The 70815-nt window shown below is 45.1% G+C and overlaps 3 protein-coding genes across 3 annotated transcripts; 1 reads left to right on the plus strand and 2 right to left on the minus strand.

The window, feature by feature from the left end:
• Positions 1 to 4444: 4444 nt before the first annotated feature.
• Positions 4445 to 22282, minus strand: LRRC74A (leucine rich repeat containing 74A; the record flags this gene model as incomplete). Its single annotated transcript, XM_084287920.1, has 14 exons — positions 4445 to 4520; positions 5829 to 5914; positions 6554 to 6661; positions 8012 to 8155; positions 10876 to 10971; positions 11691 to 11885; positions 12211 to 12296; positions 13805 to 13886; positions 14664 to 14713; positions 15111 to 15207; positions 15967 to 16074; positions 16602 to 16777; positions 18356 to 18469; positions 22255 to 22282. The coding sequence occupies 14 exons, from the start codon at positions 22280 to 22282 to the stop codon at positions 4445 to 4447; spliced, it is 1446 nt and encodes a 481-aa protein (XP_084144046.1).
• Positions 22283 to 24813: 2531 nt separating this feature from the next.
• Positions 24814 to 37178, plus strand: ANGEL1 (angel homolog 1). Its single transcript, XM_084287707.1, has 10 exons — positions 24814 to 24935; positions 26015 to 26614; positions 27125 to 27351; positions 27924 to 27993; positions 28764 to 29197; positions 29905 to 30031; positions 30863 to 30973; positions 31737 to 31806; positions 32254 to 32417; positions 33249 to 37178. The coding sequence occupies exons 1-10, from the start codon at positions 24872 to 24874 to the stop codon at positions 33416 to 33418; spliced, it is 2037 nt and encodes a 678-aa protein (XP_084143833.1). The 5' UTR covers positions 24814 to 24871; the 3' UTR covers positions 33419 to 37178.
• A 3066-nt stretch (positions 37179 to 40244) lies between these two features.
• VASH1 (vasohibin 1) lies at positions 40245 to 55039 on the minus strand. Its single transcript, XM_084287304.1, has 7 exons — positions 54469 to 55039; positions 49609 to 49697; positions 49070 to 49126; positions 47922 to 47996; positions 46525 to 46906; positions 46018 to 46130; positions 40245 to 45359 (listed from the first exon to the last, which is right to left on the minus strand). Exons 1-7 carry the CDS (start codon positions 54757 to 54759, stop codon positions 45287 to 45289), a joined length of 1080 nt encoding a protein of 359 aa, XP_084143430.1. The 5' UTR covers positions 54760 to 55039; the 3' UTR covers positions 40245 to 45286.
• Between the last annotated feature and the right edge of the window lie 15776 nt (positions 55040 to 70815).

Below are 70815 nucleotides of genomic sequence, written 5' to 3' on the forward strand. Positions count from 1 at the left end.
ATCCCTTCCCTCCACCATGTCGACTGCACCGCACAGCTTGGGGTCATCGGCAAGCTTGCTGAGGGTGCACTCAATCCCACTGTCTGTGTCACTGACAAAGATGTTAAACAGCTGATCCCAGCACCCTGTTTCTATTTCTCGGCACATATGTACCTGATGTAACCAGCTCCATCATCTCTTCAGATTCTGTAAAGTTGCTGTGATATGTTCAGTTGGGGATTTACTCAGTGAGTAGACGGGGAGCTTAAGCATCTCAGTCACACGGTCCACTGCAGTGTGCACTGCATGCTTCCAGTCCCGTGATGCTGGATGTTGTGCACAGCTGCAGGACACCCCTCTGCACAAGGCTTATCTCCACTGATAAATGCAGAACATCTTTTGATATACTCGTTAGATGGATGGGAGGCCTTTGGAACAAAGAACTATTGATGCAAGCTTAAAGATGAAGACTGGTATCAGTGTACACACTTCTGCAGCTTGTGAGATTTCTTCTTTGAAAGAAAAGCCAAAACCCTTTCGGCCAGCTCAGCTAGACAGATCAAAGATCTTAAACATGAACAAGCTGAGATAACTGCATGTAGCATTAGATTTTGTAGTTACTCAGAGATTTCCAGAGATTCTGATTAGCAGTGGTTTTTTTTTTTTTTTTTTTTTTTTAATGCGATGCTGTGTTGTCATAGTTGTTGCAGTGGCGGTAGGAAATCAATCCGAATTGGGCCTCATTCTGCTGTGTGAAATCCGTAACAGAAATATGATTTTCCCTGTGAGATCCAGAGATTCATCTAAACTAGCTAGCACATTAAATACTGTGGTGTGCATGCTGTGTTTTCAAAACATGTTACTTAATGGTAGTTATTTGCTTTCTAATATCAAAGAGATCTGAAAATGTTACTCAGCTGTGTCACTCTCTCAGCCCATGGAATATGCAGAGATTTTGTTCTGCCAGCTTTCCACACTGCCCAATTTTGTGCTGGCAGGCTGAATTCCTGAAGTATGTTAGATGAGTCTCAGAGCTGCCTTAATTTATGGCAGCCAAAACATTTCCTTCTGCACCATTTCACAGGTGTGGGATCAACCGAGCAATTCATGTTCCACTCCCAGACCATCCCTGCTCAGCACCTACCTCAGTTCATCCCTGAAATGCCAGCACGGGGACAAATGCTGCCACCAAGCTTAAAAAAGCTTTATTGATCCGAGAGTGTTCAGAGAGACTCTGCAACACTGCAACCACATCCCTCCCCTGCTCTGCTTGCTTGCATGTGAGTTTGGAGAATTAAAATTTTCACTGGCACTTACAGTTTTTTGCTATTTTAGTTGCATCGAGCCACACAAAAGGACATAAGGTTTCACCTAAATCCTCCAGAGAGATTCATTTTCTTTAGATTTCGTGCATTTGGTGAAGTAGATAATTTTAACTTATCTAAACCCTTTTGGAGCTAGAAATTTGGGCACAAATTCATCAGCTTTCTCTTTCTCTCTTTCTGTGAAAGAAACCATCCAGTCTCCCTGGAGGTTTTCCGTGGTGTAAAGGTACAACCTAGCTGCCACATCATTGTTGAATCTGGAGTTTAAGTGGACACTCGAATAAATAAAAGTCACACCTGCCGCCGGCCAGTACCCATCTATATTTGATTATGTTGTTTTCTTACAGAAGACTGTGTTTTTGATGGCTGTATCTAATCTAGAATCTCAAGGGTGATAATTGGACAAATCAGTTTAGTTGGGCAGCCAGTTCTGTGCAAACCTAAGCAGAATAGTAATGCATGACTAATACACAACAGCACTGTGCATGAGATAAAGATTCATGTGTAACATATGCAAGACAAACCCAAGATGCTGCAGGAATAAAAGATGAAGATATTTCCTAGTATATACGTGCTACTCCCTGCTCAGAAGTGCACCCTTGAGCTGCAGAACAAACACGGTGCTCTCTGGACAGTGGAGCACAGCCCTCACTCTCTGCTGTCAGTACCCAGAAAGCCAATCTTAGTCTTTTTTTTTTCCACACAAGTCTAGAAATGGTGAGAAACTTCTCACCTCTGATCCAGCTTAACTGACTCATAGAGCATCTGCGTGCTGATAAGCCAAGAGGTTCATTTTGGAAGAAAATCTGGGTTTTCCTAAATCATCATCTCTGTGAGGTAACAATGGTTGCCAGTCATGAAAAACAAAAACAGAAAACCACTATTTTTTGCACAGATACAAATCGTTAGCTGGCCCCAAACATCTGATAGCCTCCAGCCTTAGTTCTCAGCCTGCACATTTTGGTGTTTGTAATGTACGCCTCTGAGGCTGAAAAAGAGACTCAAAATGGGAGTTTTGGGGGTTGCGGGGAAACGAGCCACATAGATATTTTACACTGGCAGTGAATGGTGACCACTTGGTCAACAAGTTTGGTGCTGCTGGAGAAGGGCTGAGAAATGACCCGTGAGTTTTAAAGAGCAGCCCCTCCAGAAATGCTGGGCAAGCGCACCTGGGCCTGTGGGCACCTGCAGCAGCCGCAGCGGGGCCGAGAGGGACCCAAACTGCCCTGCAGCGGGGACACCTCCCCGTGCACACCCAAAGGTGTGCCCCGAGAGACACCAGGGCGTGAAATTTAGCATTACTTTAGGAAAGAAGGCAGGGAGCCGTTTCCAGAAGAGGGGCTGAAAATGGCCTCCGGCCGCTGGGTCTCGGGGCCTGGCGCCTGCAGGGCGGGGAGGCCCCGGGCCGCGCTCCCCGCCCCAGCGCTGGTGCTGAGGGGACATCTGGTGGCCGGCGCCGGCAGTCGCAGAGCCCTGCAGCAGGAGCGGTGTCTCAGCAGCTCTGCCTTAGGAAGAAGAAAGTGCTCTTGATTGTAAAATGGCAGGCACGCCGCCCCTCTCCCTGCTTGTCACGTAGGAAAGGGTGGGCTCCACGGTGGGCCGCGGTATTCAGGAGGAAGATGCTGCAGGTCTGGTGTGTGGTGCTGTGGAAGCACGCCTCAGTGCTCAGTAACGGCTGAGGAAAGCTAACAGCATGCTAGGAATGATTAGGAAAGGAAAAGAGAACAACAACAAACCCCGCCGTGTTATGTCTGTGCAAACTCCCCAATGTCCTGAATGCTTTTTGCATTTCTTATTCCCATGTATTCCATCTGGGAACGGTTCAGAGAAGGGAAACAAGGACCATCAGAGTCTGTCCTCTGAGGAATGATTGAACGGGTGGCATTCTTCTGCTTGGAAGAAAGACGTGTGTGTACAATAAGTGTCCATAGACTTGTGAGTAGCTGGGGGATTGTCACAGACAGCAGAGGACACAGACTGGCTGGGGTAATGAGATAAAGGCTAGGAGTCTGTCGTGTATTGAAGATGACTACTGAGCAGCCATAGCAGCACCCTCATGTCAGCAGTCAGGCTGGCTTCTCGGGAGACACTGGAGCCACCTGAACTCTAATGGAAGATTTTTTTTCCAGTTGAGAATTCATAGAATGAATCATAGGATGGCTGGAAGGGACCTTAAAGGTCATCTAGTGAATGGATGGAGAGTGAAAAGGGTGTAATGAATGGGTAGTGAAAGGAGTTCTTCTGTTTCCTCTCCTCTTGCTGGCCAACATGTCTCAATTCTCCTATTTTTTTTGTGGTATAGTCTATGTTGGAAGTTGCTCACATGGCAAAATGTACTTCCTGTGGATCTGCTCATCTGCACATGTATATACTGGCCAACCTGATCTGGTGGGTGGCATCCCTGTCTATGGCAGGGGGTTGGAGTTAGATGATCTTTAAGGTCCCTTCCAACCCGAGCCATTCCATGATTCTCTGATGATATTTTTTATCATTTATTTGTAAATATTAGTATATGCAAGGCTTTCATTACTTCTTAAGGGTTGGTGAAATCTTTCTTTGTTAGCTTTTTATGTTGATTTAAAAAAAAGCAGTTCAGTATCTGAGCCATTTAAAATCAGTTATGGATCCCACCCTTCTAGCATATCTTTTCCCATGGAGCTATTTAATAAAATTCCTATTACCCATAACTTTTTAAAGCAGCATTAGCTGTAGTTTCACATTAATTTAGTTCTTCTTGCAAAGGTCTCTGCATCAAAGCAGCTAAGTCTGGTAGGGGCCGTCTGCAGGGCACTTGCTCCAGTCTTTGTCCATGTGCTTTCCTTCTAAATGGGATAATAACAATATATGAATTTTCTTGGTTTCCCCATTCCAGCTTTTGCGCGCTGTTTCTGAAAATAAGTTCAGCTTTGTCAGCATGCAGAATGATTTGGTAACCAGCCAGTCTGTTCTGCTCCCAAACAAAAGGACCAGACCTGCTGTGCAGTGGAACACCAAGTTTATTTCCACAGTCAATGACTTACACTATCAGAGCTCTCCAGCATCAGACCTCCCCAAGCCCAGGGCCACTCTTAGCTTTCAGTGTTTTAGAGTCAGTGTTTCTCCTACTACCTTTCACTGGGTGACACCTCCTTGCTTCATTTTTACTTATCTTCCTTCTCTTCTTCCTTCATTTTCCCTTCCACAGGGTTCTGTGCTGGCTTCTGCTCTTTTAGGTGACTGATTCAAAAGAAAAAGATGAAAAAATATTGATCTAGTAAAGTGAATCTTGCCTGTCAGATTCTTTAAGCTGCTGATAGGACCCTGAGGAACCAGTCTGAGGTGGGCACAGTAAGGACAACAAAGGTCACAACTCTTCTGACTCATCTACAAAGTGATTACCATTAACACACATGCTACAGTGCTAAAATGCACATAAGGAGTAGAAATCTGTATTTTTTTTTTCCCCTACATATCAGCTCAGCAGCATTAATGGCATCGAATGCAGTCTTTGTCGTCCACTGGGTTTCAACAGTTCCTGGTTTGCTTACTGCTCAGCCACAGTTCTGTAGTTTGTGCCTAAAGTAACTGGGAACCCCATGTAACCTCTGATTCAAGATTAACCAGGCTAAGGCCCATGTAGTGCCTGAGAACAGATGCTTCTAGCACAGCACCAACAGACGCAAAGGAATAAAGACTGGATCTAACAAAGTCATTCGCTTCTCAGCTGCTCTTTGAAGACGTTAGGAGGCTAAGAGGTGAAAAGATTTGCAAAGCTGACCCATTGCTTCTAGCCTTAACACTAGACTGCAGCACACATTTAAACCCATCAGTATGTAGTGAGGGATGGGAATATTTGGCCACGGTTAACAGGGCTTTCAGATGATGAGTCACATGTCAGAGCTGACTGCAAATCTAAGGGGAAATTTGTGGTCCAATGACAAATGGCTTAGCCTGCAGCGACTGACAACCTCCAAGGAGTTTGCTGCTGACTGCTCAGACTCTCAGAACTTGGACATGATTGCTACAGGCACTAAGAAAGATGCACTTTCAAGAGATTGAAAAGTTCTGTAGTTTGAAGGTGGGTTTCCAGGGAAAACTAGGTCTCCTAAGAAGAAGGATCAGAGAGAAGGAAAAAATAGGAGTCCCCGAGGATGGAGGAAAAGGTCTGAAGGCACAGATATGCTGTCTTTGCAAATCGTACTGTAGCTTCAGGGGGAGAACAGTGTTGAACTGATGCTTCTCACACAGGCTTATGAGCGTGAATGAAAATGCCATTCAGCTCTGAGATCCGTGCGCTTGCACAGCAAGTTTATAGAACAGAAAAGTAATACTGACTTCTAGCTTGACCCAGTGGGGCTTCTAAGCATACAAGGTGTTGTGTGATCTGCCTTCCACTTAGGTAAGTGATGTCTGGTCACGTTGCAGGACAGGCCAAAAACACATGTCCCTTCACCTCCTAAAGTGAGTGAGGATGTGTTTACTTGGTATTGTGCCAAAGCAGAAAGGAAACACAGGACAGGACAGCAAGTGGAGTCACTCACTCACCTGTAGTCCACAATCCCTGTCTGATTCCGGTCCAGTTGGCGCACTAATTCCCTAATTTGGACTCGATCCAGTGGAATGCTTGATTGCTAAGAGAAGAAGAGAAATGCTAGCAAACCTGGGTACGTTAAAGCAGAAAAATCCTCCATGTCAGACTGGGACCTGGTCGTCTTTTAATAGGCGAGGAGATAGCCTGATTCATAGAAAAAAATGGGATGTAAAAATCCAGAGTGATGCTGGGGAGGATAAAAATAGCTTTTTTTTTTTTTTTTGGTAAGGATGTAAAATAACATCATGGAAAGCTGACCAGTACTACTGATCCAAGCACCATAGTGGTTTTGGCAGGAAGAAACTTGTTTACTCAGTGTGCAGGGGCAGGGATTTAAATGTCTCTTATTCACTTTCCCATAGCAGTAAGACATAATTATCTTTCAAGATCCTGTAGGTATATCCTATACAAACATCTGAGCTCTGTTGTTACAAGGCTTTTGTGATATTCTAGAGGTGATCCATAATCACTGATGCCCTCTGCAGTATTTACTGGATGTCACAGCATTTCTGTTGGGTCTTGCTGAGGGCTCAACTTTGCAGTGGGTAAATTTGTGAATTTAGCCTTCTAGTTGGAACATCACCAGCAGGGCTGACTGGTGGCTGTGGTGCCGCAGAGGGGTTTTCCCAGAGCAGTACCCTGTCAGGAGAGCCTCCTGGCCATGCTTTCTGGGGCACACCTGAATCATGGCTCTCCGGAAGGCTGTCACAGGGATCTTCATGTTTCCGTCCTCGTCAATTTTCTGAAAAAAGTCCCAGAGTCGTAGGTTGTGCTCATTCAAGTATTTCTAAGAGAAGCAGAGAGAAAACACAGGCACAACCATGAGCTGAGACAGCTGCTGATAGGTGCCACAAGCTCTCCTCTTATTCCTCCGCCTGTCACCCTGCCTTTACTCAGCCCATCCCTGAGATAAATGAGTCCTTAACTCCTTATGCAGGCACCATCAGAAGAAAATACATTTACTCAGGCTAATCCCATTCTTCTCAGTTATACCCTCTCCCTCAAAACAGGTCACAGTAGTAAACCTATATCCAAGCTGTGCATGCTTATTTGGTCCTCATCCCACCAGCACCACTTGGCTAGGCTGTCCAACCTACAGCCAGTCCTCCCCTGATCACTCGTGCTCTTCTCTAATTCCTGTCTGCCCAAAGGAGAACACGTCTGGGTGCCGTAACTATTAAAAACTGCAAAGCATGCTAGTGTGTCGCTAGCCGTGAATGACAGAGGCACTGTTTGATGTGAACTAACAGCCCAAACTTTTACTTAATTTCAGCTGAAGCCATGTCTACAGCAACGTCTCACCCAATTAGCTAAAAATCTGAACAGCAGCTAGAAAAGCACAATGAAGCTGGTAATGCAGAAGCGTTACTAACTCAGCGGTGCTCCAGTGCCTTCCAGCAAGGAGGACAGCACCATCTGCTGCTATTCGTAAAAATTACAGGCCTTAAAAAGCCAAGCCATTTCTGTTTAGAGCAGGTTTTGTTTATATAACCATAGTCTATTTTTTACGAAGCGCATTCATTCGGATGCTAAATCACAACTACCAGGAAAGGGTCTATTGTGGTGGGCTGGGTGAGCAGGATGCACGCTCCTTTGGGTCAAACCCAAAATCCATCAGTTTGTTTTCCGCAGCTAGCAAACATCTACTCAGACAGAAATGGCAGACAATGCTGTTCAGTGATTATAGCAGTTAGGGTTTGCTTATATTTTCATCTCTGCCATTGCTTTTTGAAACCTGTCAAACTGTACAGCTCCTCTTTGTATTCTCAGCTGTAGAAGAAATAATTTGGATGCGCATTTTAAAGGGAACTATGTGAATGAATGATGTCATACAAAGGTATGGGATGATTATTACTAAATCGCAACTATGCAAATCAAAAAACACTTTTTTTTTTTAGACCAGTTCCCTCAGATCACAAGGCATTCATCTTCTGAAAATCAAAGGATTTGCTTAGTCAATCTGCGTGGAATAAGATAAATGAACATGCAATAGTGATTATGAGTATACTTTTCTGAAGGAATTTGACTGAATTTCCCACATGGAAGAAAGCTTACCCCCTCCAACCTCCCTCCCTCCAGGTGCTTGGGGCTTGTGTACTGTGCACAGGGGAGCTGTGGACAAAGTTCAGTAGCTCACCTGAATCAGTTTCATAGGACTTGGGTGCTGCTTGGGGATCTTGGAGATACGGCCTTCAACTTCACCATAGATGACATCTAGTTCAGGACGTATTTGACATACAAAATCCAGCAACTTGATAAAATTTTCATTCACCAACACGTTCTGGTTCATAGGAGGAAGGAGATTGCAGTCAGCGTGCATGCCCAGAGAATGACAAAGATTTGCTTTCATTAACAAATCCATCTACAGTCAACAGTAAGCATTCTCTCCTAAGGGTGCTGCCATTTCCCATCTCTACTCTTCACTTTGAGGAATCCCACAGAAGCCCAACCCTAAATAACTGTTCTTCTTCCTTCTCTTTTCTCATGTTTGAGTTAGAAAAGGATCTGTTAACTTTTGTAGAAATTAATTTGATGCAAGGTAGATGTACATTAGGTAAATGTCTGCACTGAAGACCTCTTATGTTGGGTGATTCTTGTTCACTCCTGATACCCCTATAAGACCTCAGACTCAGTTTTCTGTTTTAGTACTTACAGAATGGGCAGCAGCACAGTGTCCTGTTGTAGGGTTTTGTGAAGTTGGAAAGCAAGCTAGCAGTAAAATATTGTTGCCACTATAATTTATTCTTCCAAATTCTTTAAGTTACAACAAATTTACTCTCATCTTGACTGATATTTTGAAAACATAGCTTAGATTTTGTTCATGTCTGTGATGGTAGGAAAATATAATTGTTCATATATTATGCTAGTTACATACTTAATTGTGGGAAATTTCAGGGCAGTTCAGTATCAGGAAAGTCATGAAAGCTTCTCTTTTCTGATACTGTAGGAAGTTCCCATGGCATCAAGCATAGTATTTTCCCCTGAAGTATGTTTATAATGTATCCCAATGAATTCTTACAGCGTCTTTTTAGCTGAAGATTTCTACATTGCAATGAGGTCTTGATTGCAACTGCTTGAGGACAGTCTTGAACTAGTCTGGGTCTGGCTGAGCTTACTGGCTTTCATTCAGAATCAACTCTTTTATGGGTGCAGAGTGGCTCATTGATGAGCTCCCTGCAGAGTGCAGGGTAACAGGGCATCTCAGTCCTGGGAGCCCAGCACACGCTCTGCCTGCAGCCAGCTTTCTCCAAGGCTTACCAGCCTGGCCAAATCCCCAGCAGAAAGCCAGCAGACCACCAGTGTGAGCTCAGAAGCTGCACATAACAATGTGCCTGGCCTGACAAACCTTGCTGGGGTCACCTGGAGGGAGCCAGGCGGTGGATTTCTGCATCTTTGACACAGTCAGCCAACAGCTTGGAAAAAACAACACACAGGCAGCTGCTAGGTAATGGCATTTTCTTTTGTACTATGGTGGGGAAGATGGGTATGTTAGCTGCTTTGATTCATGCCTCCCTTAAAATATTTGATAGCCAGTAACTGCAAGCTGAAGCTCTATAAAGAGTAGATTATGGAAGGAATGTGGGGAACAGTTGTGCTTAGAAATGTTGTCAGAAACAATAAACTACATCATTAAAAACATGCCTTTCTATCGCTTCACCTTTGCTAACGCTGTCAAACCCATGCAGAAGTTTCTAGATACGATCCTTATTTGAAACTCTTCTTACAGACACACTAATTATTCATTCTTTGAAAGTCAAGATAAACTTTTATCACTGGGAAAAGGGGCAGAAAAGGCTTTTGTTTATGTCTTCCCTTGTGTTTCCTGTTAGAGATTACAACCTTTGCTAAATTCTTAAAGGTTTAAGACAGCAGCAGATCTTTGGAGATGTGTATTTGCAGATATTCTGAAATGAAATGCAAGACTTCCTGCATCACAGCTGGAAGGAAGTCTGCCAGAGAGATGAGGCATTTACCTACAAACATTTGATTGGGATCCTGTAATGTCATCATCAATTTATGCCATCAACTATTTATCTTAAGAAATGCCAGGTAGTTTAGACTTTTTGAGGGGTAAGGAGAAGAGAGCATCATTTAACCCTGACAAGCAGAAATACGTCGTGAGATTTCTGTTGTATTGAAGACTCTTTATGTTAATTAACTCCTTGCCTCAAAATTTCTCGGGTGGCTCCATTTAAATAAATGCATTTCAATAATTTGATTGCTCAGAATTTAACCAAAATATCTTACTCTTTCCAAGTTGATGAATTGTTTAGATTATTAGTAACTGAACGAACAGAACCATGGATACTATAATGAAGTCTTTTATCCACACACAGCCTGTTTTAGTTTTCTTACGTAAAATGAGGCCTGACTCCTTGCAGACTTGGCAAATAATTCTCTTTGATGTTAATTTATGCAGAAAAAAATGTCTGCCCTAGAGGAATACCCACTCTTCACTCTTTCTGTGTCTGTCATTTTGGAAGCAGCACATGAGGTTCCGACAATATGTCACACCACCATCCAGCTCCAGAGGGAAATGCATACTAAGATTTGGCCTCTCTGATTTTTTTTTCATTCCACATTAGCTTCTATTTATTTATTTATTTATAATAAAATCACTTTGCTTTCAGTGCATCTTTCTGCTCCTCTACATCGTGACAGAATATCAAAGCACTTTATGGTATCTACCATCTCAGGTTACCCTGGAGGGAGACAGAATTCATCCTCCACTGTGAATTCATTTCTTGCTCTTGCTCTGCTACTGCAAAATGGGAGTGAAACATGGTGATACTAGAGGTACATCTCTTCAGAGCTAGGCTAGAGTCCTATAATTTCCATGTGGTTCCCAGAAGGGCTGCCGTTTTTATCAATGGCTGTGCATAAATGAAGCAGGCAGCAAGTCTCAGAACAGGTTTGGAAGGGGGCAGCTCTGGGATTCATGTAGTTCCTAAAAATGTATAGTGTATGGACTTTGAGGCTTTCCAGCACATAAGCTCTTACTGAGATGTTGATCTCCTCCATCATGGAATTGGGGTTCTTTCTGACAGATGTCACTAGCGCAGTGGCACCCTCCACGGTCAGGGGATTATTGGCCATCTGTGGGAGAAGAGATGTAGACAGGCATAGTAAGAGTGAGGATTTCATGCAGGAGGCATGCTGTACCCTTAGCAGTGACTCTTTCTTCCTGTCCTTCAGTAGGTCTGTAGAATAACTGGTCCCTTGTGATGGGTTTATTCTTTATTTCATGACCTCGTCTCTGTCACCCAAAACTCTGCACTGCAGCCTCCCAGTGGAGTTGCCTTCTCAGCCTCCATCTGCCTCCACGTGTGAAGATTGCCATGTCAGGTCCCTTACATCTGTTGCAGGGGCGTATTGATGTGGGTTGTGCTCAGCCATGTGATGGGGAGAGGCTGAGGCAATGGACTGCATTTGAAGATGTGCTTGCTATTAAAGTTCATCTGAATGGGGAATTTGCAAGGATGGTGATGTTAAATTTGGCTGAGAATCCAGCTCATAAGCAAGCTGACTTTTCTGAGCTGAATTCCTACAGAATGATTTTGGATTGAGAAGACATACTAGCTTTCAAGCTTAACCTCTGAAGCTAGTTTGGCTGTTCATTCAGCTTTGCCCCCTTTCAGGATTATTGATCCCTGGCTTACTAGGAGGCAATTTTGGCTTCTTCCAGGACTTGATAATACTCCTTGGGGATAATACTACCAGTACCTCAAGGTAGTGCTGTGGCGTTGCTCTGGTGAGGCAGTGGAAGTTATATATGAAGAAATATATGAAAGAGCCCTGCCTGGGCTTTGTTTTACCTTCAGGACTTCGAGTTTTCCATTGACTTCAAGGCCCCTGCAGAGCTTCTTGGCTCCCTCGTTGTTGATCTGGTTGTTGCTGATGTCCAGGTGAACCAGCGTGCTATTGACTTTGAGAGCTTCTCCCAGGGCCTGTGCTCCCTCATTCCCAATGCTGTTCCAAGAGAGGTTGAGGATTTTCAGTGCACCATTGCCCTCCAGGAAGAGAAGAAAGATCTCAGCTGCTGCATGCCCACCATGTGTACCACTCTACCCTTTCTTGCCTGGATGAGACAGAAGCATCTCTGAAGTCACACCCAGCCCAGCCCCAGTGAACCCAGCAGCTCTGCAATGTCACCACGGTTTCTCCATCCATGGGAGTCACCCGTCCTACTCACTGCTTTAGTTCTTCTCCTGGCACTGACTCCTGCTGTCAGTAGGATGAGCCTTACTAGAGCTACTGAACCCTGCTCAGACCTCAGGGATGTGCGTTCCCAGTCAGTGTCTCAACCAGGGTGTCACAAAACAGGAGTGTTCCTACCCTGAGACCTGTGCCAAGTGCCACAGTCCCCTTCCTCTTCAGGTGGTTCCAGCTCAGGTCCAGAATCTCCAGTGCCGTGTTGTTGGCTAAGAGAGAGAAATGGAGGTGTTAGCTCCTGAAGAGTGGTCTAGACACAAATGCTGACCCATAGTTAGGGGCTAAGAGGAAGTTTGCAGGGGATTCAGCCTTGGCCTTCATTAATTGCTGTAAGAGGATCCTGTACCTACAGAGTCTTCCCTTCCACTGCATCCACAGAACAGAGAGTGGCTGCTGGTCACAAGCAGAGAGGGAAGACAGCCTTTTCCGACTTAATCACAGAATGAATTATGAAGTAGGGAGGGAGGAAGAGAGTGGAAGGATTTCTTCCACCAGTAGACACTGTCTGTGTTTCCCACTGTGAAGAACGTCTGGATTCTCTTTGCCACATCTAAAATACCAAGACTTGCTCTGCCTGTGTTTGATTAGCAGAGGAGAGGAATTCAGCTTCCTATAGTAGCTGTGCCCAGCTGTATATGTGCCGGTGCCAATTCACATGCAGAGCACACCTCGCAGTGTAAATTCCACTTAGAGCAGGGTATGTGCAAATTCATTCGGGCCTGCTGTGACACTGGGAGGGGTAGGACTTGCTGCCAACGCTTCTCATTCTCAGACAGAATTTCTCATCCAGATTTTCCATGGATGGGAGGATGGACGGAGGCAGATGGTGAATTTAGCTGGCTTAAAAATATTCCCTTAAAAGAAAAAGGAACACAGAAAAGTAACAGATTCTGCAATAATCTTCGCAGCTCCTGCCTCAAGTGAGCTGGCTGGAGGGAATGAAAGAAGGGCCGTAAGGCCTTCTGGTTTGGAGATGCGTTTTTCTGGGCTGGGAGGGTCACGAGGTTTAGCACTGATGCTTCAGTTCCCTGCAGGCTTGTCCAGGGCAGGAGCACAGTGCCTTGTGTCCCTCACCGCAGATTCATCTTTTAAAGACACTGACTGCAGTTAGAAGCAGGTTCATATCAGTGGGAGAAGGAAAGTGCTGATTAATCTGAAGGCTTTGTATTACTGGAATGCATAAGGCACACAGGATGCTCTGGTCACAGGCTTGTGGCTGTTACAATAGCAGGTGTGTTGGGAACACCGAGGGAAGAAATACCATCAGATATTCCTGCAAGGCTTTCCCAGTGCACTAACAGCACCTGAGATTCCTGAAAGACTTTTACTGTTATTTTTCATTCCCTCTCCAGGGCTACTACACGCTCTGGAACTTACTTTGACCAGCTAAATAAGGCAACTTTATTTTATTTCTTTCTAATCTGTTTCCCTTGCTGCTTGCTGTACAATGACTCAAGCTATTAGGGTTTGGGCTATAAAAAAATAAAATATCTTCTGATATAGAAGTCAAATGTAGTTGCTAGTCACCTGTGCTGATGAGGGTGAGTAGGGGGACCAGCCAGGAAGCCCTAAGTCCAGTATTTTGCACTACCCACCAGATCATGGCATGGGACATTTTGCTGGAGAAGGAAATACGTGTTCACAGTGCTGACCCCATCGTGTCTCCCAGTAAGTGTGCTGGCAATCCTGCCTCTGGGGGACTAATGGATTAAGTTACCGAGCATCTGTCCCAGGAGCTGTCCTCCCTTCTCAGAGAACTCATTGTGGCTGAGATCCAGCTTCTTCACTTGGTAATTGCCCTGAAAAGAGACAAATGTGCAGGGAGAATGAGATCTTCCAGCCAGCTGCAGGCAGCTGCCGCGCTGAGGCCCCCACATGAGGGTGAAACAGAAGGATATCAAACACATTGACATCTCCAGCACATGGGGGTTCATCAGCATGGAGATGACAGCACTGTGTACCCCGAGACAGAGCTTTGCCAGGCATATAACATCACAGCGAGTATCTTTCCAAGACAGCAAAAGCAATGGGGCTTTGTGTTGTGCAAACTTCCCTTACACAGCTCATGTCTGGTCTGCAGCACATCCTGCAGCTGTTCCTGCCCCCTATTTCACTCTCACCACTGCATCCCAACCAAGAGCACTTCCTATTATTAGTCCAAAGCTTCATGGCAGCTTCTGGTGGTGCCAATGGAACTTTGAGACGGGAACTAAGAAGAGAAGTCAAGCTTCTTTTTGCTGAAGAATTGCAAAATGCTGTGAAGCTGGGCTACTTATGTGTCTCAAAAATTTGGTATCACCCAGATGTTCTTCTGTTGTTGTTACACAACCCTGAAGGTTTGTTTCTCAGCCAGACTCACGCAGCTGTCCTGAGGAAATGTTAATTCAGTCTATCCTTCTCTCTGTCCTCCCAGCCTCCCTCATTTCTGAATTAAGCAAGAGGCACTTAGCAGAATTATGCCAGGAAATCATACGGGCATTGCCATGTGAAATCATGCCAAGTGAACAGCAGCTTCAGGACAAGGAGTCTGCTACACAGCCAGGGCTGCAAATGACCTTGGATTGCAGGTAACTCACCATCAATGCCTCAGCAAGGCATGATGCAGCCTCCTCTCCGAAGTTGTTTCCTGGGGAGGAAAATGTGTGTTAAAAATGTGCTGATATTTCCCTTGGCACTGTGTTGGGGTCTACAGGAGGTGGAGCATCCAGTTAATCATGGCCCATGTCAGGCTTTGATAAGTTAGTCATTACTCCAAACCACAGAGGAAAATTATCCCAAGATGTAAGAGAGACACAGCAATTGTCTAAATTTCTCACACAGGACTGTTTTTCAGAGGTGCTGGAGGTTTAGCTGGCCAAATATTTATTTTGATCACATCACAAAAATCTAGATTTCCACACTGTCACTCTGGGTTCCTGTCAGAGCCATAACTGAGAGTCTGACTAATGTTCTTGGGATGAGAGACTGAAATGAAACACACAGTATTTCACTTCCACTGCTACCACTGGGTGCATGCAGCCCACCTGAGAGCTGAAGAGCATAGAGGTAGGATGCGTTGTCCAAAAGCAAACTGGCAATGGCTTCAGCTCCTTCTGTGCCTAGGTGGTTATTGGAGATGTTCTGGGAGGAAACAAGGAAGGATAAGGAGGATAAGCCCAGAGAATGAATTAGCCTTATTGTGTCCTTAATGCCCAAGATATTAAGGGAATAATGCAAGATCAGCAAAAAAAAGAAGTGCCAGCCAGGCAGTAATTAATAAAAGTTACAGGTATGTTTGATCCCTGTTCATTGCTAGCAGGAACAAAGTCCTAGAGCCATCAGTTTCACATGGATCATTGTCTTCAGTGAACCAAGAGGCATTTGGCCAAGGATCTTTTTTTCCAATGTAACACATCCCATGGCCTAGTAAAATGCATTTTGCATACCCCAGATTCAGAGTGAAGGAACATTCCTAAGGATTTATATCTGAAAGTTTTGCATTACTCCCTTAATCTATTTACAAAACTTTCCCCATATCATGCTGGAGAATAAAAGTTCCTGACCGAAACATATTTTCCATTGGCTAAGTATGACCTAGAAAGACCTAGTTCTGGTAATTATTGTCACATCTGCTAATGAAAAGAACAGTTCCAGGCTCCCAGGCTCTGGGAGCCTCACCAGGCTCATCACGTGCACGCTTCTGCTTTTTAGAAACTTGCACATTTTAAAACTCCATGAGCATAAAATATGACTTTCAGAATGTGAATCTTTTTGCATGGAAGCAACCGTTATTTGGTTCAAACTTGGAATGGGATGAATTGGTTTTCTTTCATGAAATTCCTCAGATGATTGAACTTGGTGAGCAATACAATTGGCTAAACACTACGTCAGGTTGGGTACCAGTTCCTGAAGGGAGCAATTCTCTCGTAGCATCTCTGCCATGTATATGGCTCCTTCTGCCAGAATGCCGTTGTCTTCCAGCTCTAGGTGGGTGACAGTTGCATTGGACTGGGAAGACACAAAGGTAAACAGAGACACATGAAAGACACATTAAAAGTGACTGAAGTGGGTAGTTTCCTTAGTTCAACAGACACTGGACATTTCCTCCAAACTCCTCAAGGTGTTGCAGGTCCTGAGGAGGACAGTGGTCAGGAGACATGGCATAGCTAGAGCAGTGGAAGATGGCATACAAAAGAGGGACCCTTTTTTGTTGAGGCCTTGAGTAGATAGGACTTTCCATTGCTTTTTGCCACCATGGAGAGCCAGGTTCAGATCCAAGCTCAAATTGCCCAGACAGGCATCCTGGGCCTGTCCATTGAGCAAAACTTGGGGTAACTCCAGCAAAGGCCGGCAGTTGCCACACAAAGCTTTCCTGTGCAGGTGATTAGAAATATAATGGAGGCTCGGGGTTCCCTTGTGGAAGGTAGGACTTTTTCTCCCACACTGTTTATTCAGTGGTGGCTTCCAAGGCTGAGAGAGGCCTAAAATGCCTATTGTCATTGGCAGCAGTGGTCCCAATCTTACTAGCTACTCACCACCAGAGCAATAGCAATGGCTTTGACACCTTTGGGTCCTAGACCATGATGGTTCAGGTTTATATAAGGCTTGGCCAAGTTCTGAGTGAAGTGCGAGACAGGCACCACCTCCATCAGCCTGCATGCTTCCAGATACAGCTCTGCACCCGTAACACCTGCAAAGGCTCTCCCAGGATCTACAGAGAAAAAATATATATTGATGAGTGGTGCATTCAGTGCTTGCCCTCCATATTGTGAGGTTTCTCCCAAGCACTTGACTCCCTCTGGGTTCAGAGGGTCCCTTGCACAAGGAACAGTTGACAAGTATGAGGGAATAATTCCCCAAAGCAATCACTCTCACACAGGTTTCTTGGCATTTCTGTGCTAAGCACAGGACTTGCCCCAATATCTGTAACACTTCCTGATGCTGGAAAGTTGAGATGAGGAGCAGAGATGTTCTTACCTCAGCATCCACGACAACGTGGGAGATGGGGATAGCCTGCCAGTGGTCTGCAGAGAACTAAGCAGCCACCTCAACTGAACTCTTACTCTCGGCCTTCACGAGAACCTTATTTTTTGGGTCTTGATTCATGACTCAAACTGAACTATCAACAAGCTGTGCCAGACTCATTGCTTCAGGCCCTAGGTAAAGTTTTACATGGTGGAGCCAAATTAAGTAACACTATGCAACAACAGAAGGGTTTCACTCTTTGAAAGTTATCTTCCCTCTGGTTCTCCCCATCCCTTCATCCCACACCTCCGTGAGTTAATGTATTCTCCTTGCTTCTCCATTTGGCATCTGTAGCTTCTCATCAGTCTGCAATATGACTAAACCTTTCTTGGTGTAATTGAGAATTTCTGACATCAGGCAAAAACATTTTCATCATTTTTTTTTTCTTTTAAATTTTAATTGAAGCATACAGCTGATATTGCCAGCAGAGCTAGGGCAGCTCAGAACATCTTGGCTTACGAACAGCAGAAAGAATCCCAGCATTCGCAACTTGGCCACTGGGTGTTGTTGACACAGCTGCAGTGAGACATATCAATGCAGCTGGCGGCTGCCTTTCCATAAAAACCTGTCATTTGGAATTCCTTCATCAAACCCCATACTTAGAGCTCATATTTCTCCATGTTGTTATATGCTTCCAATGGTCTGACCTCAAGACAAATTCTCTTCTCGTCAAAACCATTTTTCCAGTTCAAACTGAGGCCTCTCACAGAAGTTTTTTTCCTTGCATTCTTATTTTATTTTTTTAAATTTCCTTCCATTTATAACAAATCAGCAAGCACTCATCCTAAATTATAGGCAAGTCCTACTGTGACAAAAATGAGTGCAAGACTTGTTTAGCCAGAGGACTGACTTCACTGGGCAGCAGATAAGAGCAACCAGCACAGTCTAGGACAATCGTGGCAAATCTGTGGCATGCAGACCACAGCTGGCATTCAGCATTTCATCAGGAGCACACAAACAGGGCCTGAGGCCCAGCCCTGGCTTCAGCTAGCTGGTCTGGTAATGCTGGTTATTAAGGACTAGAGGAGGGAGGAAGGCACAAAGGAACAGGCCTATATGCAGGAGTTGAAGGAAATGCTTGGTGTCAAAGGGAGAGCTCCTAGAGGGAAATTCATCCTCCCTGCCTTTCTCAATGGCCAGATAAGGAGTGGATGTCAGGTCATTTGTGTCTGTGGCCTCCACTTCTGATACATACCTGTTGGTAGGTGCAGCACTGACTGTGAGGGGAAAAGCTAGTGAGGGCAGATGAACGGAAAATATTCACCTTTAACTTCTAGGTCAATGTCAGAGCCTTGTGTGGCCTTCTCTGCTGGGGCTTCGGGCGGTGACAGAGGCTCTGGAGTCTCACTGGTGTCTGATATCTCCTCATTCTGATCTGCTGCGAAACCAAGCGGATTCATTTTGTCAGTGCCAGCACATTTGTGACTCCCAGCACGTGACAGAACTTCCCACAGCTCCCACTGAAGTCTGCACCCCTCTTCAACAAGCTGCAAACGAGCTCCTGCCCCAGCATGGCTTTGTGCCCACCGCTCCCCCTACTGCGTACCCACATGGTGCTGGCTCTGGCGTGGGGACGGGCTCACGTCTTCACTCCCCATTGAGCTGCCTTCCTCCCCTTCCGCAGATTTGGAGTCTGTCAGACAACAGCAAATTTCCCCTCTCCATCCCACTTTCCCACAAATCTACAAGCCAAAGCCCTGCCAGCTCCTTTCAGCTCTCCTGAACTGCCTCACGCTTCCCCAGGCACTGGCAGGACACTTGGCTGCCTGTGCTATCAGGCTGGGAATGCTTTGTTGTACTCTTCAAGCAGGGCAAAAGTGTTTGAATGCTATTGTACATTGGGATTGAGTGTAACCAGACCCACTGGAAGTGGTACAGGTCATAATTTATTTTACACTGAGAGAGAAGGAGAATTCGGAAAATTCCTCTTTACGAGGAATAAATGCATACCAGAATCAGGAATGGTTTTGCCAAAATCATTCCTGGTGAATAATTACACTTTTTCTTTCTTCCCCTACTCTTAATCTTTACTTGATTCCCTGTCACTGCCTTTACCACCTTCTTCCCTTACTCCTTACTTCGCTTTAGAGCTCCAGGCTGTTGACCTGTTGGTTTGTGCCCTTCTGGGTGTCATTTAGGATTGATGTATGACATGGAGCTCGCAGTTTGGCTGTTCACTCAGACCTGCTTGAGGGAAAAAACTGGCCAGCTGGCACCCACATCACAGCATTTCAACCAGCCCTGCAGCTCCTTCATTAAGGCCTTTTCCTTCTGCCAGACTTTCTTTGTTCAAGGAAAGGGGTTTACTTTAGCATGAGAAATGCAAAAGAAAAGGTAAAAATAGGTCTAAATCCCATGTAAAGAACTCACACAGATTTGGAATACTATGATAGTAACCACAGATCCTCTTTCCTCAAAGACCCTACGATGCTGGACATCCACAAACTTCCTAATGTGAGGGGCAGACAGCCTGTTTGTATGCTATGCAAAACCCACCCAGACTTTATCATCTGATAATGGGGCTGTCCTGTGTCCAGCCAACCCTGCACTGCATGGTTTGAGCCTTGCAAGGTAGATCCAGAAGTGGTCCCCTGATCCCTGTGGAGCTGTAGGAATTAACACTGATTCAGATAGTTATACCGGCAAGGGGTTATTCAGGCAGATACTCAAAAAGCATTGACTCTCAATCATCATTGTTAGAATCAACGCAGAGAAAAGAGGCAGGGCTGGAGATTCATTATCACCCTCTCCTTTTCTGAGGCGTTGGGGCTGCAGGCACATCTTTCTGGTCAGCCTTCTTCAGGCACAGCTTTGACCAGTGACGAACCAGGAGCTAGGAGGGGAGGTCACTCCGTGGTTTGATGCAAGGCTGATACGGGATGCATCCAGATACCTGCAAAACCCTTCTGGTATGCTGGGCTACCAATGCCTATTCTCTGGGCACGTTATTTTATTCCGTTCCCTCTTGTGTTGTACAAATATATGATAAATCCCAGTGGCAGCTGATGCTGTGATAGTAAAGCTCTTTGTTGAACATCAGGCAGACAAATACATCAGAATAATAACTCAGCAGGAGCAACGAAAAATGGAGCATAGCATTTTGCAGCATGCAGACAAGATGATACGAATGTAAATGCTTAGATTGAAGCAACTTTTTACATTCATTAAGTGCTGCGCCAAACTATATGGCTAGACACTAAACTAGGAGTATAAAGTGTTGAAGGAATCTATGAAGAAACTGCTACAAGATGCATGTGATTTTGTACAAAAGCAAGTTTTAAGCAAAGTATTTAGGAGCCAATCTTCTAAAAGTTGTCAGCTATTGAAGAATGAGTAATGAGGCTTGTGTCCTGGTTTGGTCATCTAGCCAAGGTTATCAACTTTTTATCTCCTATTTTAGGTCATGCCAATGTGGATATCAGAAGATTTCTAGATAAATTATAAACAAATGTTAGATACTTGTGGGAAAATATAGATTTTTTTTCCCCTAGTGTGAATAGTTTAGGCCGCCACCACCACCAAAAGACACAAAGCAAAACAACCAGAAATTTTGACAACATTTTGCCTATGGAATATGGCAGGATTAATAGTTATACCAATCTCTTCATGGCTTCTATCAGTCAGATTCAGCCAGCATTTTACCCAGAATTATTAAATGCCATATGTAAGGAAAAACAGCAGCCAATTGTTAATTGACCAGATATTTCCTAATAATATTTTTGAAATTAATACTGTCCAAAAAAACCCAACAGAATAAATATTAACTTTAATATAATCACTTGGGCTTGATAGCAGGTCACTAATTATGTCAGACTCCATTTACAGAGTAAAAACTTCAGGAGTTTATAGCCAAGAACAGAAGCCTGGTTTGCAGAAAAGCTATCTAAAAGGGCCTAATCCCACACATATAGTAAATTATTATTGCTGGATCAAAAAACAAACAAACAAACAAAAAACACAAAACAAAACAGATTATCTTTATGGAAAAAGAAGAACAGATATTTAGTCAAATGCTATTCTGAAACAGTGGAAGACATCCTGAGAAAGGATCTCATCTATTACAGCAATCATCAGGGAAAATGACTACATAACACTTGAAAAATTGTTTTATGCTCTATTTAAATACAAGAAAACAAGAACCAAAGAGAGTTGTCTCATAGATTTGATTATTTTAAAGTAATTGTATTATGAAGGAAAATAAGAAATTAACTTGTAACGACTAAGTGACAACACAAAAAAGGCTTTGAGCTTTGAGAAGAACTTGCTGGTAGCATTGGCAGCACAGTAATTACTGGAAGCAGATGTGTAATATCTGTTTTAAAAAAGTCCCGTAGTATTAGTGAACACTCAGACCAGCGTATACAATGGATGAGCATTCCCACAGGTACTGATACTGAGAAGTTTTGCTTTGAGATTTGAGAAATATAATTACTTATGCAATTAAAGAAGACAAAAGAATTATTAAGGCAATTACTGGTATTTCTATGAAGAGTTTGTATTTATTAATAAGGAAAATGCTTAGCACTAGCATAAGTGGTAACTCTTGGTGCATACTAAGAAGATCTCAACTGCTTTTCAGTATTTCTTTGCTTTACTTCAATAAATCAACTGTACCTTGAAAGTTATCAGGGCAAAAAGCCAGTTCCCCTCACATTGTGACAAAGTCGGTCAAGTATAAAATTTGATGAGGGAGCAGTACAGGAATAGTCACGCTAAGCTAGAAAATCAGGCAAAATACTACAGACATAGACCTTAACTCCAGCTAGCGCATTCACAGAACTATCTTGCCACCTTCAAAAGTCTGCCCATCCTTCTAGGCAAGGGAGGGTTGAAATAGGATCTCACCTCACGTGGTGCTGAGCTCTGACATCTGTGGAAATTAAGGGAAACGAAGGGCAGCTGGCATAAATGCTGGGAAGCTGGTAGTGGCCATCTTGCTTAGGGTGCATTTTGTTCTCCAAGCAAGGTGCCAGCCTGATTGTTAGCAGCCAGCTCCCAGATGGCAGCTGTAATGTTTGGGCATTGGTACCTTCGGTCCCTACTCACTCCATTTCTCTGTGGTGGTGCCTCCCTGCTGCCTTCCCCCCCTCGGATCCTGCTGATCCACCTTTGCCTACTTCAAACTATTTCTGAAGTGACTTAGCAGGTAAGTAAGCACCACACCTGTGTCCTTCTCAGACTCATTCTCCATGGGTACGTTGCCTTGCCAGCACCAGTGAGCTGAGGGTTTATTTGCCTTTTCTCTTCTGTCAGTGAGGGGTTTGCAGCCACCTCCTAGACCCTACCATTCCCTCTAAGGTGTGCACACAAAGCACGGCTGCTCGGCTACAACTGACAAGCCTCCAAGAGCAATAGTGCTAGTTGTAAGGTTGACGTTTTGATTTATACTGCTCACGAGGATGTTTTGTGGTGGCAGGAGCTGGCTGGGTGTTAAGAGAACCCCGGTGCCCTCAGCTCTTCTGTGACCTCACCTCCGTATCCTGTCTGCAGGTTCTGGGTGCCTCGGGAACCAGCGCTGCTTGGGCTCGGATCGCATCAACACCCGGTAACGGAGAAGAGAGCGGATGAGGTTTTGGCTGTGAGACCCCCAGGCATATCGAGAGTGGTGCCAGGCTTCTGGTGAGAGCTCTCCCTCCCCCTGGGTTAGCACTGCGGTTTGTACAGCTTCACATGAGAACATCAGGCTGGAGCACGTGCAGTCTTAAAGGAGCTTAGGGTAAAACGAGTGTATCAGCCTCTTCGTCTTGAATGGATTCAGGCTTCTCTGCTGACAAGTTCCCCATATATTCTGTAACAGTGTGGCTTGTAAACATGTCAGTACTTAACGGAGCCTCGAATCATGTATTCATTCATCCCACCAGCTGATGTTGGTGCTAAATTTGCTCAACACTTACTATTTTGCATAACTTACACTGAGGTCTCTGTAACCTTTCCATTTTGGCTAGAACCAAAATTGTAACACAAGAGGCTTTCTGATAAAGGTTGAGCAGAACTGGTTGATACATTTATTCCGTTTCCCTAGAGATGGGGTATTTTTAGTGTCTTTGTTTCCCTAGGTTCTACATAAACCTCCCAACTAGTCCAGTCATTAGAGGCCATGATAGGGTTATTTTATATATAGAACAAAACATGCTGCATAAATCAGTGGAAGGTTTGACCCCAAAGCAAACGACCGCTGTCAGCTTTGATTTTATTGCCAAAGTTTGTAAATATTTTTCTCTAGCATAGGCCAAACAACAGTGGCTGTCGAGATGCTTGTCTGTGGTTCTGGCCAGTGTTCTTCTCCCATTCCAGTCCAATTAGGCTGATGTGGGCTGGGCTGGACCTTCAGATGCTTTCTTTGATCTTTCCTCTCCCAGAACAGCCTTGTTTTAAATGCTCTGGTCACTTGCCCTTGCTGCCGCATATCTTTCCTCTGGCGAACATTGTCTGCTCTAGGCAGACACCAATGATGGTTTCCAGAGGTTTGCTTCCCACAGCAGGATATGGGAGACCACAGTCCATTGCTGTGCTTTGCCAGAGACATCTGTGGATTTTGGGACAGGTCACTGCTTCTGTGCCTCAATTTCCCCCTCAATGACACATTTGGTCCATTTGGTCCTAACTCAAAGAAGCAGAAATAAGAAAGTGCTCTGATGCCACTGCATGGTGATCCATGTAAAACTCTGGATGCAGGTATTGGAAATATTGTTTTGCCTATTTGAAAAAGACACTATTGCCTTTTTGCTTTGAAAATACCCCCCAGAGCAGAGCACCACATTGCAGTAGTCAGTGTGCTTCTTGCTAACAACGATCTGTGGGGTTGTGTATCTGCAGATTTTAGAATGACATTGGCTGGATTATTATTTATGTACTTAATTACATCAGCTCAGGTCCTAGCTGGGGGTGCCCTTTGTACTGATCAGAATACACAAACAGTGTTAGAGACAGAAAGTGTTTGAGGATAACGGGAGAGACAACAGCAGGTGACCGTCAAGGGCATGGTTTGGCAGCACTGGTCGGCACAGCAGGCAGGGGTGATGGGTGTTTTGTTGAATTTCTTGCAAGAGCCCATTGATGAGAGAGTTTGGAAGAAGATATCTGGTGAGATCACCCTCCAGAGGTGTGCTGTGTGACTTTCCCAAGAAGAAGGGGAAACACCAGAGGCAGCACAAAGGTTTTGTCTGAAAATATTAGAAGGATTAACATGAAGCAGAAATCAGCTTCTAATAAGTGTGAGGTATAAGCATTAAGGGTATAGGATTGAAATGCTCCCTAGCAGGTAACAAGTGTGATTTTTAAAGGTAATTGTAGTTCAGCTGAGTTAGCTTTTACCATTTTGTATATTAGTATAAAATAGTAAATATGTGTGTTTGGTGCGAAGAGCTGAAAGGGCGCTCAGTTTATCCGTTTGCCTTTGGACGTTGCGCAGAGCAAAATGCGGAAGGAAGCAAAACATGAGAGAGGTGCACTTGAGGTGGGACCTCTCCTTTCCCCTGAACCTGCCCCGTTTCAACGTGTGGCAGGCTCAGCTTTGAAAGCCTGTGAGGGCGAAACCTTTCGCTTAGAAACCCGCCCCCGGGCCTGCGGGGTGAGGCGGCCGCCGCCTCCCGGCCCCAACGCCGCCACCCCCGGCCCGGGCCAGGCCGCAGCGCGTCCCGGGGCGTTGTGCTGAGGGGCCGGGGCGGGCACGGTGAGTGCCGGGGCCGAGCCGTGAGGCCGGGGCTGAGGCGAGACCGGGGCTGAGGCGGGGCCGAGCCGTGGCGTCGCCTCAGCGGGGCCCGGCGGGCGGGCGGGCGCTATGATCGGCACGGTGCTGTGCTACGTGCTGCTGCCGGCCGCGCGGCTCCTCCGGGCCCTGCGAGGTAACGCGGCCCCGGGCGGGCGGGGGGCGGCGTCGTGGAGGCCCCGGGGGCTCCCCGCAGCCGCCCCGCGGTGTCGGGGCCTGCCCCTGGGGCGCGGGGCGGGTGTGGGGGAGCTGGGGGCGGCCTCCTCGGGAGCCTTCCCGGCCCTCAGCCGCCCCGCGGGGCCTGGCCTGGCAGCACGGAGGTGCTGCTGGCCCCCGGGTGTGACTGCTCCGGGCGGCTGTCGCAGGGAACCTCAGCAAAAAAGCCATGTGGAGGAGAAGGGAGTTGCTGGTCTGCAGCAGGGAGCAGTGTTTGTGTGTAATTCGTAGCAAGAGAGCAGTGCGGCATCTGCGATGGCCATACAGGTGAAAGGAGCCCCCGGCTCTTTCTGTTGTGCACCGCTGATATCAGCATATCCAGAAGTGTCACATGAACAGCAGGGATTTTTTTTTTAAATCGTATATCAATCATCAGGTGTTTTTAAATCCTTATCAGGATTCCTTCTGTGCGTATATTCTCTCTGATAAGGCCTTCAGTTGTTCACATCTGTCCCTCTGCTTCTTTATTTTTCACCTATTCATTACAGAACAGTATTTTAGCACATTCATATTTTAAATAACTACTTCAAGGCCTCTTACCTTACCGTTTTCACTGAATCCCTGGAAAGACACTTGCTCCAAGTGGTCATCTACAAGCGCTCAGCTTCGTAACCCACGTACCCCATCAGCTAACTTCTACAGACTGCACCTTCATGTGTTGTTGAGAGCAGGTACAATTTCCACAGCACCTTTTAACCCGGCTGGCTGTGGCACTGCCTGAGTTAGAACTGCGCTCTGTGGCATTGGTAAAGCCATTGTTGTGCTGTACAATTTCAGTGACTTTGACTAATATAACTAGAATTGGACTGTGGCCTAGCATTAAGAGGCAGGGTAAGTTATTTAGGCTGTATCTACTTTTCTTCAGGGAAGTCACTTGTTTGGGTTGTCACGCGGAATGGTTGTAGTGCACTGAGCTACAGCAAATGCACTGGGGAAAAATAAAAAAAGGTGAGAAAGGCCTTTCATCTGTATTATGTTAATTTATTTTCTTAATGGCAGATGCTTTCTTTACCTGTCGAAAGAATGTGCTTCTGGCGAAGAGCACGTCCACCCAGATAGAAGGCATCTTTGCTGCAACCAGAGGAAATTCGGTCCAGGAAGAGCAGGAAGCCCTACTCCAGCAGTGGCTGGAAGAAGGAGCAGGGAATCTGCCAGCCAGTGAGAGTGCTCCAGCAGTGGGGAAAGTATCAGCTACACTCACTAGTGACTGGTTAGAAGGTTCAGAGCTATTGATGAGTAGCCTTAGCGACCTGAATTCGGCTCCAGAAGTCACGTGGCGTGCCGGTCAGCAGCTCACGGAGCTATGTGCCTTGGCTTCTTCAGAACCACAAGACCATGCAGTGACTAAACTGGAAAAATTACCAGCGGAGAAGACAGTGGCTGTAGTAGGCAGCGCTCCGTGGGCAGCTGTGGTGCCACAGACGGATCACCAGATGGTTGGCTGTGCCCCTATCGGTGTGGGAGGGCAGCACGAAGACCCGGCCGTGCTGGCATGGAGCTTAGCAGGTGGTGCAGAGATGGTGCCAACAGAGCCCCCTGCCTGGCCTGTTCAGGATACTGTACAATTTTGTCCCCTCCTGGAGGAGGTACCCTACCACGGTCAGTGGCAACAGCTCTGAATCTAATGTTTAGTTGGGAATTTGTTGGGAACCTGGTTAGGTTGTAGTGTCTGGGTGAGGTGAATGGGTCTGGGCTTCCTGGCTGTACCACAATGATTGTATCAGTTTGTATAGAATTGACAAGATCTGCTACTGAAAGCTACAAAGTAAGTTTTTGCTGAGGCAGGGCTGCTTTCAGCTAGTAATCTCAGTGCTTCTAGATTGTCTGGATATTGATATGTTAATTTCCCAGGACCTGTGCCTGAAAAATACAGAAAGAACCCAAAAGTTGGTAGAATTTTTCAGTATGCTCAGTCTGGTCTTCTGTTAACCCTTCCTCATTGACGTATACACAAATGAATCCAAACAAAGCACCCAAAACCCAAAGTGGGTGAGGGTTTGCTCAAGCCTAGAGAATGTGATTGACTATATTCTGGGTCTCAGGGAAACAAAAGTATCAGGAGGGTACCCAACATGGCTGTAATTTGTCTTTTTTGTCTCTTGCATATAGAAATTTTATGGAGAGACTGGGAGGATCTTTCTGTCCAGCCTTGTGAGCTAGAGCAGGCTTCAAAAAACCCTCCTCTCTTTGAATTTCGAGTCATGTCTTACAACATCCTGGCCCAGGACCTGGTGGAACAGGGCCATGATCTTTACATACACTGTCATCCGGACATCCTGAACTGGGACTACCGCCTTCCGAACATTTTACAGGAGATCCAGCACTGGGATCCTGATGTGAGTATGACTGAGCCCCTTCCACATTGGTATCACCAGAATTTTAACTTCTTGTTTGATCTAACAGCTTGTTTGTTTGTTTGTTTAATAGTGGTGGGGGAAGTCCTGGGAAGATGCTACTTGGTAACTCAGTGCTGATTCCTCTGAGATTAATTGAGGCTTCAAGTACATATTTTTTGGGTGCCTGTTTTGTTTGGACTGTGTTTCTGTAGCAACTAGTAATACTTTGAAAGCAGGGGTTAACTTAGTAAACAGCAGAAGTGGAAGAAGAGGTAATGCATTTTTGGGAGAGAAGGACCAGGCTTGCAGGGCAGCATAGGAGAGGATTTCGTGACTTTCTCTATTGGTGTGATGAAGGATCTTTCACCTCATCACTGGATAACTGAGTGGTAAGCTAATGTGACCCAGAAAGTTGTCATTCTCTGGCTGGGAAGTACAGGACAGAGGTGCAGTGATGGCCTTTTTGTTTGCAGGGTTAGTATGTGAGTGCACTTTTGCACTTCCTTCCTTCCCCAAAACAAGGTAACTGGCAAATGCTGGTGGAGCGAGTGAGGTCTCTGCCTTCCTTCCAGGTTCTGTGTCTCCAGGAGGTGCAAGAGAACCATTACTGGGAGCAGCTGGAGCCAACGTTCAAGAAGATGGGTACGTCCTCTGTTTGTGTGTCTGTACCTCCAACTCACGGGACTGGCCAAGCAGTTCTTCCTGCTTAACGTCTTCAAAGCACTCAGTCTTCATAGAACTCTTCTTCCTTTTTCTCTGAGCAGCTGCTGGCCCTGCTTCTGGGCTGTCTGCCTAGAGTTTCACCCTTTCTTTTCTAACTGATCTTTCTCCTATTTGACAGATCAGAGTAACAAAATTGAGAGGGTCCTAGACAGACAAAGAGAGAAAAAACTCACGATTGTGAATAATAAACTGCGATTACTGGGACAGAATTGGGTATAATGCTGTGCCCAGGGCATTACAAAAGGAGCAATTGTATTGTACAAAATGTTGTACCCAAAGGAGCAGAGGTTGGAGTCCATGCCTCCCAAGTAATGAATCCTGTTATGTGCCCCAACATTGCTTATAGCTAGTGGGAACTGAGGCCTTAAGGAATGCTGACCTGGAATGTAAAATGTTATGTAACTAAGCAACCAGGTTTTCACGAGTAGGGTTGCTTTATTGGCCAGTGATGGATGATTTTTGTAGTTAAGCCAAATTCTGTTGTAGAAAACAGTGTGAAAATTAGCAAGATAGGATTGCGTAGGGATTGGAGAAATCATCCTTCTGGATGGGTCTCCCAGATTGAATTGCATTCTCCCAAAATTGTAGTGGGAGCTTCTTCTACTGCATAGACTTGCTGAACTCTCCAGTGATGGAGAGCCTAAGGTAGTGGCCAGATCAGCTTTTAATGCGTGATGGTTTCTTTCCAGGCTTTGATTGCTTCTATAAACGGAGAACTGGGAGAAAGACCGATGGCTGTGCAGTGTGCTTTAAGGACAGCAGGTTCCAGCTGATCAGCGTCAGCCCCATAGAGTATTTCCGTCCTGGCCTGGACGTCCTCAATCGGGATAACGTGGGCTTGGTGTTGCTGCTACAGCCTCTGCTCCCAGAGGGCCTGGATCTGAAGGCAGTCAGTCCTCTGTGCGTGGCCAACACTCACGTGCTGTTCAATCCCCGGCGGGGAGATATCAAACTTGCCCAGATGGCCTTGCTCCTAGCAGAGATCGACAAGATTGCAAAAACTCCCGAAGGCAGCTACTATCCTGTCATCTTGTGTGGAGACCTGAACTCTGTGCCTGATTCTCCACTTTACAAATTCATCCGGAATGGTCAGCTTTCCTATCATGGGATGCCAGCCTGGAAGGTAGGTGCCAGCCAGAGCTCGGATTGTGTAGCTTCTTGCTGTGTGCTGCTGAAGAAATGCATGGCTGTATTTCTTTCCCTCGTGAGAAAATAGTCTCGATATTAAATTTAGTTACTCAGGACTCATCCTCAATGCCTCAAGTGCTGCTGAGGAAAGAAGCAGACAAACGCATGTGCTGTTTCCAACTCACCTTTTTTGGTTTCTCTAGAGGCAAACCAGCGATAACAGACACTTAATTTCAGGTCCTGGTTCTCCCTTGCTATGGGATGTTTGTGCCTAGGTGACTAGAAGTGTAGGCAAGTACAACTCCACCGAGACATACTGAAATTTTATGTAGATGTTTGATATGAAAACAGTTTTGCTCATGAAATGGACCTATGCTAGACTCCTCCTGTGGGAATTTGTTAATGTGTATCCGCATTCAAATGTGATACTGGATTTTGAGCTAAATCTTCAGCTCAGTAATGGATGTCTGCAAAATATATTCAGTCATGAGAATTTTAGTTAACTGTATCCATCCTGCAGAGCTGAAGGTTTATAATGTCTGCACTACATTCTAAATGGCTTATTTTACATCTTTCCATGAGGGCATTCTCCTGTTTTGCTCCTGGTGAGTGTGTATACATGTATTGTCTACAGCTTGCAACTTGCAAAAGTTCTGTTACATATTACTGACATTTCCCCTCCTGTTCCTTGCCTCCTTGCAGGTGTCCGGTCAGGAAGACTTTTCCCAGCAGTTGCATTCTCGGAAACTGGTGGCCCCTCTGTGGCCGTGTTCACTGGGTGTAACAGACAACTGCCAATATGTTACTCGGTGCCAGCCAAAGAAACAGGGTGAGCTCCGGTGTGAACTGAGAACATGAGTTTGCTGAGGCTGGGGAGTCTGTGGGCATTGCTGACTCTCTGCATAGCTGAGGCATGCGTTGCATGAGGCAGTCAGCAATGATTCTCTTCTATCCTTTTCTGTGATATGTGAATTAAATTTAATTTTTCTGGAGTCTATCACAGCAGCCCAATTTCTGGCATCTTTCCCTCGTCAACAGCTGAATGGTCCCTTACAAGTAACGGTTGCCCTGCATACCTCTTTTATAGTCCCACATTTTAGCTTTTGTGCAATTGGAAGTGATCTTCAGCAGCCACAGCTTTTAGCTGCATGTGTTTGTATGAGCAGTTTTGGGCAGTGTTTACACACTATTATTAAGAAATCACCAAGAGCCCGCTTTAAATCAATGTGTTCCTGACTGTTTCTATCGAGGATTCAAAAAAAAATGACCCCATGCTAAACAGCTTTTGTTGGAAGCTTGACTATGAAACTTGCATTCATCCTGATCTGCAGAACCGTGCTTTCTTTTTAGGCAGACTTGAGTTTTCTCAAGTTGCAAGCTAGCCAATCTGTCTAAAAGTCCTTTGAGCTTAGGACCTAGAGTTTCAGAAAGGACATCCTTAATTTGTCTAATCATGATGGATGCGTTAGCTAAATGCTCTGTTCTTCTACACCAATATACCTGCTGTGATGTGTGTTTAGATTAAGTGATTCTCATGGCATAAAGGTGCTTGGGCTCAAAAATCTCAAACTAAAGAGGTCTCAGTAGTATGTAGATGTCCCCTGTAGATGTGGCTTTGCTGCAGACACTTTATTCCCTTCAATTATATTTCTGTCTGCAGGCAGACGTAAGTACAGCCGGGACTTCCTGCTCCAGTTCCATTTTTGTGATATTGCCTGTGAACGACCACCACAACTAGTCCTCTTGGAAGGTGTGACAGATGCTAAACCAGGTATTAATGCGATATTTTTCAGCTCATGACTCTCCTAGCTGGATTTTGATGAAAAATGGAATTGGAGGTGATGCCTGGTGAGAAAAGGCGAAGATGGAAGGGTAGCATTTTGTGGCTGTGTGATTATTAATGGATTCCACGAGAACTCAGAGGACAGTATTGCTGTCCTCGTATAGTGAGTCTTGCAATGTTGTGTTCCTTGAAATGCACGGAGATTCAGGCTCTTTAGGAGGCTGTTTCTGACAAAGGCATTTTTTTCACCACCTCAAGGTTTTTGTTGCAGTAGAACAAACCTGAAGACCATCACATCACAATGGCTGCAACATAAATGTCTCTGGATGCTGGTACCCAGTAGGCACTGTTGCATCCCTGGGCTTTGTGGCATAGCTGTTTCTGCTCTCCATTTCTGTTCAGTCTTTCTTAGTTGCCCTTTGTGTAAGCTGTAGGCTAAGGCAAATGAACTTGAGATTAAACTACCCTGGGCTTTGATAGTATTAAATGCTTTAGGGACATGTCCTTACCTTCGTAGGACAGAATATGACTTTTCAGTTGTTTGCAGCAATCTGCTCTCAGGATGTTCCTGTTAGTCTTAGACTGGGATTTCCTTTGAATATTTTCCTGTATGGTGCCTTTGACTAGAAGCTATTGCTCTTCTTGGGCAAAAGAATTTGTTTGGTCTCAGGAGAAACTTCTCAGACTTGGGATGAGCAGCCTCTTCCAGTATTTATGTAGGTTTGTCTGGAATCTCTCTGCTCTCTTGCAGACCGCCCTGCATACTGGCCCAAGCACGCTGCTGTAGTGAATGACCCCGATCTCCAGCCACTCATCCCAAGGTAATTGAGTGCACCTTCAGTGGTCCTGCTCTTCAAACCCTGTCTCATTTTCCTCAATGCTGAAAATCTGACTAAAGTAAAGACTGAAATAAATGTGCGGGTGGAAGAGAGTAAGGAGGGCTATCTGGAACAGCCAGATCCACCTCCCCCCAGGGTTGTCCCAGTAACTGGGCGCTGTCCTGTCAGCATTGGGTCGGTGAGGCCAAGAATGAAGGGCATAGACAGGACAGGGTATTGGAGACAAGGTAAGTTCGTAGTCTGCTCTGTCTTCAGTGCAAGGGGAGTGAATAATTCAGGAAGGCTGTCTCTCTGTATGTGTTCTCAAACACACAGATGGTTTGGAGGGTTGCATCAGCAAAGGAACATCCAACTTCAGCTGTGACTGTAACACTGAACGCTGCATTGTCCTCTTTCCTTTCTCGGTAAATTCTGGCTGTTCATGTGCAGGTCTTCAGGTGTTATCCAGCATGGCCTCAACCTGACCTCTGTCTACAGCCACTACCTGCCACAGAGGGGACGCTCAGAGGTCACAACCATGCCCATGGGACTTGGTGCCACCGTTGATTATATCTTCTACTCGGCAGAGCCTGTGGAAAATGGGAGCAGAGGGGGTGAGTGCGGCAATGCAGGGGTTATACCTGCGGCATTGGGAGAGGGCTGTGAGGTATAACAGTGCAGCTCTGTGCTGGGCAGAACAGTTCATTGGTCTGGGGTAGATCTACAGGGTGTGACTTTGAAGTGATGCACAAAGGGGAAGCAATATCTGTTCAGGTATCTAAGAAGACAGTATTTGGTGTGGAAAAACTGAGGCTGCTCAGAGGAGGTTCGTGTAGACTTCTAAGGAAGCCAGAACAGAATGCATTCTGCTTCCTTTGTCTATCTATCTACTTGTGCTCCTGGTAACAGGCAGTGCTGAGTCCTAAGTTCAAGGCTCGGACTTTAAGTCTGATTGTGACCACGCACTGTCCTTAGAAGGAGGTGACTCTTCTTACGGTGACAGTACCTCTCTACTACCTGACACAACAGTTAGTCTAATGAAAGACTACATGTAAATGCATCCAGGAACTGCCTCTGACATGGTTTGCATTATGTCAGAGTCAACTTTGAGGAGGAAGTGAGGAGTGAAGGGGAAAATTTGAAGCTATCTCTAGGATTTATAGGAAGCACCTTTCATTCCACTGTAAGCAACTGCCTGCTGAATTTAACATATTCTTGATAAGCATATGAAACCATTGAATTGCAGTAATGAAACCATTGAATTGCAGTATTACAGGTTGCTCACTGCTTTCACATCTAGACCCAAAGGTGCATGCAGTGTTTGTGCAGAATGTCTTCCTTTATCAGGAAAAGGATCGGAAACCATTGACAAGCATCCCTCTGAGAGTCTGTGGAGCTAATGTTCAGCACCAGCCTTCAGCTGATGTTTCTTTCCACTTTGTCAGGTCGCAGGCTGTACCGGGATGGAGTCCTGAAGCTACTTGGCCGCCTTTCCCTTCTCTCTGAAGATGTCTTGTTGATGGCAAATGGCTTACCAAATCCTTTTTGTTCATCTGATCATCTCTGCCTGCTGGCTAGCTTTGGCTTGGAGATCTCCAGCCTCAGAGAGGGTTAGTGATGGTCCCCTTTCCCTAAAGAAAAGCTGTTTTGAACGCAGCGGTTTGAGGCTCTGGATGCACAACCTGCTTGCAAGAAAACTCTTATTTTTGTCATGCCCTCAGAATCCTTTTCTCCCGTTACACCCTCATAAAAACCAGGGATGAAAGAGTTGGAGCCCTTCCTGTGTTGGTATTTTGTGGGTCTCTGCAAACCTGAACTCTGCTTCCAGTGGGCTTCTGGTTATGTTCAGGCATTGTCATCTCTAAAAGGGATCCGTGTTCCACAGCTTCATTTAACAGATGTGTTAGTGCTGCAGGAACCAACCTCACTCCCATGTTTATTTGTCCTGTGACAAGATCTTCAGGGACTGGGGAAATAGGCAATGCTGTCCACTTCTGTTCAGTTCATTGCTACAAAGCAGCAGGACATGTATACACCAATATTTTTTTGCACACCAAAACAATATTTCTTTTAATTTCTGGGTGATAGGTTATGGAGCATGGTCCTTTGGGAGCAGTGGTTCTGCTAACTGCTTAGAAATTGCTTTTACTTAATAATTATAAGGGCTGCACTGCCGTCAGAAAAAAAATGTATAGTTGAGCCCTTTCATCAAGAAGCTCCCTACTGTGTCTAGTGGTCCAGGGAAGGGGATTGCTTGGAATGGAGGCAGGGGTTCTACAGAGCCACCCACAGGAGCTCTAGATCCACAGCAAGAGCCTAGAGGCCTTGGGAAAGGCTCCCTTCCTTTCTGGCAGTCTTGGAGTGGTTCCTAGGAAACTTGTGGGGAGAAGCTCATCCCAGTGAATGTCAGATGAAGAAAACTGTCCTGTAAGATGTAACGACCCCAGGAGTCTACAGCTCCCAAAAGGGAGGTGAAAATGGAACGTGTAAAGAGGAAACAGCCATCGAATGGAAGAGCTGAAGAGATTCTCGCTTGCCCTTCTTTTTCTGTGTCCTTCCTATTCTGTTTGGCTTTTTGGGACAGAAAACCAACCTATGGCATCCTGCTGGGCCAGGCTCCCAGCTTTCTGAGCTAGCCACGTTTAGTTAGAACCCATAGGACTGACTCCTGTCTCTTGACAGACGTTGGGAGGGAGGGAAGGCTGTGTCCTTGGAGGCAGTCACTCGGATCCCGGTGTACCTTTGATGTCCTGTTAGTGTAGTTTTCTCATCAGTATCCTGGACAGCACAAATACAACAGAACTGTACCTGTTCCTGGGGCAGATTCCTTAGTTCAGCATGACTTCTGGTGCTCAGTTTTGCTGTAAGAGATGGGAGCAATATTGACAGAAACATTTCTAACATTCTGTTCACAAATGGGGCTGGGAAATCCTGTCCTGCCTCAGTCAGATTTTTGAGAGAGTGTACAAAAAGACTTTAAATACCATTTCCTCTTTTTGTGTCACACTGGGGAGTTTCATATTTTAAATGTTACTTTCTTTATTGAAAAATAAAATGTTTCTAATTTAAGAAAAAAAAAAAAAAAACAACAACAAAGTAACTGTAGCAGCTTGTGCTCCTGGTAGCTAAACTCTTTGAAGACTTGCTCAACAGGGTGCTTCTGGCTAGGATATGAAAGAGGAGAACATGAATTAGCTACACAAGACAGTAATGATGGGTGAGGAGAGGGAAGAAGTAGCTCTAGCTGTTGTCTCCTATTGCATCCTCGGATCCCAGAGGTGGTCTATTTAGCCTCAGTGGTTATCTTGCAAAATGGGTTGCATTCAAGAACCCTTCCCCTTCTTCCAAAAAAAACCCAAATGCTGCTGATCCTTTACAGCTGATTTCTGTAAGTCACAGGAACAAGGGGTGGGGGCTGTGTTCTGTCCCCATATGACTGCATACAAACTGCATATCCTTGCCCCTGCCACATGGTGTGGCATTTGCTTGGTGACGTGTGGATGGCTTTGGCTGTACCAGCTGGGATAATGTGTAGGAATCTGTATAAGTGAACAGAAATCTGGGGTGAGTATGTTTGCAGCTTTATTTGCCCCAAGTTTCACAGGTAATGGCTCTCATCTAACACCGGTGTGCTTGTGCCTGGGGAGGGATGCAGAGCTGTGTGTTTCTGTGGATGGTTTATTTTGAGAGTTGCACTAATTTGTGTAGGTATTTTAACTTGGATTTTGTTACTGGTTTTATTTGTGAAAGGAGGGGAGGAAAGGGAAATCTGTGCAACTAGGAACTTTATTTTTCTGCCAGGCTGTTTGCAGGTTGCCAGAAAGCAGCCTGGTAGCAGATAACTCCCACCAGCTGGTAACATTGGAAAGGGAAACTGGGAAGACCCTGAAGGTTTAAAAACAACCCATCAAAAGCAAAACAAAAAACACTGTGACACATAGTGCTGCCACTTGAAATGTTAACCTTCTGCTTTGGTTGTAGCTGCTGGCCTGCTCTGATGGTCAGGTAATGAAGGGTGGGAGGGGTGTGTGTGTGTGTGTGTGTGTGTGTGACAGGCCTGCTGCCCCTCTGCCCCACATGCACTGTACGCTGTCAGATGAGCTGGTTGCCCAAGCACCCTGCCAGTTTTACGATGTGGTTGAGGCACAGGGAGCTGTGCTTGAGCATTACAAGTGCTTCTTCCATTACATTTAGACCAAAGACTTGACTTTTCTTCTGTGTATCTTGCATGAAGGCATCTGTTGTGAGGCTTTAAGGTTCCAGATATATTTTGTTGGAAAATCTGTTTCACAGGTCAGCCTAACACTTTTTTTTTTTTTTTTTTTCCAATACATGAAATTGTATGGTATGGACTTGGAATGGTTAAGCTGCTGAACACTGTGGATATAGAGCCATATGCTTAAAAAAAACCAGGACGATGCCTGCAAATCTTCCATTTCTGCTTTCTGAGGATTAGAAAGCTCAATCTTGTAGCTCCCAAAGCCTTGGCTCACGTATGTTTCCTTGGGCATTTGTGGGTGAAACTTGCAGAAATGCAGGACCATTACAGTTGATTGCTGTGGTTGTTTTGATTACTGTCCCTGTAGCTCTGCTGTAGACCCTACAGACTTGCCCTGTTTCAGGAAAGAAGAATAGCTGCTCTAGAGCAATTCAGAGTTGGGAGACCTGTGAGTGCCTATGGCTACAGACTATAGGGGGAGTTTGTGGGTGGGATGGATGGAAATAGTCCCTGCCACCAACATGGCAGCTATTACATAGTTGTAGGGGGAAAATAATGCTTTTTTCAAAATCAAAGCTCTGACGCTTTGAGAATATCACATAGTGATATAATAACAAACTGTGGTAATGAGCAACTGGAGGTGGGAAGCAGAATTAAGAGATTCCAGACTCTTAACACTGTTTCTTGACCTAAATGTCTGAGTATTTGCAATTAACATGGCTTTCTGATAAATTACAGAGAGGTATGTAAACAGTTATGAACAAGAATATCTACAATCGGAAAGAGGTGTTATAGAGGTAGGTTCTACCTCATATTCTCAGTAGTGATGTAGAGAGAGCTCAGGGAGATTGGTACTTAGGGAAAGGGATGCCAGAGACCACTGGCAGCATGCATACCTACCCTATAATCAGTCTCCTAAGCTGCAGGGACATGCAGCTGTAGAGGCAAACACAGATTTGACAAAGGATCTTAGCTAGACAACAGCTTAAATTGCACCACAGCTGCTAGGCTGTAATTAATTACACCATTTAGATGGAAGTCCAACTTCTTTAGCTTTCTCAGAGTCTTAAGTTTGTCACTTCACGAGGATGCCCTTTATAATCAGTTCCCCAAAATATGTGGGATGGGGGAGTGGTAAACAGTGTAATTGCTCTAATTTCTGTCCTTTTGTCAATAAATGAACCTTGGCTGCTGCTTGAGGTCTTCTTTCTCTATGCCTTTTCCTTATGAGGTGTCTTTCTGGCAGCTGTTTTCCCATGACTGCCAGATCCAATTATCTTTCTAAGTTACTGGTGTTTATTTATTTCTTCATGTAGAAGCTATGGGTGAATTCTTTAGGGGTAAGTTGTATTATAAACTCAACATTTTAACAGTGTCAAGCCATAAGATAGTGAGTTCCCCATCCCTCATCTCTGAAGAGTTAAGTGGGAGGGATGGGAGCTCTGAAATCAACACTTAGATAGGAATAACTCTTGTTAAATAAAAACAAAAACAATCAAGAAATCAAGATTTGCTGTTAGTGCCCTTCGTGCCACCTGCTTTGTGAAGCACAGGAGATCAAAGGACCGTAGTTCCTCTTCTCTAGAGTCTGCTAGATGCTCCAAGAAAAATTGTGCATCTCAGAGATGCTCTTTCAAGAGCAGATCAAGGTACTTGTTGGGCCCCTAATGATTTTTGAGAGTGATTATCTTAGCAAACAGTCTGCAGGTCAGGGCTCTGCTAGACTGCAATTTTTCCTCCCATTGTTACCACCTTACTAATGAAGGTTTGCTGAATGTACGGCTAGGACTGTGCAAACATTTAGGGTTCATCCAAATGCAGATGAAGCCTTTTTGTGGCTCATATAAAGGAGAAGCGCACAAGCCTTTGTGGGATACCATCTCCTTTCAGTAGGCTTCCCGCGGTGCAAGTTAATTGAATTGCTGTCTGTGACCTCTTCGCTACCAGACTGTAGCTGCCTGGGTTGGTTGTAGTGCTTTTTGTGTCTCAGTCACATAGAGACGCACAAGCTGGCCGATCATTGCCATCGGAGGTACTGCATCATGTTTCAAAGCATGATGCTGAGTTTCTGCAGCGAACTTGCCTGCTGTAATGCTAACATAGATGCGTGTTATGCCTCAAGCTCCTTCCTTTTTGTCAGTTGTACAAGTTTGGCTTCTCCTGTTATGGTAAGTTATCTGCCAGCTTCCACTGAAAATTCGTTGTAGTCTTGAAGCTCTTTTCCCTTTTATTTATTTACTTCAGTTTGAGCCTGCACATTCTTGTGCTCTGAGGGAATAGGAATGCTGTATAGTGGAGCTGGAAAACTCTTCTTAACTTTGGTTAGACACACAGAGCAACTTTCAAGGTGCTGAGGTGACAAATGGGTAAAAGACTGGGCTAGAAGCTGGCATGTACTACAACAAAAGATGCATTTGTTCCATGCAGTCTTTCCTTTTATACACAAAAAAAAAGACTTGACATCAAGCCTTAGCAATGTTACTTACTTCTTTTTTTTTAGTCCGCATTGCTTTTTCTCTTTGTGGATGAAAAGCTTTCTACAGCAGCCTTAAGTTTATTTAGTTACTGTGCACTTTCAGGTGTTGCTCCTGCACTGGGAGTCAAATGCAGTTGTTATCCTAAAGCTATTCTCCTTCCCTGGCCCTCAAAAAAAAAAAAAAAAAAAAGAGGTTGGAGTTAGGGTAGAAATCACTCTGCCAAAATAAAAATATAAATCAGGAAAGCCAACTCAACTATTTTAATTAAGTCTCTAATGGACTGCTAGCTACAGCATGTCATGTTCCTTTGCTTTCCGTACTCCTGCAGTCCCTGCATGGATAGTGCTCTTAAGGCATAGTCCCACCTTCTCACAAATGGATTTCTATATGCTTCTATGCATGTGAGATCTTTAAGTTTTGCAGTCTTGGGTTTCTCAGCATAGTAGCTGACTTTTTTTATTTATTTTTTTTAAATTACTGTGTATCTTTTCCCCAACAAAGGTTTTTCAGTGAGGTCCCAGTAGTGTAATCTCTGACTTAAAAACCTAGAATTGCAGGAACTGTCAGTATCAGGGGGAAAGTTTGACCTAAGAGTGAGCAGAAAGTCTCATTTTAATCTCAGCTGTATCCAAGTTCTGCCTCTTTCACTCCTTTGTCTAGCAAGCAACCTGACCCATGTGTCTACAGAGATTTCAAGAGTTACCTAATTTTTAGTGAAATCTGTAAGACATGGGGCAGAGGGTATTTTCAAACAAGCATTTGAAATAGGTTTATAGAAATTGCACCACTTCAGTCTTCAAGCATTTACTAAATGCTTAAAGATCAGTAACAGGAGAACATGGAGCAAGAAGCCACCTTCTGTTTCTGTATTATCTTCTGGGCCTGAGCACAGACCTCAAAGTCTTATGATGTGGTTACTTTCTTTGTCCCTTCATACCGCCTACTAGGTACTGTGCAATTACTTTCCCTCAAGACAGAGGCTGCTTGTATAATTAACTTGGCTAAGAGGGAATACTGCATGTGCCTTACTCTTTGGAGTGACAGGGTAGGGGATGTTTATTCCTCTCCTCTACAGTTGCATATGCTGTAAGCTTGCCTACATCCTGGCCCCAGTCCCAGCTATTACTCACTTCCCTCGAGGGAAGGGGTATGCTATGCCTGAAAGATGATAGCCTGAATAAAGTTGGATCCCCCTTGCTGGGGGAATACACTGAGTCTTGCAGCTGACTGTCCTTCATTAACCCAGCGTTTGTCTGAGGAGTCCTGGTGAGGTCATTAGTCTGGAAGGTCACTAAACTACAGTGCTTAAGCAGAATTGCTTTTTTGGCCAGGAAAGGAGGCTGGGTCATATGCTGAAGAGTAAGTAGATAGTGGAAGGAGAGGCTCTTGTTAACCCTTAGGAGTATCAACTCAAGACAGACATTGATATTGTTTCATCCACTGGCTTTTTTCCATACAGCCTGGCAGATGGCTGCCGAGGAGGAAAAAATGAGTTTTACCCTTTGCTGCACAGCCACATACATGCTTCCTACTCTCTGGCAACTGCTGTGTTGTGTACAGACATGCTTACCTGGTCACATGCTTGATGGACAATGAGGGTTCTTCCGTGTCCTTTTTCCATAATGCTGCAAAAGTACAGGATGTCTATACTTAATCTGCCTGATACCATCACGCAAGGCTGTGCTTTTGCCTTCTCAACTGACCAAGGGAAAGTTTAAATCAGAAAGAAAGACAGTACAGACATCTTGTTTTCTCTGCACAAGCTGAGAGCAGTACAGAGGGAATTTTATTGTCTAAGTGTCAAAGGAAGCAGGAAGAAGTATCAACATGAGGGCTATGGGGAGTGCAGTAAGAACTAATTCTAAATAAGGGTTCTGTGCTGGCTACATAAAGACACAGAACCACACTGATTAATTACAAAAAGACACACATGATATAATTTTAAAAGAAAGAAACCTTCCATTTCTTAAGTTAGTTCTGAGCTGTACCAGTGATAAAGATGTCAATGGTTTGGAGCACCCTATCAGTGCTAGAGTAGAATACTGATGTGCATGGAAGGGGACCGCTCGGGTCCCACTAGCACCATCTCAACCCTGACCTGGAGGGAAACTCTGCTCTGCAGAGATCACAGGGGATTCAGTAGCCTTCTGGGCCTAAATTGAGTTGCTTTTGAGCAGGCAGGGCCAGGGCATCACTGAAGGAGAGTGGTTGTGATACAGGTAAACACCTGCTCAGAAAACAGACAAAAATAGTAAATTCCCTAAGGAGTTCAGCTTGGCTGCAGAGGGACCATCTCCACCTTGCTCTGGCAGAGTGAAAACCAAGCTAGAATAGCACTTGCTTTCTTAGGTTAAGTTATAAACTCCATAATGAAGATCTTAATGTTGACAGGACAACAGTGTAAGACCACTAGGATACACGGTGTTATTTCAGCTACTTACACACAGTACACATGGGACACAGGGCATGCCCTGCTCCTATCTGGCACCTCATCACTGGGACTGCTTTAAACACTTGACTTAGAAGGAGCAAGTGGTTAAAGCAACCACCTAAAGTAATTAGCCAGAACCACTTGAGCAGGGTAAAGCCCATCTAATCCAGACTCTTGCCCTTTGGCAACCATAGGATTCTTCTGTTCATTATGGTTTCTTAAAATCTGCAGTTTTAAAGACAGTCATGTTTCAGTCTATACAACACCACACGTGAGCCCACCTTAAGGGGCAGGCACCTGGTTAAGGCTTTCACCTGAAATACTTAAAAAATACTTAAAAAAAATAAATCATGTTAAACAGGCAACAGCAACACAGCTACTGTATGAACACAAACTATGTTTCAACCACAGTTCTGGAGTCATTTATTCCAGTAGGCATCCAAGCATACTCTGTACTGACCCATACAGTGGCACACAGGTGAAACAGTCATAGTCAACTGAATAAAAGCACTCCACTCCCAGCTAAAACACTTGCTAACATACCTTAACTTCCTAAAGATTCATTTAGCTCATCACATTAGAATTAAAAAAAAAAGCTAGTGTGTCACAGGCTGATGGAGTCTTGATCCTACTCCACAGTATATATTGATGCCAGTGTGACACCATAGCAGAAAGTTCTTGGTTTTGCTCACTGATGCTTTTATCCATTCAAAAAAACCTGCAATTGGCCAGCTATCAAGGGACCTGTCTACATAAAATATAAAGAGAAATTATTTATTTCAAGGTTTATGTTACATTTAAAATAGTTTTGCTAGTAGTAGGCCAGCATTTGTTGAAGTCGAGTCTTTCAAAGCTGACTTAGACTTCACATACAACATAGGCAGTGTGTATCCATTCTCAGTGTATGGTCACTATGCCCTTGCAAGGGGTTCAGAAGGGCTTGTACTGCAGAACAGGTATCAGATGAGACCTACTGAATAGTGGAAGTTCACAGGCCAGAGCTATGTGAGCAGTCATGTTAATATTTAACATTAAATAATTAATAGGACTCCTCAAGAGCCATCTTTTTTGTCCTGCTGGCACTACGGAGTACAAGATACACCCTGCTTCCTTATTTTCATTCCTTCTCTGTAGCTCTCAAGACTGCCAAAGTGAGAAGGACATGCCTTCAGCCTTTCTTCTCACGGTTAAAGGCAGACAGACAAGAAGCCAGGCTAGCTGGATGAGGGAGCTGAAGTGCAAAAGCAGGGTTCATTTTTCTTTGTACCCACGTTTCTTAGGGCAAAAAAATGGATTGAACTAATTCTGTGTCACAGGGGAATACTGTCTTGTTCGTTAGCAAGGAAGCTAAGCTTTGCATTGAGGCTATTCATCTCATTACAGAGATAGGGGGTAGAGCAAGAGCAAGGAGGGGAAAACTGGTCATTTTCCATTTCTTTGCACCATCTGTTAAACTGGGGATACTGAGACAGTAAGGGGCAGAACTTCTTCCACACAGAGAAACAGAAGAATGCTTGAAATAGTAACCCTAGCAGAGGGCTGTCTGCTCCTGTGTCCATCTTAAGAAGTCAATACCAGATGCGTAAGAAGAATTAAATGCCTCCTAATGTACACAGTTGTGCAACTACATCTCAAAAGAGGATATTCTTGTCTGGCTACAGGTGGTGACTGCTGAGGATGTAGATTAAGAAACCTTGAACTCTACCTGTCATTCATTCCTTAAACATCCACTTCCTTTGGTTTTCTAAACTATTGGCCTCAGTTACATCCTGCAGGAAAGTGCTTAATTACCAGGCCAAACAAAGCATTTTGTTTTAAGCCATTCTGCCCTGCTGATCCAACACTGTTCAACATCCCTTTTGCCCTGCTCTTAAAAAAGCATCATTAACATGCAGCTGACCCCTCAACACGCTTCTCCTCTGCAGCTAAAAAGGCTTAGGTCTGTCCAGCTATTGAACGTGCTCTGTACGAAGCTACTGATTATTCTCAAGAGTTTTCCAATTGCTCTAATTTAACTAACCAAAGTCATGGTGAGGATGCATCCCAGTTTCATGTAAGTGACTATTACGTTTTTTCCCCATCTAGATTTCATCCACTTTAATGAAGCCTGACTTGCAGTCTCCTTTGCTGCTTGCATTTTTTGATATGATTCACAGTGGCACCTGAACTTTCAGTCTGCTGCATAGCAAACAGTACACAAAGGCAGTTTTTGGCTTCCAAGTCACCGATATTATTTAAAGTTAGCTGCGGTACCGTTACAGCTAACATCATTGTTAGTATCTAGACACTAAATATGTTCATCTACAGCCACAAAATTGATCAGAGGATGCATTCAAATGGCTGCTTGGCTTGCTACTGACATCTAATTTCAAATTATTGCATGTAGCTGGAGTGCTAGGGAGGGGACAGGTGTTGTACTGCACTGTGGAAATAGGCTGCTTCTTTTGCAACTACCTTATCTTAGGTAGCCTAACTTGCTGTTGATCTCCCTTTGGATTGTCCTCTTAGTCATGTAGCATCGCCAAAAACTAAAGATAATTAAGAGAGCTTGAAAGGACAGACTGCATGGCATGGATGTAGCTCCATGGATATGATAATTAAGGATTTACAATTAGGAACTTGTAAGGCCTCATTTAAATTGCTTGTGGGTGGTGCTTCAGTGATTAATACTGCTTTAACTCTACAGAAGAGATGATTTGTGTGGGGATAGGAGCCCATTCTCCACCACCAAAATAGCACTGCTTATATGAGTATGGCACAGCTATACCACAACAAAAAGTACTGATGGAGCTAAGCTCCATCATGTTTCTGACAAGTCCACAAGAAAGCATAAGCCCAGTTCTAAGAAAATTAAATACTCGGTATTTCAGAAAGTTCAGCTCCTTGTCAGTGTTGTTATAAAACAAGACAGTTTCTTTCCAGGACACCAACTCCCAGGCTCAGTTTTTGCATCCCCTGGATCTGTGTGTCCAGATCTCTTTGAGGCCATACTGTTCTGATTTCTGGCAACCCCAGTGTCCAAGCCCTAGGCCTCAAAAGAGAGGCCTGACAACACTCCAGATTTCTGACAAGCATTACACAGCTTAATCAGTAGTACAACACTCCTGTGAAAAGAAGGGTAGGAAGAATCAAGGCTGTAACCAGGCAGAGAAGCCCGGCCCAGCCCTTTGGGGAAGGCTAGTGTAAGTGGTGCTGTTAAATACTGCGCAATTGGAAGAGCCAGAACACAAGCACAGCTCTGGGACTGGGAGGGGGAATAACTTTCAGGAGGCTCCAAGCTGAAGTGGTAGGAAGGCAATCTCCTTGAGCAGGGCTTCCCACCAACAGGTGCCTGTAACTCTAGCACTAGCATCAGCGAGAGAGGAGAAAGACCCTTGTGGAAAGGAAAAATGCTTGTAAAACCTGTTCAGATCTTCAAATCCTTATTAGCTATTCACTCTTAAAACTTACACCTTGGTGACTGAAATGTCTTCCACGAGCTTTCACAGTAGCAATCACTAGAAGTTAATAGAAGACCGATGAAGGGGTGACTCACAGTTCAGGCTACCGACCATCCCCTGCCTCCCTCTGCCTCCACTGCTGAGATGATTGATGTCTCTGTGCCTGTTTTCACATGGCAACGGCATGGGCATATCCTGACCCACTTTACCACAGAAGGACATATTGCAACAGCTCCTCAGCATCACAATGGGTGGAGAGGATTGTCATCCCACCATCTACCACCTCAGAGTCAATGAAATGCATTGAAATAAGCAGGATCAAACATACAAGATATGATTACCCCAGATGAGAGGCCCTTGCATGATCAATACATCAGGCTGAGCAAATTCTGCCTTCTCACAAGAGCAATGCTAAACAAAGTGTGCAGAATGACAAAACCAGGAAATTTTGCACAAGACGCAGGGGCCATCCCATTCCAGCATCACTCCTCCCTCAGCCCTGTGGGCCTTGCATGGGCTCGAGACTTCTGTGCAGACAGGGAAGAAGTACTGTTGATGAGATGCTTCATCTATGTGCTGTCAACCCAAAAAATTTGATAACAAGTCCGCTGATCCCACTCACTTCCTATTCTCCCTGCAGCACACTCCCACGAATGTACAGATCTTTTTATTTCTTTTTAAAAAAATACTCGTTTCAGTGAATTAAGATGGACACCTCTCCCAGAAACAGGCAGGTGAACCCTATGGGACCCATGGGATCCAGCTCTGGGACTGGCCCACTCGAAGTACCTGGGAAGACCAGCACTCTGTTCCATTCCTGCTCCCCTATCCCCTTTGTCAGAATTGCTGCAGGTGCAGGTCCCAATTGTGGCCAGCAAGAAGTCTGTGGAGCCAGGCACACAAGGCACAGCTCTCTTCACACCCGGATTTGGTACCCGTTGAGGTCTGGCATGGCTTTGGAATCAGTAGGCTTCTTCTCACCAGACGGCCTGCAAGCAAAGAGGTTAAGAACTATTAATAAACTGTTCTCCCAGTCAGAAGAGCCTGCACATAGAGAAGCCAGCACAGGAGAAGCAAGCAGAAAAGCTTCAGACTTATCCTGTACTACTGAAGGCAGGATTATTCTGTAACATTCAATAACTCTCCCAGCAGTCTCCACAGGAAGAAAACATAGGTCAGGGAGAATAGTAAGTCCACACCAATACCCCAGACCAGTTTCAAGAGAACAGTCTAATTTGTGGAATCTCACGGGTCTGTGAGATATCTAAACTCAGACCCCTAGGCAAGGTTAAAAACCAGGTACTATAATCACTGTTTATTTAAGCAGCCTTTCTCCTCCCCACTTAAACAAAACAACCACCAAACACACACACAAACACAGATAAACAATAGCAAAAAAGAAACAACAGCCACTCAAGCAGTGATAAACTCAGAAAGACACAGACTGGGGAAAAATGCTAATGCAGGTCTGCGAAGTCTTCCCTGTTATAAAGCGCCCTGGTAAGTCATCAGAAAGATCCCCAAAAAACAAATCAAAACAAACCAGAAAACCCAGCAAGGCAGTCTATCAAATAACAAAACAAAACAAAGAAAGCCACCAAAAAGCAGATGCTCTGGGTAAGTCTCCTGACCAGCAGCCCCACTCACCGTCGGTCCCCGCGGCTGTTGCGCCGATGCGGACTGGCCTGACCTCTTTGCGGGGAGGAGACATCTTTCTTTCTGTCCTTGGTAGGAGATGGTGGCCCTGTTCCTTTGCCAATCTACCAAAGAAAAAAGAGTACCATAAGCAGAAAAAAAAAATACTAGTAGTAACTGGAAAACACAAAGCCTAACAGCTGTTAATTATATGGGAATAAAAGAGAAAAAAGCAAGGCAAGTGAATCAAAAATTTAGAAGCCAGAAAGCCAGAAAATAGAAAACAAGCTACAATCACAGCTACGGCTCCAAGAGGCTATACAGTGCAAGGTATCACAACAGCAGTACTGCATGTGTGCCCATTAGTTAACCAGCCTGAAAACAAAGCAGAAGAGCCTCCAATTCACCCTCTACTCCACCACCTGCCACTGCCCCCTGCCACTCGCTCCGCCAGCATGCCACAGGCCAGGCAAGACAGCGGATGCTGCAGCAAATTACTGCTCCACCCTCGCCGCTCACCTTCAGCCTCATGTCACGGGCATGCCTCTCAAGGTCTTTGCGGAAGTCTTCCCGGCTTAGTTTGTCCAGATCCAGGATGGAGTGCTTCCACTCGATCTGCTCCACGCTGTGCGGGTCGTGGGACACACAGTGGCCCAGCTTCACCTTTTTGAGCGTGTGCCAGCAGCGGCGATACGCCTCCTCGAAGTCAAAGATGAGTTCGCTTAGTGTGCGGAAGACGGGTGCTTTGTACATGAGCTCCTCACGTCGGCTGATGCCCAGTGCCCCATAGCGGCCCCCAAAGTTCACCCCCAGCACAATGTGTCGGAAGTAGTTCCCTGAGAAGTGGGTTTTGAAGCTGATGGGGAAACGGTCCAGCGTGGTCATGTTGTTGGTGAGGTAACTGCCAGCAGCCACTGTTCAGGAAACAACCAGCGATACCGTTTGTGTGGCAAGAGATTTCCTGCCTGCTCCAAACCCTGCCGGCCTGCTCAGCACACTCACCGCCGATTCAGGCATCACATCGACAGGGTTTGTTCTCCAAATCAACAGTCCAGCTCATTGCAAGCTGTCCTACTTTCATGGGGAAATCAGGCAGTCAGCAATGGGGAGTTAATTTCCAGGCAATTTTGTGACACAGAAGTTGCAATACTAACACCTTGAGTGTGCTATATTCCCTAGTTACCTAGCTGCAATACCATAGCATTATTCATCAGTTTGTTTTAATCTGTTTTACTAGCTGTTATTTCAAATAGAGACTGAGGAACCTCCAGGACAAAGTACTCATCAGACCACTCTTCTGAACCATTCGCCATCTGTGCCCCTCCCGTTGGTTTTGCCAATGTGCACCAACAGACCAGCCCAAGTGATGCAGGTAATGCCTAGAAGGTAGCTGGGAAAGACATATTCTTTAAGAAGGCACAAGCCAAGAACTAATAAAGGTATTGCCTAAGCTGACAGGCAAGAAACCTGCATGTTGGACATAATACTGAAGTGACATACACCATAATTAGACGTTGGGGAGGATCCCTAATTTATCTTAGTGTAGAACACAGCAGGCAACACTGCAGTAAGGGAACAATGTTATCCACAAAGGACCTCCTGACCTAACTCTAGCTAGTATTTTGCCCCCTTTACGTGTTCCTTAGATCCTTTCTTTCTCTTTTACTTGCTTCCAGAGTTTTCCAGAGCAGCACCACCCTTCTTAGGGAGGGAAGAACAACTCTGAAGAACTAGTTTGGCTATTTCGGGGGATTGCTTGGATTTGGATTTTATTGGCAGTGGTTTTAGGGAGACCTCAGGAGGGAAAACGGATGTGGGGTTTGGAGACATTATCAGCAGTCTCAAAGCATGATAAGAGAGCAGAGGAGAAAATGCAGGGATGGGCAGGCATGCACATTTCCAGGAGGAAAGGATACATTCCCAGGATCACAGCTTCCAGGCATTTGATTGGCAGGGCCTCTTTGGTCATTTCTTTGGCCAGATCCATCAGCCTGTGGAATGGGACAAGGGAAAGACGAGGAGAGTTAGGAGGCTTGCACTATGCAAACACGGCCAGTTCGGCTCTTTTGCATATATGCAAGGTGGGTTTCCAGGAGAGGCAAAGGCCCATCGAGGACAGGGAACAGGTGTATATCTTGCTTAGGAAGCTGTGAAATCCAAACCCACTCTCCACCACTTACTGTCACTGCTTACAAGTTGCTCCTTCAGTGAGTTGCAACAAAAAAGCTGCCTATATGGCCATCCTTTTTCACAGGGAGACAGCAGCTCTCAGCTTATTAAGTTCTGGGTGGACACCTATGTGACCACAAGCAGCTCAAAGGACCAAGGGCCAACAACATTTGCCTCACAAGGCTCAAGGGCAGTGAAGGCCTCTTCTTTGGCGTCAAACAACCCTGCTCTTCATTCAGCAAGTACTGTGGGGGAGACATTGCACTGACTACAACACAGAACATCTGGGGTTACATAAACCTATGGACTAGACCAAGAGTAAGAAGCCAGTCTTGGGAGAGTCTCAATATGCTGGCTGATAAAACCAATGAACATCTGGTGCTTATCTCCAGGAGCTTATCATGTGCAGTTCTCCGAAGTCTGCGGTCAGAACTCCCCTCCTTCTTCAAAGTATAAACTTTTCGGTTTATACTGCAGGAGTTTTGCAAGCCTGGATACTGCAAAGGCACTCACAAGTACTATGAAGTTAGCCCTGTAAAGATGCTTGGCTTTTACAGGGCTCATTTAGGGCAGGACCTAGCTTCAGAATCCATCAAGTTCATGTAGTTATACAGCAATTAAAAGCAGGGCAGGATCTGTACATCTTTGAAATACAACTCTGTTATTTTACTGGATTTACTGATTCACGACAACAAAACCTACCCTTGTCCTTGAGACAGGCCAGACGCAGCTCTGTCCAGCCATACCCCAGGCAACAGACAATGAAGTCAGCTAAAGCAGGATGGAGCTGCAGCACTGAAAGCACTGACTGTCAGCTAACCTTGGCCAGTCGGTACAGCAGGGCCCTAACATTTTAAAGCAAGGATTAAATGTGGCAGAGGCTGCCAGCACTTACCCAGTCAGAGGTCTGCTCTTCTTAATCTCAAAGAATTGTGTCCCAGTGTGATTGTACCTGGAGGCAAGACGTTAAGGGCTTGACAGCTTGGAAAGGAGAGTTTGAAGAAAACCTTTCTGAAGAACTTTATTTACTTACTATTCTCACAGCAGTGAGGATGCTACAAATACAACACCAAAGCAAGACAATTCCTTCCTTGCTATCCTGCATTTCTCCCATTTATAGTCCCTCCTTACTCCTGTATTTCTTTCTTGTCTTTCTCTCCCTCCTCAGTGTATACAGGTTTCCACTCCATTTCCCAAAAGTCCATGGTGACAGCCCACACGGAGGGGTTGGATGCCACAGACACACAAAAGCAGGGTTGCCAGCTCGCCTTTAAGACAGTTACAGAGACAAGTGCTCGAGTAGGATGACCCGAGAGGAAGTTCTCCCTCCACCACAGCTCACCTATGCCTTAGCAGTGACGTGACACACTGCAGTCCCTCTGAGACCCAGCTCTCAGCGTCTCTGATATGTAGTAAGGTAACAGTAAAGGATACTGAAGCTCCCTGATGTAGCGCTGTACAGCTTCCAGGCGCTCAGGGATGGGGGTGGACGGCTGGAACGCAGGCACACTCGGTATGGGAATCTGAAACGGGGAGCAGAACATCAATCACTGCTTCCAAACCTCTCCTGCTTCTCACTGAACTCAGTGTCATGTAGTTACACAGAGCGTGTTCCTCTAAAACCGGCCCCTTTTTGCTGCCTGAAGTGGCCACACCAGGTAGCTTTCTGTTCCCATCCTGATAGCTGGGCATGGATTCAGAAACTGGCAACACCACTGAGCTGTCAGAGAAACCACGTGAAAGGGTCCGGCTCTTCGGCAGCATCACCAGGGAAGAATTAGATCAATTAAGTGACAAGGCAAAATGTCAGACAGCAAGGCCATCAGCCAAGAGAGCTCGGGCTCGTTTGAGTGTGCAAACCGGAAGGCACAACACAAAAACAAGACGGAGACAGAGGGAGGCAAAAGTTGAGAATGAATTTCCCCAAAGCCACTGGAGCACGGAACAGGCTTGTGAGCAAGGGCTTACAAGTCCCGTACTGCCTCCTGGCACCTCGGGTGAGTTGGCACTGACTAAGACACAGGCTTGACAGCATAATGACTCCCCACCTTCAGTGTCTGTTGTCTTGAATTACGTAGTCAGAGAATGACTTCCGAAAGTTCCCCATTCAGGCTGCTGTCCTATTCTGAGGCCTCAGCCTTATGGGCCCAGTCCAATTTTCCTCTCCATTTCCTCCACATGGGATAACTGCAGCTTTGTCGGCAGCTGAGAAAATGTGTCTAAGGAAGGAGAACAGTCCTGTCTGCTCAGCTACAGTGGACCGGCAAGCTTGGACGGCAGACAGCCCTGACGACACATCCGTTCAACAAATATAATGGAAAAGGCACAAATTTGGTGCTACTGACGGGCTTGAAGAAAGAAGCCAGCACCTTCCCTCTGAAGGATAGCTCCTGCCTTTCCCACACCCATCTGATACCAGGCTGCAGCTTTCCCCAGCACTTGGCTTTTGAGCATTTCAGTTCCTGCTCAGACTTCCCCCAGAGATGGGCTATCCCCCACCTAAGAAAGAGTGAGTCAGAGCCAGCTCGTCCCCTGGGGCCTTCCACGCCGCTCTGCACTAACTGTTAGCTGCAGACGTGTAGCCAGCAGCACTGCTAAGCCACTCATCACCTTCCACATGCATTTCTGTGGCCACTTATTTCCGTAGCATCTTCCCCCGCCCTGGGTTGGCGGAGGTGGCCAGTGAACCAGCTGAAAGCCGAGCCAGCGTGCGTGGCTAGGTTTCAGTGCGAGCTGTTCCCTGACCCGCTTTGCCACATGGCCACACGCTGCTTGTGCCAGCGCAGCACAGGGGCTGGCCCTGCCTCTGGAAACTAACCTGTAAGTGTTTTTTCAAGCTATCTCCAAACACCATCAGCAAGTAAACGTTGAGTGTTCAGTCTCTATCTATTTTCTCTCCCCCATGTTTTTAACCCTTCTTTTCTTTTTTTGGGGAAAAGAAAATAGCATCATTTGGCTACTGGTACCCATTTCCCCAGCACTTTACCTGTTATTTCCAGTGCCTTATTTCCATGCCCTGCCTGGAGCAAGGGGAGGCGTTTGCAGAAAACGGCACAAGAGCAGGGGCAGATATGAAACTGGGTTTGTTCAGCCACAGCAGGAGCAGGGAAGGCTCCAGAGAGCAGAGCAGGGATGGAGCCGTCTCTGGAACTGTGCGAGCTGAGTCAGTTTGGATGCTGTGAGCTGATACACTGAGTCATAGGAAATCATTTCCAGGCAGAAACAATGAGAGAGGTATCAAGCAGGACAGCCTGACTATTTAACTTTGTTTCATTTCTTCATGGTGGAGACTCTCATGCTTTTTGGGTGGAAGCAGACTGATGAAGTGCATGTTGGCAGCACAGACTAATGACTCTGGCCAGGTACTCCTCCTTTCACTGCTGCAGCCCCCCAGATCCCCTGTTCCTCAGAGGACCACGTAGCACTGACACAGCGAACTGGCAACCAGTTCAGCAGGGGACTAGTTAATGCAGAAGAGCCGCCTGCACCTCAAGTAATTAAACTGATGAAAGTACAGCGTGCTCACTCTCTCTCTCCCAGATCTGGGCCTGCAGCCCAGACTGGGCTACAGTTTCTTTTGCATCAGGTCTACAGCATTTTACTGGGGCAAGAGAGGAGAGGAATAAAGTCTCCATCCCTCAAACCCACACAGATGGGATTGGACACGCTAACACATTATTCTTGCCCGGCACCATCCACTGCATATCTCAGAAGGGCTATAAATATTAGGCAGTCCTCACAATCCTCCAGAAATCAAAGAAGAATTAATTCGGAAGAGAAACGAGGGAAAATCACATCTATTTTGCTTTCCCTTTAGTTGCACTGAAAGCTGGAGAGAGAGCTAGGAAGAGAGCCCAGACTTCCCAGAGCACATACCTCTGCCAGGCTTAGCAGACTGCTTGAATGTGTCCTTGGTCCCTCATCACTTGCGTGGAGGGGCTGCATCACCCCACTCCTGGATTCGTGCACGTGGACAGGCTGGCTGTATGCATAAGACTGGGACTCTAATTTCAGAAAGGGGATCCAGAGAACAAGGGATTTTCCTGTACTAAATGGGATACACTGTACATGAGAAAAGGCAGATAGGAGAAAGGAAAGAAGCTCCACCCTTATCCATATCACAGAGGTATGTTTTTGGCCAGCCTAGTTTAGCAACAGCTTCTGTTATGGTGCTTTTATGTATCTGAACTCCTCCCTCATTTCCCCTTTGTAAGCCACATGGGAACAATACCAATCCCAGTTGTTAGCCTGACTAAAGAACTTGTATTTTTTGCTTCTCCATCTATACCCATTAGATGCAATACTTCCTGTCTTTGCCCTCCTAACTACCACACTTAAAATCCTGCCTTTCTTAATGAGATGAGTGCACATCATTTTTTGTTTCCGTTGTGCAGCTCCAAGCAAAGCAATACCACACCTTGTAGCTAGAAAGGAAACAACCTACAAGAGGCTGGCACTCACAAGCTGTGCATGCACGGCCAATTGACTGCATCCTGCCAACCTGTCTCAGCTTGTTTGGTGGGTACCCCAAACCTACCAGAAGGATACCTTGGACCCCTGAGGAGATTTCTGAGCTCTCAACAACTCGGTGAAAGACACAACCCCTGCTGATCTGTGAACACTTCCATGTCTGATCACAGCCTCATGCCGTCATCATTTCATGGCAGTAAGTTTAATTTATGGACAACTCTTTTAAAGAGTTATTTTCCCCAACAGCCAATACTGGCCGCTCTTCAAGGCAAAAATTTGGAAGTAGGCAAACCACAGTCTGACTCCAACACCTAAAGACATATTTGCCTTCTAGCATATGGACAGCGTTCACCCTTTCAGAGGAGCTGGCCCTGCAGAGTACACTCACTGCTCTAATTCTCATCTGTTGCATCAGCCATGCAAAGAAACTTAGTGGCACAGAGATGCATAGTGATATAAGCAAACCTCAAAGGTAAAAATACACCCCTAGAGGGGGAAAGGAGCTAGGATATCAGCTCATTCATCCTAGCTGTTTCCTGCATCCCAGCATCCTCTCATCTGTACGCTTGGTGAGCTCAGGCATGGCATCTCAGATTGCAGAGCACCGAGGAGAGTTTATAGATCTGTTTCCCAGGGGTGCTAGCAGACACACACACACACAAATGGACAGACTAATGTCATGTTATTCCAGAGGAGCTCATACTGCTTATGTCCCCTAACTGTAACCATCTGGCACTAAGACTGTATAAGACAGCTAAGTGAGAACAAAAGCAGAAGTACTTCACATTAAGACCCAAGGCAGAGACTGAGCACAGTACTTCCCTCCCCTCATGCACCATTCTGTTGCTTGTGAGCTTCTTTCTTCCCTTTCCCCTACCAAACCAGCCCTTTTGGTCAGGAAATTAAGAACTGCATGTTCTGACTGATCAGAAACATGCTTTCAGCCTTCGCCCAGGCTCAGGACAGTCCAAGGAGAAGAAGGAAATGTGAAAGGGAAAGCAAAGTCTTGTGGGGTTAGAAGAGGGACCATAATCAGGATTCAGGATTTGTTCTGGGTGCACGGCACAAAGGAGCTCAGATCACACACTGCTCCAGAGTTCCTCGTGGAGAGTGGTGCTGATTGCCTGTGCGCTGTATAACACCACGGTTTCGCTTACTTCAATTTTCCATCCCAAGGAATTAAGTCCTTGCAACAGGAAGCCTGAGAAGAAAATCCTTCATCCTTTTGTATTCGAATTTCCCCTAACAGCATGATGGGAACACTCCCCTAGCTGGTCAATGGAGTGACACACCAAGTGTTTGCAGTGCCTTTTGTTCACAGGATGCCAATGGAGAGGGGAGCTTTTTCTCCAGCTGAGGTGCAACAGCAGACAGCAGCTATGGCAAGGGTTTGGTTCACATGCGAATGATTCAGTCCGGCACAAGGTTAAGCGAAACGATCGTCGGTTCCTCTTTTCACAGAGCGCTTTGCAGCAAGGCCAGGGATGCACTCAGAAACCACATCTGGCCCTACACCAGCAACAGGCTCTGAGTGTTAGATAACTCCTCTTACAACTCCTGGGCATCAGGGGTCCCTTCTCCCACCGGCACAGCTCTGTGCAAGAATCCTGTCTGCAGACGGTCCCCAAACCCAGCTTCTTCTGCTTCAGCACCCCACCTGGCTTCTCACCCCAACTCTTCGGCCTCCAGCCTCACTCCCTCACCCCCCATCACCTACCCGGCCCCCCGGGGCCCTGCCCCGAGCCTCCGCTTCCTCTGTACACCCTGCGGGGCCCGGGCCGGGCCGGGCAGCGCCTTGTGGGGGGGGTCCCCGCGGGCTCTCACCTTGGGCAGGTCGGAGGCACCGCGGATCCTCTGCGCCACCCGCTCGCCCTCGGGGTGGATCCTGGCCACATGCCGCCACATGCGCTCCCAGGTGGGCTCGTCCACCGGCAGCCCGCCGCGGTTGACGAAGAAGGGCACGCCGCCGTCGCGCAGATCCTCCTCGCCTTCCTCCTCCTGCTCCTCCTCCCGAGCCGGAGCCGGAGCCGGAGCCGGAGCCGGAGCCGCCGCTTCGCCGCCCGGGGGGCGCCTGGCGGCGGCCGCCGCGGCCCCGCCGCCCCCCGGCATCGGCATCGCCGCCCGCTCTCAGCGCCCGCCGCCCGCCGCCGGGCCCCCGGGGGCCTCGCCCCGCATGGCCCGGCCGGGGAACCGGGGCCGGCAGCTCCCCCGGGGCAGCCTGGCCGCCGGGCGGCTCCTCACGCCCAGGGGGCTCGCATCGGGCCGCAACGGGGCTGGGGGCGGAGGGGGCCGGGCCTGCCGCCGGGGCTGCCCCCGCCGCGCCGCCTCCCGAGCGCTCCGCGGGGCGGGCGGAGACAGCGGCCGCCCCCCCGGCCGGGGCTGCTGCTGCTGCTGCCGCTGCTGCTGCTGCTGCTGCATGCGGGGTAACAAAGCCGCCGCGCCCCGGAGGGGCCGGGCAGGGACCGGCCCCGCTCCGCCCAGCCCCGCTCCGCCCAGCCCCGGCGGCTTTCGGGGCCCGCCGGGCTCCTGCTGCTGCTGCTGCTGCCTCCCGGGGTGATAAGGCCGGGCCCGGCTGGGCCGGGAGATAACGGGCGGCGATGGAGCAAGCAAAAAGAAAAAAACAGGTGTTTTGGTCTGGTATCACAGCCTGCTTGCAGCCCTCCCGCGGTATGGCAAAATATAGCTCAGAGTGGGCTCAGCAAAATGCAGAGCTGGGAGCCCCTCCGCATCCCGCATGCTGCCAGCACCACGCTGTCCTCTTACAGACCCCATGGGCATGGGCAGGGCTGCTGGCCGTGTTTCCTCCCCGCCCGTGTCATATGAACGTCCCACATGTCATTAATGCGTTTATGGGAGCTCTAGCATAAAGGTGTTTTGTAACTTGAACGCCAAGTGAAAGAAGCACATACCCAGCAACGTGTCAGCTGTTGAGGAACCTGCTAAAGGGCATCCTGAAATGTTCGCCTTTAGCAATCCACACAAAGGGCTGTTGTTTGGCAGCAGGGTAGGGGATGAAGGAAACACATCCTGGGGATGGTTGCTGTGGGATCTGCAGTCCTGAGAACTGGGAATAACCTTTATGGAGACTGCCAGAGGATTTCAGAGTGAAATGCCACTTTTCCTGTAATGTTCTGTGGGCAGATGTTCACATGAGATTATTTCTGAGGGCACAATACTTGAATGCAGCATCTGTTTTGAACTCAACATCGCCCAAATTGCCAAAAAGTGAATTTTCTCTCAGGAAAATTAAGCTAAATGCATGCCCCTTTTTCTTCCTTTCCCTAGCCTCCAAAACAGGCTACTAGTAGTGCTTCACGCAACCTATACTGACTTCCATAATACTTTACCCATACTTCTTCTCTGAGTGAGGATTTTCTATTGTGTGGGGACTTTGAGCAGTGCTGATCAATCATTTCTGTAAGATTTCTAGTGTTACAGTTGTCTTTGCCTCTTACCTGTGTGCAAGTGGAGGCTGGTGGAAGTTGACTCCTTATACTAAGAGGCAGCAGAGCCTGTGGCAGCAGCCACTACAGCCCCCGAGCAGACATGTTTGGTCCAACCAGTTCACCATGCCCGTTCCACAATCCCTTCCTCCCCTAGCTCCTCCAAACACAGGACCAGAAGTGTGCCCAGCATGAGATGGCGGCTTAGTGCCATACTGGGGGTCAGCACCGTTTTTTTTCGTGGAGTGGCAGGTGTAGTTGCAGTGACAGCACGAGGGAAAGGACAATGAAAAGCTTTTAAATGCTTCTGTTGGAGCTGGATTGCCTCCCCTGGCTTAAATTTAAGTATAGCTGCCATAGAAGCAAGGATGTTGGCTTCAGTTTTGAACTCTGTCACTAATTCATGGTTGGTCATTCTCATTGCCTTCTGTGCTTCAGCTTTTCCCTCTGTCAGAGGGAAACGCTAATAACCCTGACTTGCATCCAGAGATATATATATTTTTAAGATTAGTTAGCATTTGTGGCCCATTAAGAATTATTATTTTCTAAGAATTAAAATGATGTGCTATAATAGAAGTGAAATACTATCCATGTATCTTTAATGCCTTGAAATGCACACTCAGAGGAAATGTAGCTGATAATCTCCAGCAAGCCTCAAAATAAGGCTGATCAGGGGATTCTTTGTTTCAGTTTGTCTGAGTTAATTATTAGGCAGCGTCCCTCCCTTCTGGCCATCACTTAAATAACATTGCGACAGCAGGAGATCAGTATTTTAAGGTAATAACACAGCACAATGTTTTGTTTAGTTGGGAAAGAACAGAGCAAACAGAGCCCAGCTGTGCTGAGCGAGCTGGTCCCTGCAGCGTGGACTGACCGTGCGTGGGGTGACAGCAGAGACAGAGATGTCTCCGCCTTGTCTCCGCAGCTGGCATTTCCTTGTCTGTGAATGTTGTTACCTGTGGCACAGGCTGTATAATGGATGGCAAATGCTGCCTCTCATTGCTGGCAGCAGATTACTGTGGCTGCGACAAGCAGGGACTGGAAGGGAGAGGTGATTCTCCCCCCTCTACTCGGCTGTCATGAGAAGCCACCAAGAGCACTGCCTTCAGCTCTGGGCCCCCAGCACCAGAAGGACATTGCCCTGTCAGAATGAGTCTAGAGGAGAGCCGTGAGGATGATCAAGGGGCTGGAGCACCTCTCCTATAAAAAGAGGCTGAGGAAGTTGGGTTTGTTCAGCCTGGAGAAGAGAGGGCTCCAGGGAGACCTCATTGCAGCCTTCCAGTACTTAAAGAGGGCCTACAGGAAAGCTGGGGAGGGACTCTGTCAGGGAGTGGAATGGTAGGACAAGGAGTAATGGCTTTAAACTGAAAAAGGGTAGATTTAGATTGGATGTTAGGAAGAAATTCTTTACTTGGAGGACTGTGAGATGCTGGAACAGATTGCCCTGAGAAGCTGTGGATGCCCCATCCCTGGAGGTGCTCAAGGCCAGGCTGGATGGGGCTTTGGGCAACCTGGTCTGGTGGGAGGTGGGGGTTGGAACTGGATGATCTTTAAGGTCCCATCCAGACCATTCCATGACTCTATGAAGATGGATCAATTTTCTTTAGTAATAATTATATAAAGCTTTCTTTTGTCTAGCCTCTGTAGGGTAAGGCTGTGCAGGCACTCTCTGTGAATCACAACTGAGGAAGGTTTGAAAGGGTGAAGTTTTACTACGACAGGGAGTTTAAGACTTGCTATTAGTGAAAGAATAAAAAACATTGATAGAGAAAGGCTTGAAATCAAGTCAGAACTTCTTTGAATAAGATTGTTCAGGAGATACAAAATATGTGATGAATGTCTTCAAGTAGTGTAGAGAGCAAAAAAAAATCTTGCCTTTGCTGTTACAGGCAATTTGGGATTTTCATCTTTGTTAAAAGGGCTCCAAAATTCGTTTCTGTAAACATGGACAGTAGTGACTGATAATGCTTTCTGTTTTGTAATGTCTTTTACATTTTGATTAATATTTCATCTTTTGATGATGAAATGATTTCTGCCAATCATTTCTGTGTATGCTGTCACTTATTTATTTTCTTATTTTAAATATTCAACAGCATCAGGCTGTTATTTAAGCAGTGTCGCCATGAACTTGCATAACAGCAATTAAAACACCTACCAGAAATTTCTAGTTCTTGGTGGCAATTTTAGGTCACTGTTTCCATGGTTTAATTAGCATATGCAGTTTCTTAGCGTGAACTGGAGCCTTTCATGTAGCATTGTGTTGCTTGTAACATGGACAGGGGTTGTGCTGTCTTGGCCTCTTTGTGATTTGAACTTCTCTGTGCTGCTCAGTTCCTTTTTTAAACCTTCAGAGTGGGTTCCCTTTTCTACATGCCTCAAGAGTTCAGTGAACAGCCTCTTGTGACAAATCAGCATCTCTCTTAACCTATTTCCTGCAGTTGATGTGGCTCTAAAGCTGTTATCAGAAAACATTCAATTTCCTTCGGTGTTTTTTTTAAGAAATATTCTGTTTATTTGCGTGTGTGTTCAGAATGCTTGTTTCAGAGGCACCTGTAAGTTTGTTTGAGCAGATTTCTCCACTGGCCTGAGTCACCAAAGCCTCCATATGACACCAGGCAGCCTGCAGCATACTAGGTGAGGCTTCTTCCCCCGAGAACTGTGCTCCGAGGTACCACAGCTCCCCTTGCACCCACAGGAAAACTGTGGGGCATTCCTGGAGATTCAGGCTTGACTTGATTCAGGTTTTCTTCCAGGCTTGACTCTGGTGGCAGCTGTGAGAGGAAGTGAGGAGCCGGAGGGCAGGAAGCGAGGTTTGGCCAGCTGGGGTTTGGTGGGCTGCGAGGGATGTGAGGGGTTTGCGGAGCGCTGTGCTCCATGAAGGTGTGGGGAGGAAACCTCTGCAGCTTCTTAGTTGCAGATTTTCTAAGCAAAATAATTACGTAAGGTATGGTATTATTTGTATGCAATCTTCTGTGAATGTATTTATGTGACTCTCAGTTTGTCATGTGGAATAAAGGGGGGAGCTGACTGTTTAATTTATGGGAAGAGAAGGCTGGAAGGTTGCAGTCTTTAGGTACAGAAAAGGCCACTGAAAATAGGTGTGTTCTGCACTTCCATGATACACAGAACAAGAAGGGATGTAAGTTTAAAATGTAATGGGAGGGTTAGAAATTAGAAAAACTTTCCACAAGGACAATGGAAAACTGGAACGAGTGGTCTAAGCAAAATATGGAGTCCGTATCACTGAAAAGTTTCAAGCACTGTTCATCAGCTTTCAGTCAGGAATGGTTTAGTTAGAGTTGATCCTGCTTTTGCGAGGAGGGAGAAGGACCTGTGTGACCTGGTAAAATGCCTTTATGGCCCTTTCTTCTCTGACTGAAAATCAATGGCCTAATGTATTGTTCGCTGAAGAGGGGGAGGGCTTTTGCTGATTTGAAGGGCTCTCTTGGTGGTAAAGTAAGCTAAACTCTGACCCTTGTTCATACAAACAGCCTCATGGCTTCCAGTTACTGCACTTAAATGAGAGAAATGGTGTATATCAGGCTGGAACATCAGAGCAGAGTGGTTTAATGGAAATTTTCTTACTAATACTGTTTTTACAGATTATGCAAACTACCTCTTTTGTTTGATTTTTTTTTTTTTTTTTGAAGCTACTTTCAGTTAAAGATAGAGATTTGCAAGTCATGTTTTAAGTGGTGGTTTATGTTTGTGTGTTGTTTCCTTTATCTGTGTTTAGGTTTCTCCAGCTCACAACTGTACTTGAGCCTTGAGCCTGATTATACAAATTGTCTTTATCTAGTGCAATGAAATTGTCTGGTGTGCAGGAAACTCTTGTGAGGTCAGTGTACTGCCAAGTATTATACATACGTTGCAGCAGATCTTTGCTCGTAGCAGGAATTCTACCTTTGCCCCTAATTCTGCTTTTGCTGCAGGTCTATTCAGGAAGATCTCTACAGATAACAGCAAAGGTTCTGTTATTTGATTGCAAGGCCAATGTAACCTTTAGTCTGTCTGGGCAATTGACTGGCATAACAGTGCCAGAACAGCCCTTGTTTTGTGGGCAGCTAAGAATGACTTCATCGGTGGCCAATACAGTGAGTGCACATGTTTTCCTGTTCAGGTGCAGTTATACTGGGTACTTTCCCTATGTAGGTCAGATCTAAGAGGAAAGAGGCATGAATCCAATCAACTACTGAAATGTCAGCAAATACTTGTGAAACTTGTGCATTTATCTTCCTTTATCATCGGCCTGTTGAGCTATAGCACAACTGACCGACCTTGCCATGTCACATAACCCAGCACGTTGTCACATGGCACCCCTCATCCCATCCATCACACGGTGAATAATACACCAGCCACACATCTTCCTGCATGTAGGGATCTAGACAGCAGGATGCAAGAAGGCTGGAAGGATAGGACTCACTGGGACGAGGCAAAGACTGTACATGGTGATCACAACTTTACAATGGGTTTGTTTTATTTGGAGTTTCTCGTTTGTTCTTAGTAATAACCCTGTTGATGAAAGGGACTTAGACAGGGCTTGGCTGTGGCATTTCAGGGTTGGGACAAACGTCTTGCTTCTGTGCCACCCCAGCTTAGAGGCAGGGTGTGAGACCAAAAGCTAGAGTTTTGAGTTGTGTGCAGAAGTGGCATCTGAAGATTAGTTAATCCGGAGAAGGAACAGAAAAAGCACCTTGATACCTGGGGGCCTGGTGCAAGAATGGTAAGAGTAGATGCTTTCTGAAGTTCAGCTGTTTCCTTCGGAGAAAGACCATAGATTGAAATGGCTTTACATCAAATTTCTGTGAAAGGAAATTGAATAGATAACAGGTATTAAGTGTTCTACCTAGCTGGGAAGGAAAAAGGCTTTGTTTTCTGAAGATGAGTGGCAAACTCCAGATTTAGGAGTCCCAAGACAGTTAATAGAGCTTTCTTGTTCTATAGGAGTGCTAAACAGACATAGCAAAGTTAGAGTCTGAAGATACACTACATAAAAAACAAACAAACACACCCAAAACAAACAAACAAAAAACCCCAAACACATCAAAAACAAAATCCGAACACCTGGGTAGCATAAATTGGAAATAAGTATACCTGATTCTAAAGTTCATTACCTTCTCTGGTGAGCTTTTAGAAAAAAAACTAGAAGGTTCTTTTATCATAAAATTCTTATTATCTTTTCTCTCTATCTGATATTTTCTCTAGAGGTGGGGAGGAAATGGGCTACTCCCGTAAGACCCTTTTTCCTGTTCTGCACCGGTACCAAAAACAGACACCTCTGGAAGGTTTAACTAGAACCAGAATAACAAATGCATGAACATTCAGGCTATGTATTTGGTTTGTTGGAGGAACAACATTCAAATTCCACCAGTGCTTCATGTGGAATAGAGATTTGAGCATACATTTCTCACATTCAAGTAGGTGTAGTGACGTTGGACTGCAATGCCAGGCTTTCTTCTATGGGTGAAAACGAGCATTCAACTATATACATAAAAGACACTTCTCCCAAGCTAGCCACAGGTGCAGTAGCTCAGGAGCTTATGTGGAACCTTAGGTTCAATTCCCTGTGCCAAGTCCCAGTGTGCATGCAATTTGAACTTCAGTCTCTCCTATCTTTGACCCTACAGATTGTCAGGACATTCTGGAACTGGCATCTCTCCCTTTCGGTTTGATCAGAAAATCCTCCCTGAACCCAACTAACCTTTCTTAGCAGAAATTTGTTTTTCTTCAACCAATTTCAATAAACTGGTGTTTAGCAAGAACAGGGGTGTTTTCTCAAGAATTTTTTGATTAATTCTAATTATTTTCTCAGTAAAATTGGTCCTAAGCAGTTTGCTGTTCACAGCTTGATCCTCATCATTCCCAGTTTTATCTGTGTGGTTCAGGAGTAATAGATTCTTTGTTTCCTGAAGCCCAGGATAAAGTTACTGCACCAAAGAAACTTTGAAGTGCTCCAGGGGCTTCAGAGATCTGTGTTGCATTCTGTTCTCCTCCTCTCTGGTACTGTGCTGTCTCCATGCTTCACCTGTTTTCTTGATGATACACCTACAGCATCTTTGCAAAACACGAGAGTACTATTCTTCCCATTCTGCAAATGGAGAAAAGAGATAGAGAACCTGAGCACGTGCTTTTACTGAAGATGAAAAGCCACCTGAGCTGCCTGTGTGATCATTGACCTCCAACAGTTCGCGCGGTGGAGTAAGCCAGCTGACTGGTTCAGAACCACCTCCACGCAGTGATATTTGAATGCACCAGTGCCAGCTCTGGCCCGTGTTGGTAGAGCAGTGCCATGCCATGTGCATTCCTGATTTGGGAACGAACTTGGCTGCACTCTCTGCTGTGAGGTGTAAACTTGTCCTGAGTGACTTGGCCAAGATCACACAGGAAGATTTTGGCAGAGCAGAGATTTGATGAGGCCACAAACCAGCAGTCTTTTGTTTCTAGGCAACATATGTGGCAAGGGAATGAAAACTCTGTCCCTCTGGAAAGTCTTCTCTGCAATATTTTTTGGAAAGTGGGTTAATTCCTATAACGAGATGAATCTTGGGGACTGGAGAGAATTACTTGGAATGGGATTAGTTATGCTAAAGAAGTGCTTAGTTTGTTTTTACTGCTGGAAATGCAAATTAAATTTTGATGGACCAGACTTCCATCTTTCCTTTATTGAAGTTAGAGCAGCAATACATTGATTTGTACTATTATGTCATGAATTGAAAGGAATTGTTCTACATTGAGGATTTTATTAGAAGAATATTAGTAAAATGTTTCATTCAAAAACTAGGTTTACTTTATTAATAAATGGTACATTCTTCTTGTCAGTGTTAATCTCCTGGCTCCTGATGTGCTTTTTTATTATTATTTATTATTATTATTTTTTTTTTCTCCACACTGTTACTAATTTATTCACGGCCCTATTAAACCAAACTTACTGACAAGAATGTGAAGATGGAGTTATTTCTTGGTGCTGTCTGCAGAGTGGAAGCACTGATTTGGACAATGTACTAGACATTCACTGTAGAGTAAGTCAGCAACATTCTCTCCCATCTTGACAAACATGGGAAACGTGATGGAACTGGAATGTGAGTGGATACTCCTTGCAGTGTGTTCCTGATGATCCCCATTCAAAGAGTTAAAAAGTATTTGAAAAGTGTTGTAGGAGTCGCAGCATTTCCTTCTTCAAACAGAACCTCTGCAAACTCTTGAGTCATAGCATAAGAAAAGGACCAGAGGGACTGCTCTGGTGTCTTAGTTTGCACTTCACTTGAGTTCAGAGCAAACTCAATTTTCTCCAGTTTAGTTCCCAGAAATATATAGGCCCTTAGGAAAAGAAAATGCACTTCCCAACATGAAAGCCATCCAGAATAATAGCTCTGCTTATATTTTACCAATGGATCAGTTTTTCTTCATTCCTTCTTTGCAGTATATATCTCCTTCCTTAGAGGAAAGCTGGCACATTAGGATGCCAAAGGAGGACCTGAAAACAACATAAAAATAGTTTGAAGAGAGTCCCAGCCAAACTACAACAAACCCAGTCCTATCCTTAAATAAATGTACAGTGCAGCTCTTCATTATTACCTTGGTTTGCTGAAAATTGCTACTCTCTTGGCAATGATACTTATACATTAACTAATGTGTTGTATCTTTTGTAGGTACCCTGTTGAATGTGCTTTGTGCTACCCAGTGACATCTATATTCCTGCAGAGGAGAGAATTTGTGGCTGCAAATTTCTGAAATAGGATGGGGTTTACATGGGAGTTAAGGGGTAGTGCAAAGAGCACTGGTTCCTCGATGTTGTCACATTGAGCTGTATTAGAGGGAAGCCACTTTCTGGCTGTGGGCTAAAAAGATAAATTTACTGAGGGAATGTTGTATAAGTAATATACTGCAGGGCCTAATACCTATATACGGGGGGTATGAGCATTGAGCCTGCAAAGGCTCAAGAGGTGTTGCTTTCTGCCCAGGTTGTTAATTTTGTTAGTGTTGAAACTCAAAATTCACTGAATGGTTAATAAGTCTGTGTTTATAACTATGGATATCATACTTTTCACCCTCTCCAACTGGAGGTGGTGCTGAATCTCAGCTCCAAAACACCTAGACCCATGAGTATTTGCCCTCTAGATTTTTTTCTTCAGGCTTACAAAGAGGCTGTGTTTGTGTAGGCTTTGTGCCATATTTGATCATTTCTAATCACTATCGTGATTATTTAGCAGTTTTTTGGGAATAGAAATGTTACAGATGGTGTAGACATGAGAAAAAATGGGAAGAGTGACATCTAGTGGTTTAGTAATGAAAATGTGCGTAACTTTTTTTTTTTTTTTTTCCTCGGGAAAATTAAAAATAAAGCTATTCCTAATAATTGACGTATGATTCATGTAGAATTTATAAAAACTGAAATTTATACATCAGTTTAGACATAAGTTTGATGATTGATGCCAAGGAGTGAGTTTGATGTCTGATGCCAAAGCCTGGCTATTCTCAACGTGTTCTAATGACATCCTGTTTTTATTTTCTGTTTCACAGTTTGTTTCTTCTTTGGAATATTTTTACATAGCTATCCATTTCCCACAGCCAGAACGACTTTAGGATCATATGGCTGTATGATTTTACTTAGGGGTTGGAAGAAGGTCATCTTATGAATTGCTCAGTTGTGAGGAAAAATTATTTGAAAAGAAACTGATCTTGGCAAAGATCAACTATTTTCTTCTGCTGAGGACCTAACTTTCTTGTTTATTGCTCTTGGTGTTAGAAGAGTTGATACTGCTCCAGAATCTTACACTGGGAAGGATTCTAGTGTAGGACAGGACTTTTGTCACCCAGCCCTGTTCTCTGTTAGCTCAGCAACCTTGTCAAATGTGTTCTGTCTAACGGTACAGTGGGTTATGCCCACATCATGCCAGGTAGAGAAAATGTGTAGTTTTAATAGGTTCTTTCCTGTTTTAATTTCTGTGGACTCAGTTTCTAGGCTATCAGACCAATGTAACTAATCCCGCTACCAACTACTTAACAGACAAATTCCAGCTGTCCGGTTCCCATTGAAGCATGAGCTAGATGAAATTTCTACTGCTGCTTGGCAGTGCTTGGCTTCTTGTGTTATACAACACTATGATTTCAGGTTAAATTTGGAATGCCAAGAAATGAGCTAGTGTATAGACATATTTTCTAGATCTAGGTAACCAAAAATGTGTGTTCTCACTGGCCTGACTGTCTTCAGGAACAATGGAAACAGACATTTCCCTTAGAGTTGAGAAATGAGCGGGCTCCACTGTGATAAGATGGAGTCTCTCTCTCTCTTACCTTTCTTCCCAGGGAGTCACAAGCAATCCCCCTGCCCATCCATTACAGTACAAAGTTGGTTAAGTTTGTTGTGTCAATTTTTCTTCTATTTGTAGAGCACTGGCCATTGCAGTTGGGTCAGTAGTTAAAGTAATACAGCAAATCCTGTACTCCAGAAGGCTTTGGGGATGCATAGCATATAAATGCACGTGTAGCTGTGAAGAATTCTGGAAAAAGAGATATTTAACACCTAGAAGGAGCAGTAACTTTGTCAGGTCTCATGAGTCTTTGGTGGGGCCTTGGATACATCCAGACGGCTGCTGCCCAGCTTTGTTTCCTTTCAGTTCTTCAGGGCTGCAGAAATGGAGAGGTAAGAGGATGTGTGGCGCAGGTGCTGTGTGTTTCAGTAACGTGTCTGTCACAGCTGTGGGGTCTGAATGGAGAAGGAAGGAAGCAGGTGAGCTTTGTTGTGCTCAGAGGAAGTCAGCATGTGTCGGAATGCTAGCAAATGACAGAATTTTCTCTTAAAGATCTGTGTTCTCATACTGTGAGAAAGGGACAAGCTTTTCATTGCTAGGTCATTGTTAAGTGCCTCTTTTATGAAGTTATAAGGCAAGCTTATTTGGATGCAAGTTTTGTGGAGAAGTCCCTACTACAACAGGCACAAAAAAAAACAAAACAGTTCATTTGCATCAGGGAGTGTTATGGACAGGAACTGCATATAGAGGAAAACAAAACAAAGGAGTATTTTTTTTTTTTTTTTTCCAGCAGTGCAGTAGTTGCAGCTAGAGGGATATAAAAGAAACCATTCTGAATTCAGCTTCTGTACTCCAATGGGCAACAGACCTCCAAAATTTGTGCTATCATCTTTGAACTTATACACATATTTTCAAGTATGTTATGTGGTATGACAGCAATTACAGGTTGCTGTAATTTTGATTGCTATACTAGCTGCTTTTCCTACAGAGAGGCAGGGCTCTTAGGCCTGTGGTGTCAATGACTTTTCCCCAGCCATGGCTTCAAGCATAAAGGTGTTATAAGTGTCTTACTGTGCCAAACCTATGGCACATCTAGGTTAGTATATCTACCTCTGGCAGTAACAGCAGGCAATTGTATTTGGGGCTAAGACATGATCCTGAACACTTCCTGTTGTGCATTCCCCTCATTCTTCCCTAACATCCACAGTCATTGGATTTAGGGTAATAATGAGGTACACATGTGCCTGTTTCCATACCTGTTTTGAAGCTGTTGCCCATAAATTAATCCTCTTTGTACAGTCTGCTCTTTTCATCAAGCCTGCTGATATTATTGTTCTGCTCAATCTTGTGTGACAGCACATTCCACAAATTCATTACTTGCTCTGTTCATAAAGAAAAGTTTACTTTGTCTGCTTTAGCTATCTTGCACATAGTTTGAGAGAGTGCCCCTACTTCTAATATTACAAAGTTTGGTGAGTAACAGTTCTGCTCTTTCTCCACCACCTTCAAGATTTTGTAATTCTCACTTATATCCCCCACAGCCTGCATGTCTCCAAATAAAGGAGAGAAATCTCTCCTCGTAATGCAGCTGCTATATCCCCTAAATTCCTGTTGTATAGTTCATGTGCCTGCATGAAACACGAGTGCTTAAATGTGGATACAGATCAGACTCTCACTGTCTGTATGTCCCAGCTGTCTGTCACAATACAGAGTTAGCTGCCCAAGTAAAGCAGCCAGAGCGATTGCAGCATAAATAGTTTTTTGGAGCACCTTCTATTTGACCTCTTCTAAAGCTGTAGTGAGCAGATTCCAAGAACACTTGTGGGTTGAACTGCAGCAGTTTTCTGTGTTTGTGGATGGAAACTGGCCAATTCACAGCCATCCCTATGGATGCCTAGCTTATTCTTGGACTGAGACCAGCTGTTACAAAGGGCCAGAGCCTCACCAGTTGTATGTTTCTGGTCATTTGGGTTACAGTGATGGCCAATTTGTACTTTTGTTCAAATAGGTGGTTGCTGCCTGTCTCAGAGCTGAGTGTATGGAGTCCTGTTTTACTTCTTGGTAGTCAGTACCCTTGCTGCATGCACCAGGATACCCACTGTGAGTGCGTGGCCAGCTGCAAGGCAGATAAAGGTAGCAGCCACACTTGGAGGCATTCTCACTCTGCTGAGGACACTGATGCCTTCTGTCTTGAAAAGTGGCTCTTTAAAGAAAGTTGATGCTGCAGACAACATCTATCAATTTCTTGGTCTCTAAAAAGTGGAGGTTGCTTTCGTATGATGTGGTTATGATAAATCTGGTTCTTATATGTTGCTGTTCTGGAGTTCTGGCAATTTATTGCAGATTAAGTGGTCTTGTTTATTGAAAGTAATCCAGGTGTTGCTTTTAATCATAAATCATGTAGTTACTTCTTTCACAGATGACTGAGTAGCTCTTATTGGGTTCCATTCTGAGCAAGGATTCTTTACTCTTTTTTAATCATACGTTTTGTTCACCTTTTATCTCTCATGTCTTATTCTCAAGAGAATCTTTCAAAACACTTTCTACAAACAATCTTAGGAACTAAAAACCATAACCCTAAATGTTATCATAAACTATGGACTCTCTGAAGATACTGTTTTTATAGCAAATTATAGTGCTGCTTCCCACAGCTCTCACTGTTCCTGTGGTGGTTTTACCCTGCTGGGCAGCTAAACTCCACCACAACTGCTCTCTCACTCCCCCTCCTCAAGAGAAGGGGGGGGGGGGGAAGAAAGTATGATGAAAAGAAAAAAAGTGACTCAGGGCAGCTGCTCCCTCTGCTGTGCAAACCTCCTGCCAGAAGCTTTGCACTTGCAGTTTTCATTTAGCTTTGTTTTTCCTGTGACACAGTTATGTTGCTGGGTGTTGTTGATTCCTTGTGCATACTAAGACTTTTGAGAAACCCTCAATTCCTGGGCTCACAACAACATAACACTAATTTCTTGAGTCACACTGGTGAAACAGAATCATGTTTTTATGTTTATAAGCAGTACTATAAAAATAAAATTTCATAACAGTGTAACAACTGTAAATTATTTAAAATTCTATGAGATCTCACATTTGTGAATCTTTAAATAAAATCTTTCTAGGATTTTGGTTTTATGAAGCAATACTACACCAGGAAAATTTTGATTGGGATGAAGAAGGTAACATCTACTGTTTTCAGCAGTTTTTCATAAATACATTTTCGTAAATACAAATACACTGCTACTTAAGCAGGTCAAGGAAGGATGTAGCTAACTGGGTTGTCCTAGGGGAGTACACCTTCAGAATGCTTCAAAGATGGATATTCATTCTTCAGTCTAGTTGGGACTTGATCCACAAATAAACATCAGCTGCAATTCCTTTACTTTGATGCTTTGTTTCTGAACAGTTGTGTGCTTTTAAATCAGGTCTGGTTGCCCTTGTTAACTGCACACTCCTACAGAATCATTTTACAGGATGATTCAGGTATGTGTGAACCACATATGAAATCATTTGGAAAAAATGGAACCAAAAGCTCTGGTTCCAGGTATGCATGAGATACATCCAACCCACAAGAAGCCGCAGAAGTCTGAAACAAAGATCGTGTCTCACTACTGTGAAGCACTTCAGCATGTCCTGAACATTCCAAATAACCTTTGAGGGTGCAGTGAGTTCAGAATTGACATGAACTATGCTAGATATCAACATTACATGGATATTTCCTGACTTGCTAGTTGGGGAGTATGCGATTGTGATTGCTCAGAAAGTTGGATCTCGGACACTGCTGAATGCTTACGTGCATCAGCCAGAATACACAAATCTAGAGAACAATACGCGGCCATTGAATAAAGTTATGATGAAATAGTGTGTTCTAGGAAGTACCTCCTATGTATCATCTCCTCAATCCACACCATGGAGATTGCTGCCTACTAAGAGTAATAAATCTTGAGCTAAAGTTCAGAATAGGCTCACAGAATCACAGAAATGTTGAGGAGCCCCTGGAGATCATATAGTCCCAAGTCCGTTCAAAACTAAAGCAGGTTATTCAAGGCCATGTCCAGTCACATTTTCGAATAGTCTCCAAGGATTATCTGCAAAACCTCTCTAGAAAAACTATTCCAATATTTGGACAGTCACTCTGAAAAAGTTTGTTCTTATACTTAAATGTAATTTCCTGTATCTCAGTTTGTTCCCACTGCTTCTTGACATGTCACTGGATGCCCCTAGGAAGAATCTAGCTCCATCTTCTTTACTTTCTGTCATCAGGGATTTGTACACATTAATAAGATACCCCCTGAGCTGCCTTTTCTCCAGGGTAAACAACTCTACCTCTCTCACCTTCTCTTCTATGACAGAGAGCTTCACTCCTTTAATCATCTTTGTGGCTATTCACTGAGCTTGCTCCTGTTTGCTTACGTCCTTCGTTCTGGGGAGCCCAGTACTGGACACATCACTCAGGTAGCTCACCGGTGCTGAGCAAAGTGGAGGGATCACCGCTCTCAAACCACCAACAGTACTGTCCCTCATCCAGCACAGGAGACCCTTGGCCTTCTTTGCCACAAGGGTTAATTGCTGGTTCATGTTCAACCAGAATCCCTATGTCCCTTTCTTCAGGGCTGCTTTCCAGCTGGTCAGCCTGCAGCCTGTACAGGTGTATGGGGTTATTCCACTCTAGGTGCAGGATTGACTACACCTGTTGGCCCACTTCTTCAGACTTTCAGGGTCCTTCTGGATGGCAACACAACCATCTGGTGTGTCAGCCATTCCTTCCAATTTTGTATCAGCTGCAAAATTGCTAAGAGTGTGCTCTATCCCATTGTCTAGACAATTAATTAAGATCTTAATTAATATTGGCCCCAGTATCACCCCTGGTGTGCACCATTAGTGATTGGCCTCCAGCTGGACTTTGTGACAAAGATCACAACCTTTTGAGTCTGACAGTTCAGCAAGTTTGCAGTCTACCTCACAGTCCATTTATCCAACCCGTGCTTCATCAGATTCTGAGGGATTTCAAAGACTTAGTAAATAAATGATATGTATGAATAGAAAAGTGAATCCTCCTTCTTTTAAGATCTATAGTATGTTTATTGGATGGAGTGTAACAAACTGCTTCTGCTGAATTAGTTTGATTTTCAGTTTACAGAAAAAATCCACAATTCCCAGTTTGCTATTTCTGCATGGATGAGGGTGATATCTGGTTTATTTTGTCATGAAGAGGGACTTGATCAATGTCACTGCACAGCTGTCAGTGAACAAGGGAATTCTACTGTCTTATAAAATATTTGGCTATTTGTATTTCATGTAACTAGGCCATCTCTAGAAAACTGTGCAAACAATGGTCATAAAATCAACTATGCGACTTTTTTTCCTATCTTTTTAATACTTTTTAATACTGTTTTTGAACAATTGAACTGCCTTTTTTTTTGCCAGCTCAGATCATGAATGAGTTCATGTGAGTGAACTCATATTACTGCATCACCCCGAGGGCAGAG

The sequence above is a fragment of the Netta rufina genome (assembly GCF_964035555.1).
Source record: "Netta rufina genome assembly, chromosome: 5".
Lineage (NCBI taxonomy): Eukaryota > Metazoa > Chordata > Aves > Anseriformes > Anatidae > Netta > Netta rufina.

Coding starts and splice junctions, on each gene's coding strand:
- ANGEL1 (XM_084287707.1), top strand. CDS start 24,872: ATGATCGGCACGGTGCTGTGCTACGTGCTGCTGCCGGCCGCGCGGCTC. Junction 24,936..26,014: donor GCTCCTCCGGGCCCTGCGAG/GTAACGCGGCCC, acceptor TCTTAATGGCAG/ATGCTTTCTTTACCTGTCGA. Junction 30,974..31,736: donor TGTGACAGATGCTAAACCAG/GTATTAATGCGA, acceptor GCTCTCTTGCAG/ACCGCCCTGCATACTGGCCC.
- VASH1 (XM_084287304.1), bottom strand. CDS start 54,759: ATGCCGATGCCGGGGGGCGGCGGGGCCGCGGCGGCCGCCGCCAGGCGC. Junction 49,127..49,608: donor CGCTACATCAGGGAGCTTCA/GTATCCTTTACT, acceptor TCTTGCCTCCAG/GTACAATCACACTGGGACAC. Junction 47,997..49,069: donor AAGAGCAGACCTCTGACTGG/GTAAGTGCTGGC, acceptor CCCATTCCACAG/GCTGATGGATCTGGCCAAAG.